Source organism: Hipposideros armiger, unplaced genomic scaffold, assembly GCF_001890085.2.
Source record: "Hipposideros armiger isolate ML-2016 unplaced genomic scaffold, ASM189008v1 scaffold_130, whole genome shotgun sequence".
In the NCBI taxonomy this organism is placed as follows: domain Eukaryota; kingdom Metazoa; phylum Chordata; class Mammalia; order Chiroptera; family Hipposideridae; genus Hipposideros; species Hipposideros armiger.
This window is the reverse complement of record NW_017731480.1, coordinates 3,436,557-3,508,645: the sequence shown is the minus strand read 5'-3', so window position 1 is coordinate 3,508,645 and position 72,089 is coordinate 3,436,557. Positions and strand designations below refer to the sequence as shown.

General features: G+C 41.9%; 1 protein-coding gene and 1 pseudogene across 1 annotated transcript; both read left to right on the top strand.

Annotated features, from left to right (window-relative positions):
• Positions 1-38,864: 38,864 nt before the first annotated feature.
• On the top strand, positions 38,865-39,338 carry LOC109386241 (ATP synthase F(0) complex subunit C2, mitochondrial pseudogene; annotated as a pseudogene).
• Positions 39,339-53,261: 13,923 nt separating this feature from the next.
• Positions 53,262-64,468, top strand: LOC109386240 (transmembrane and coiled-coil domain-containing protein 5B-like). The gene is made up of 11 exons (XM_019649190.1): positions 53,262-53,296; positions 55,025-55,174; positions 55,492-55,609; positions 55,878-55,928; positions 56,493-56,561; positions 57,643-57,699; positions 58,191-58,250; positions 58,826-58,890; positions 62,784-62,859; positions 63,115-63,158; positions 64,270-64,468. The coding sequence occupies exons 1-11, from the start codon at positions 53,262-53,264 to the stop codon at positions 64,466-64,468; spliced, it is 924 nt and encodes a 307-aa protein (XP_019504735.1).
• Positions 64,469-72,089: the final 7,621 nt, after the last annotated feature.

The window sequence follows — 72,089 nt, the reverse complement described above, 5'->3', positions numbered from 1 at the left end:
TTAAATGACCGCCAGTGGTTTCAGAAGGCCGGAAGAGGCATTTAGTTAATCTGAGATGCTTCCACTTCCAAACCCCTTGTGTAGAGCCTGTCCCCTTCCTAGGAGAGGGTGGGCTTCAAACGTATCAGAGGATGCAACCAAGGTGAACACCTCCACTTCACAACTGTCTAAAGCCCTACTACACACACACCTATAGTCATTATTGCAGTAATTCTGGCCCATTTCATGTCATTGATAGTTCTATTAATAACTGCTTTTATTTTTGTCACTATCATAATAAACAGGACACCATAACCACCAACCTGATGAGGATCCTCAACACAGTGCTATTCTATGGTCTATTTTTTTAAAGTAGGTTTAAAAGTCTCTGCTCTCTGGAGTGGCAATCCTCTAAAGTTCATGGTTGCAAAGATAGGATTCTATTCCATCGTCAAATATCAACCACCCACTGGTCCAGAACAAGGTTAAGGTGAGTAGGCATTACGTGCCAAACATGGCCAAAATGCTTTAAAAGACACGATTTGGAGAAAGAAAGAAACCCTAAGGTAAGGGTAGGTGGGGAAGTTCGAAATGAAATAACCTCTCGAACCCAGGCATATTCAAAGGTGAGAACATTTCTCTGCTAGCACAGCCTTATGATTCCTGACCCCTAAAAGCAGCAAGATAAGGTCAAAATTTTGTGCAGATCAAAACTTATGGTAATTAGGTTCAAAGAAATAATTTTGTTCCATTCATGGATATTGAGGGAGAGTATCAAAGTTCAGAAAGCAGCAGTTCTCATTTCAGTATATTCTTAAGATTATGACCTCTGGAGTAACGCTCAATGCCAGGTTCCGATGTGAAGTTAATTTAAAATTATGAGATGACAATTATCAGTGACTTGCTGGGCAACCATGGCCAAGTCACTTGATTTCCTGTGCCTTGGTTTCATCACCTGTTTTCTCCCAATAAGCCCATTTCTCCTCAATAAGTCAAAGATGAAGAAGTTAAGCTGCTTTACAGGATCATAGAGGACCACACCTAAAAAATAATGTGATTACTAGAGGGAAAAGAATCAATAATGTCACATTTGGAGTCACTCGCCCCATGATTACTTCCAGGTCTCCCTCAAAGCCATAACTGATATGCACTACCTCTGCAATCGGGGTTGTTAACATTGGTTCTTGAACCCCTCAGGGGGCTGTGGATGGGCTTTTATATCTGGGGCAGGATGCCCATGACACAAAAACTTTAAGAACCACAGTAAGCCTTGGTTATGGGTATACCAAGAAACAGTTATACTGCCCGATGGAGAATGAAAGTCAGGGAAGGTGGCAACAGAAGCAAAGAGAAACACGTAGGATGCAGGGATGTCAAGAAAACCACCAAGTTGTCACATATTCAACACTGACCCTGTCTGTCAGAGGGAATTTCTTCAATCAACAATGCCTGGACGATCATTAACAATAAGCAGAAGAACCCACTGATTGAGGACCTGAGCTGCCACCCATCCAATACACCTGTTGGAAAGACAACCTAGGAATTCCACAGGGCTTTGTGGAAACAGGCATCTTGGCAACAAAAGGGCGACAAGCAGTAGCAATTTTGTGGCTGTTCTGCGTGCACTGTGAGAGAGGAGGATGGGGTCTAGATATGCAGATCGGATGGCTAGTTCAGTAGATCAGAAGGGTGGTGGGTCCTACCATATCTCCCAAAGGAGAAGCAAGTCCTGAGAGAGGAACCATGTTTGGAAGAGAAATGAAAGGGAATTGTAAGGAAGCACTTCGAGAAGGAAAAGGAATGGTGCAAAAGATGGACACAAGCTAAGTTGTGATCGTCAGAGACTAGGTCAGAGGGGACACAAACAGAAGAAGAGAGGGAGGGAAAGAATGTCGTTCTACTGCCTGTGAGCTAAAAAGCGCATATAAACCACTTGCACTTTTAGAGCAATTTACAGTTTACAAAACATTATGACATTCACTATCTCATTTAATCCTGATCACTCTGAAACGCTGGTTATAGTTTCTCCATTTTACACATGAGGAAATTGAGGCTCGGGAGGGCAGAATACGCGATTTGTTCAAGGTCACCTGGCTGAAATCAGAGCGGGGATGCACCCCAAGGCCTCCCACCCATCCTGGTTGTTGTCCACCTTGAAAGGCTTTTCATTAACTCCTAAAGGACAAGGTTGATGTGGCTACAACAGACTCCCTCCTCCCCCAGGCCACTTCCCCTAAAATCTGGGGCAGAGCAGCGCCCCCCGGTGCCAGGAAGGGGACTTGAGTGACGCGGAGCCACAGACCGGGGTTTCCCTGACCTGCGGGGCTTGAAAGAGCCGGCAGAAAAACCCACGGCTCTTAAACTGGGGCAATCAAGTAACGCTCCAGCTGCGGTTTCCGCCTTGGGGCTTAACGTGCGAGGGGCAACGCTAGGTGAATTCCGAGCCATCCCAAGACTGGGATGGAGCGCCTGCGCCCGCTTCTTGCGCTGGGCTCACCACGCTGGGCTCACCCCTGCCCCGCTGGTTCCTTCTGGCGGTTCCCCAGGGCACCGGAGCGCCTCTGAAGCAGGGGGCTGGGGTGGAGTGTTGGGGGGTGACAAAGCGGGCCGACTCCGGGTTCAGATCTTCTACTTCTGATCCTACGGGTCAGGGCAACCACGAGCCAAACGTGGCTGGAAGTTTGGGCATCAAAGGTTTCAGATCAAGTAGCAAGTTGCCAGGAGAGCGGTTAGAGGTGAAGGTGGAGGTCTGGGGTGGGGACGGCGGGAGGTAAAGAAGGAACAGGCAGGAAAAGGAGCCCGTTGCCACGCAGCCCCTCGAGTCCACGCGGGTGTGTGGCTGGTCCGCCTCCGCAGCCCACGGGTGCGAAGAACGCGCTGGGCACCAGGCACCGCAGCGCCGGGTTCCGCGCTCCTCCCCACCTGCCCACCACCTTGCCCCGCCGCGGAGACTCACAGTCCGCAGGAACTGGATCTCGTCCTCTCCGCCTTCTCCCCCTTCGGCCATGACTTCGGAGGCGTCGGCGCTGCCCCAGCCTCCGGCGCCTCTGCTCCTCCCGGCAGCCGCTCAGCGTGCGCTGGCTGCTGCTGCGCTCTCGCCTCGTCCTCCTCCTCCTCCTCCTCCTCCGTGTTCCTCCTCCTCTTCGGGCTCCCAGCTCAGCCTCAGCAGCGCCGAGCTAATCCCCAACCATATAGGGAGCTGGGCTAACACTCCACTGCACTGCAGAGCGCCAACGCCAACCAGAGAACCCGCCTACCCCTCTCACCCCTCGCCCCAGCCAAGTGCGCGGCGGCCGCGGGCCCAGTGGAGAGCGTAGCGCCCCGTGCGTTCAGCGGGCTGGGCGGTGCGGGGAACACGGGTGCGGGCGGGTGGACCTCCCCTCACTGCATCGCTCCGCACACTCAGCGGAGGCCCGCACCCCGCGGCAACGAGAGGGTGCCTCCTACCCTGCTCCGATCCACAAACAAAGGCCAGTTGCTTAACTCCAGTGCGCCGAGACTGAGCACCAACCTTCTTGCTTTGCCCACTTTACGTGTGTGTGTGTGTGTGTGTGTGTGTGTGTGTGTGTGTGTGTGTTGGACTCGAACGCCTCCTTGCTCCCACCCGAGTACCTTGGAAGGCTAAGAGGGGTGTGCCTGTGGCCTTATGGCCTTATGAGCAGCAGGGAGAAAACGGTGCAATGAGGGTGTTTGTCCATTTATAACAAAGTTTACAACTCCCTGGATAGCTCTTTCTGCACCTTGAGAGCCCCTTCCCCTTCAAACCTTCAAAATCCAATCAGTGCATTTCACCAAACCCCTCGATTACTCATTGTTCCTGGACAGAGTCACTTCTCTCTGTATCTCAGAAAGCTTCCAGGGCTCCCCATTCCATCCGCAATGTGGAGGTCAGATGGCATCAGAACCCTTTCTCTCTGCCTACCCCTCATCTCCTAAACTCATTCTGAATTTCAGGGTGCCAGCTCTGTAGACTCTAAATGGGAACGAGGGAAGTATGTACAGTGGGACCCCCTTCCCCAACCTTGGGCTGCAGACATCCCACTTAGCCTTAGGTCCTTTTCCAGGGTTGAAGGCGGTCGGATCCATCATTGCAAAAGCTGAGGGCAGAGGGTGCCCCCTTCTGTCTGCTGGCCAGGAAGTTCCAGGGCAAGAGGAGCATTCAAAAGAAGGGGCACTAGGAAGAGATGGAGACCTGGGATGAAGAATAACCCAGAAGACCATTCTGGGCTGAGGGCGGCAGGGGATACTGGGAACTCCAACCAATGTCACACCTTCCCTCTTGGTTCTGCCTTAAGACCTCTTTTCTGAGTTCCAGTCCCACAATGTCCACTGGACATCAGAAATGCAAAAATAACGGTGTTGTTTTTTTCTCCCCCTTAAATTGTACCCAAACTGCTTCCTTCTAGAAGCTGCACCTTGGCCCTAGTGCCTCTTCTGAGGCCTGCCTAGAATAGGTCAAACCCTCGGCACATGTGACGCTCCCCCTTTTGGAGGGCACCTGTCATGCTCACCTGTGACCCACCATTCAAATTTTTTCTCCTGGCTGAAGATTCCTCTTCCCCTCACCATCCCCTGTAGCATGGTTTTCTGCACCTATATCATCTTTGATGGTCTTATAAGCACTCCAGTTTTTCTTCTTCCTCCTAAATTGTAGTGCTCTCCTCCCTTGCTCCCTTGTTTTGGACAGCCTGTACATTCACCCTAACATTGGATAGGCTATGGCACAGCATCAATGACACTTATTATGTTTGCATTTAGCTAGAATTTCTAAGTGTTTATTTTTTTTTCCTTCCCACATGAACCATTGAAGTCAAATCTTTCCCATTTGGGTCATGTCCAAGTGCTTAAGCACACCAGCTTTAAAAAAAAATTCTCCCTATTATAATTTATTAGTTTTGTCTATATATGACCCTTTAAAATATTTTTGAACCTAGATTATCCCATCCAAAGTGCTGATTATCACTAAACTATGATGTGACATGCCTTTGGTTTACCGCAAGACAGCTTCTTGGATTAACTTTCACACTTTTGTTTATGATTATTTAATAGGTAAGTAACCCACCTAAACCTATTTTGCTGCCCAGCTTTCTTCTTGCTCATGAGGAGACAGACTATAGATGCCTTTTTTCACGTACTTAACTGAAATCAAGATACGTGAGCTGAGATACCACCTGCTTTATCAGTAAAGGAGCCCCACTCCTGGGAAAGGAGAGCTGCAGCAACCATTGGGGCACCCACTTGGATTCCTGATGACCCCTGCATTCCTTTAGTGGGCTCCGAAGGGAGCTAATTAGCCAAAGGTTTATTCTCAGGCTCAGCCTATAGTTTGGAGAAAATAGAACATTTACCACTATGTGAAATCCTTTTCCGTTTTCTACGATTTCCCCCAAATTCAGCAATAATGGCGCTGTAATCAGGTGCTCAAGTTACTTCACCATCTTAGGATTTAATTCATCCAGGTCTGAAGCTGTAACATTGAATATGACAGCCAAAGCCCTTACCCTCAGGAATAATTGGAAGAAAAAGTGGGAAGAAAGGAAACTAGGATAAGATAGGTAGATAGACAGACAGACAGATTTCAGACATTGGGCTCTGATAAATGTTTTGTTATTAGTCATCCCATCAACTTTGGGAGAGAACAAACTAGGATTAAGTTATTTGTCTAAATTTATCCATCTGGTCGGTAGCAGCACTGGCATTCAGACTTGGATTGTCTGACTCCAGCCTAATACTTTCCAGTACTTTTTACACGATACCACCTTACTTTCAGGACAGCAAAGTGGGAAGATGTCAGATTCAAAAGTGGGTCTCTCCCAAAACCAGTTACACCTTGTAGAGATCTAGAAGGCTTGAACCTTAGGTCTTAGGTCTTAGAGGATATAGCAGCTACTATAGTCTCACCAGGAAAAAACAACCAACAAAAACCAAGTCTCCCAGGTTTCTAAACCCCTGGAGAAAGCCCTCAGCCATTACTAGGACTTCAGTGAGGTGCCCACAGTAAAAGACCTTTGGGATGCTCAAGTTATTCAAAGCTAGCCCTAAAAAGGGCAGCAGTTGAATGCTGGGGCACTATGTAACCAATGTCAACAGCAGCTTGAAAGCACAAAATAACAACCCTAGACCTAGGGGGCCACATTAGAATTTTTTCGTTTTTATCTTTTCAGCACTGCTGTACCTTTTACATATATATATATTTAAAGACCTGACAAAGTCTGAAGCCTGATTATTGAAGTAAAACATATGCATCTAAAAACAAACAAACAAACAAACAAACAAAATATACATTTATTTTCCCCTCTGACAGATCCTCAAATGAAGTATTGGTCCTCAGGATTTTCTCACATAACCAAGGCTTTTGTACATGTTTTACCAGCAAGATTGATACAGCTTTAAAATACTGATGAAAAATGGCTGTCATCATATAATTCAGTATCTCATTTGCTGTTTTATTATTCATGGTGGCCAATTGCCCAAGTGGTGTTAATGAGGCCAGGGTTGTGCATTTAATTCTAGAAGGGCCCGTTAGCTTCACTCTATTTCCTGGCCAAAAACCCTGGTCCCTTCACTCTGGACAAGAGCCTCATAAATCTTTGCTGGTTTAGCCTTAGGGAAGGCAGGCCCAAGCCTGGTGACTAAGACCTACCATGCTTAGAGACACAGAAGCTAAGAGTCTGCACTTGGTAAAGATACCCTTCACCAGATTACTGAAGATATATTAAACCCTACTGTCTTCAATATCCATTTCAGCCTCACCTCTCCACTGCAGGAGTAACTCATTTGCTGAAAATAGATTTCTGCTGTTAATTGTGTTCATGGCTTTGGTCTGCCTTGATTCGGGCTCTGCCTAAGGAAAGTATAAAATGACAGAATAACTGTGGAGGTAGGGGCTGGCCCGTGCTAGTTGCCATCTTTCTTGAAACATTACCATATACATAAGTACTATCCATACATTGACTGAAGATTTATTTAGTTTTCCATTACCCCAGAGGAAAAACACCTTTCTGTGCTTTTTCTTCAACTATTTAAATTGTGAAGCTCTTTTACTGGTGATGAGGCAAGAAGGTATTGTCTGTCACCAGTTAAGGCATTGAACAGAAATTATTCCTAAGTGGACACCTGCCTTTGATTTGGTGCCAATTGGAAGGGGGGCATCCACATTTACAGAAGACTTTTTTGCTAATGTTAAGAAATGTTTACCATGGATGGATCTTGAGATTATAATGCTAAGCAAACTAAGTCAGAAACAGTCGAGAACCATGTGATTTCACTAATATGTGCTCTATAAAACTGAAAACAACAAAAGAACAAGACAAACACATGAAGAAACAAAAACTCATAGACACAGACAATAGTTTAGTGGTTACCAGAGGGTAAGGGGGAAGGAGGTGGTAGAAGAGGGTAAAGGGATCAAATATATGTTGATGGAAGGAGAACTGACTCTGGGTGCTGAACACACAATATGATATATAGATAATGTATTACATAATTATATACCTGAAATCTATGTAACTTTGCTAACAATTGTCACCCCAATAAACTTTAATTAAAAAACAACAAAAAAAATGTTTATCATTAGTTTCCAAGACTTTGCAGTAAGTTACTAAGTCGATGTATTGTTCCTTTGCTCCATAGACTGAGCCATACCAAAGAGCCTTGACTTGAATTCCTTTCTTCATTAGGGAGGGAACACGTGCAGAAAAATATTTCTATTTTTCTGATGATATCTGTTTTATCTCTCTCATAAAAGCCACAGACATCACAACCGCTTAACAGGCAAGGATCCACATTTAAGGATACCTCTTGCAGCCGAATACATGGAATTATCTTTTTTTTCCCTGACACCTTAAAATCAGAAGATTACCTAACAAGGTCAGAGTTAATATGCCATCCGGGTGAAAGTTTCCTGAAACTAAACCGCTCAAAAAGGGGGCTGTGTCCCAGAGGGTGTTCGACTCTGAGTCTCAGCAGAGACGGAGGCAGGCTGGGCACACGTGCAGAAGCCTGGTAGGGGAATCCTCCCACCATACGTCATCCATGATTCATTTTCAGGGCGTCTCCAGCTGGAACAGTGTGTCCAAGCAATAGATGAAGCCACCAACAGTATCATAGCTCATTTACATTTGCCACCAGGTACACCTCTGTTTAATCTCAAACTTGTACTGTGGCAATTGTGTAGCACAAACTTTGACTTTAGGATATGATTCCTAGGTAAGATTACAATTTAAGGTTTATGTGACCCTGAGCAAGCGATTTAAACTCTCAGGGCCAATTTCATCTTCTGGGAAATGAGGATGAAAATATCTGCTTCTCAAGGTAATTTTGAGGATTAAATAATTTGGTAATTAGAAAATGCTTAGCAGGGGGTCTTGTAAAAGTGCAAAGTATAAAAGATCCTGAGACATCTCTTGCAGATCTGTCTCCCTCCTCCTCCTTTTTATTGGTTTTCAATGCCTCCTCTTCCCGTCTGTTTGCTCCTGCCTCTCTTAAAGTTCCATTCTCATTTCACTTTTCATGAGGTCTTTACTCACAAACACACAAAAAGACAACAATGTCTTTTGACTTCAGGAAATAATTTTCTGCCCCAAGAAGCAAAACATTCTGGGAAGATCTCATGCCTTGTAAGTTAATGGTGAACACCAATGCCACTTTTCAGTGTTTGTTTCCTAGGTAGTTTGGGTCTGAGCTACATTGTGCCCACATCTTTAATGAGAAAGGTATTCTGTTGCATATAGAAATCCATGGCTTCACACCCCTCAGGTGTTCCCTAGGGCTTTATGAGATGGAGATCTAGCAGTTGATGAAACTACACTTAATCAGATAAGTCTCCTACTAAACTCAATGCCTTTGATTTTTAACTTCTGCATTTTACTTCTTCCTGCAGTTCAGTGGCACAGATTTATTGAGGCTGCTGCCAGCATCAATTCTCTCTGACCTGCTACGTTTTAATAGTTCCTGCCGAAGTAGGCAGGCACACAGGGGGAGGAGGTGAATGGAGTTTTGTGTCATTTATTTCAGTTGCCAGGGTAAGACCTACATTTCAGTAGGTAAAATTTAGGTAAATAACTTTGTTCTGGCTCTAGGGTAATGTTTCTATGGCCAAACCCCGGGTTCGATTTGTTTCTACAGTTTCTTCTGAGCAGATCTCATTTCCAGTATCTTCACAAGCTGGTAAAATTTCCTTTAAAATGATTCAAGGAATTTATCAAAGTGAATCTTTTTGTCTCTTCTCTACCAGGATGCACATTTTTCTGTTGGCATTCAGAGTTCCAGTGTCCTGGGATGTGAGTCTGCTTTTGAAATTCCTTCTCAATGTCACTGTTGCTGACAAGTATGAGTATGGCAGGACGCTCCCAGACTCTAATAAGAGTTGGGGAGACAGGAAGCATTGCTAGGTGACCCCTGTTGCTCTCATCTAAGATCCAAATAAAAGTCAGAGATGTAAAACTCTACCCATGACATTCAAACTAGAATTGAAGAGGAAATAGGCATTCTAGCCCAGTGGGTCCATAAACCAGTAAAAATCTAGAGAAAATTTTCAGCAGTACCATGAGGTTGCCAACTTTTTAGGTTGCTATTTAAGCATATTAAAAATCCAACTGATGATGCCTATTGTTTTATAAAAGAACATGTAGCGTAACAGTAGAAAGGACAAATCTTAGAATTAAAAATATATAAATCTGACTTTATGAATAATTCACTACATAATTTCTTTTTTTTTTTCCCCTCTCTCTTCTTCCTTCTCTCCTTTACTGCAAAGGAAATGAAAACATCTTCAGAGACCAGCCCTGGTTTGGGAATCATCACGAAAGCTCCTTAGAATGCTCCTCATTCTAAGATAAGGAAAGTCTGAAGTTGAACTGAATTCAAAGCTGGGACTAGAGCCCAGATCTCCTGGCTTCTTGTCTAGTACTTATTTTCTCTGCCTTCTTTGTAATGGAATTCAGGGTAATGGCCCAGAAGTACAGGAAGATCCTAGAGTGTCTTCTTAATACAAAAACAAATACAATTATTTCATCTTCTATAAATTTGTGAGGTTAAGTAAATTTGCTATGGTCGAATTCTTTTGAAATAAATGATACATTTGTGGGAATTCTCTAGTTGCTAGCTAGAGTATTGGTTCCTTTTTAAATTAAGGGATTATTTATTAGTCTTTAAAACTAATAACAACAAACCAACCAAATCCAGAGAGTTAAGATTGAGGTCAATCTTAAAGAGTCCTCACTTAAACACTTATACATTCAAACAGTATGTTGAGGAGGCTTTGGGATTGGTGGAGCCCATGCATTGGGTGATTCTAGAATAGCCTTCACAAAAGCAAAGGACTGACTTACTAAATTGCATGACTTACATACCACTTTTCACATCTTCCATACCCTCCCTCATCTTAATTTCTACCTCAATATTCTAGTCATAGGCCTCAAAGGTTAAGAGAGACATCAAAGGGAGACATTTTAATTTTGGTCCTCATTCTTTAACTTGACCCTTGCAGTACTTGGCCCTGTTGATTAGTGACTATTTCTCAGAACTACTCTCTATCCTTTGGGTCCATATCATGGCACTGTTCTGGGTCTCCTTTCTATGCCTCCTTTGATGACTCCTGTTTGTCACTCTGACACCAGACATAGGCATTCCCTAAGATTCCATCCTTGAGTCTTTTTCATTCTCTGTAAACTCAAGTCTTATCCTGTTCTATGACTTCAGGCACCACTACGTCTATGCCCAGATCTTCCAAGTTCCAAATTCACTTTTCTAACTACATGCTGAATTTTTCCAACAGTGTGTATCACCATTCCTTCAAACACAACATGACTAAAACGGAATTCATCCCATAAGTATAGATGCTCTCCTAACTCTCCTTTTACAACACCAACTGGCTTCCCCTTCCTCCCAACATCTCTATCTCCATTATTGGTCCCACATCCTTGAAGGAACAATTAGAGCAGCGGTTCTCAACCTTCCTAATGCCGTGACCCCTTAATACAGTTCCTCATGTCGTGGTGACCCCCAACCATAAAATTATTTTCGTTGCTACTCTATAACTGTAATTTTGCTACTGTTATGAATCGTAATGTAAGTATCTTTTTGTTTTCCTATGGTCTTAGGCGACCCCTGTGAAAGGGTTGTTCGACCCCCAAAGGGGTCGTGACCCACAGGTTGAGAACCGCTGAATTAGGTGAAGGCCTCCTTCTTCCAGTGACACTGGCAAGGGAACCAGTAGAAATAATAAATCAAGATATCAGGACACGGTGGTTCTCCTTGTTGCACTATCCCTGCATGGCTTCTATAACAGAATTTGGTATGTAAGAAACAAAAGTAATGCCTCCAATAAACAAACTGTTACCTTCAAACTACATACCAAGGTCACCTAGGCTTAAAAAAAAATTACAGCAAAGACAAGATTCAGGAGTTAATGAGAGAAAATGTGCTTTGCCAAGGACTTCTGGAGGAAGCTGTGACTGCTCTCCAATGGGCAGGGTATCTACCTGGATCAGCAAATTTCAAAGTCCCTTCATTACAGGAAGTTATACTTTGAATCCTGGTATCAACACACATTAGCTTCTTGAGCTCCGGTAAGACACCTAACCTTATTGTGCCTCAATTTCTCTGTTTGCAAAACAAAAATAAAATGGAACAAATTGAATAGGGTGGTTAAAGAATACAAGGAGTCAATATCTGTAAAGCTTTTAGAACCTTGATTGGTCATGAACAGATGCTAAGTTAATTTCAGGCTTTCTTGAAGCAGACCCTGAGACAAGGATTTGGGAGATGATCCCAGGAAATGCCTGTGAATGAGGAAATGAGACAGGGAAGGGAAGTCAGTAAAGGGTAATTAAGCAAGCCAGTTGCCACTGTGAGGAAGCGGAGCCTAATTTCATTGGGGGAGCTCTGGGGGTCAGTGAGAAACGCGGACTTCAGAGTCACCCCCGGAAGGACAAGAAAGCTGGGGTATTTATATACTGTCTCCAGTCAGTCAGTGGTAAAGGCTGTTCCTAGGGTTGTGAATTCTTTGGCACTGCCACCTGCTCTGGCTGCCAGAGAGAGCCCTCAGGAAGTTGACAACTGAGCTGGCAAGAGCCCCATAATGGTAGGGCCCAAGGAGATGCACGAGGACATTTTCTACCAGCATGTTCAGTCAATATGCTATAGTTGTCATCACCGCTGAAGTCCAAAGGCAAAACAGGTGAAAACCAGGCCCTTCTGGCTGACGCCGATAGGCAAGCATGGGGGGGATGAGCCCGAGCTTTGGCTGGGAGCCCAGTTCTCTCATCCTCGGTGACATATCTCAGTCACCTCTACAGACTCTTAGAGATCCACAGAGCAGTTTGCGGACCACAATTTGTGGTGCCTACTACTGGGAATGATTCGACAAAGGTAAAACTCTACTCTCTGTCCTCAAAGAACTGGAACTCAGTTTCAGAGACAGTATAAAAGCAGTACAGTAAGTTATGCAGCAATGGAAGTTAGGACTTGCTAAATGTCCGGTGAGTGGAGCTGAAGCTGTTTGGAGGGGTGAGATTGCTACTGGCTGTGGCGGACAGAATGGGCTCCACTGAGTCAATAGGATTAAGTTCAGTCCTATAGGAAGATTAGTTTTTGATCAGGAAAAACAGAGCTAGGGTAGCATTTCCAGGAGGTAAGAATACATTGATTGGGCCCGAGGGTTCCCCTGATCTAGATACTGGCAGTCTATGTTGGAGGCCTGGGAGCTGGGACTACTGCTTAACACACTCCTTTAGTTCTCCTGGAATATGCAAAGTGCTTTATTCTAGTGGCGATGCCATTCTCCCCAAATCACCATTCCCAGAGGCAGATGGGGCTTTCAGTCTCTCTCTCCAACACTGCACTGACCTTCCATCTTAAATATTGTCTCTCATATCATAATAATAGCTATCAACAATCCTGTGATGTAGGCATTTTTATCACCATTTTATAGATGTGGAGATTGAGAGTAAGGGTTAAAGAACCTCCCTAAAGTTTCACAGCTAAACTTGGATTTGCACCCTAGTGTATCTGATTTCAAAGTCAGACCAAGTCACTATGCTTTGATGCTTGCAGTTCAAACAAAAAGAAGAAAAAGAATTCTTTTAGTTACTTTAAATTTGGGATAGTCAGATTAGATCCTGTGACTGATCCAAAGCACTTGTATTTATATGTTTAGCCTCCCTTAGTATCAACTCAGCTATGGGATTTCTTCTAAGGCTACATCTATCACAGCAGCTGCTGCATGCTTATGGAAAACAAATTGGGAAGGGACAAAAGAGAATAGATTGAAATCCATCTGAGTGGCAGCTTCCTGGCCTTGGTCAACAGATGGTGCATTTGTGGCATTCTTGGATCTCTAGGAGTGGAACAATTCCTTGAGATCTGAGTTCAGCCCCATTTCTGCAAATTGCAAGACATACTAGTATTCAGCTAGCACTTAGCATTCCATCTGTTACCTTTTAACAATTTAAAAAAAAAATCAAAGGTACTCCTTACCTGAAGCTTCCTTTCACTGTAACAGATGAGTTAAAGACACCATCTTTCAGATACTGGTTTGTTCATTCATTCATTCATTCATTCATTCATTCATTCATTCTTAATAAGACAGCTTAGAAAAATAGAGAGGGTAAAATATTATCCTTCATTTGAGGGTAAGGAAGGAAGATGACCAATTAAGACCCTTTCATTTGGTCTTTCACTTTTGCAGACAGCCCCCGCCACCTGACCCAGTCAGCATCCCCAGAGGAAAAGCTCTGCAGGATTTTGGAGTAGATCACAGGCAGGGCAGGTGGCAGGCTCTGCTCTGTGTTCTGTTTAAGTGATGGCTCGTCAATCTGTGAGGCCAGAGGTCTTCTCCATTTTTCAGCAGGTAATTCCATGACTGGGCCCTGAAAATCCTTGGGTAAAACTGCGCCACAGTGAAGGAAATAAAATATGAAAGATAGCAGTGGAAGACATTTCCCAAATACTTCAGAAATATTTGAGGAAATTCTGGGCTCAGCGAGACACTGGGCTCTGAGGGACCACCTGTGTGTGTGGACATGCCATTTCAAATTTAGAACTGCACGAAGCTAGCAGGAGCTTGGGAAGTTCATGTTGAAAATTTAAGTCTAACTCCCTAAGGGGCAGCAATTAGTCTTAATTGCCAGGCAGTGACAGTGTGTTTCTCTAGAAGTATATACACAGTGATCCTTCCCTAAACTTTTAATGATGATAATGGTAATAATAGTAGCAGTAGCAGGCTAACATTAACTATGCATTTACTGTGTGCCAGGCACTATTTGTTATCTATATTCATTTAGTTCTACAATATCCCTATGCAGAAAGCGCTATGATTATTGTCCACATTTTAAGATGAGTTGGCTGAGGCATAGAATTCAAGTTACTTGCCTGAGGTCACATAGCTAATAAGTGGTGGGATTTAAATTCAGGCAGTCTGTATTAGTTATCTATTGCTGTATAACAAATCACCCCCCAAACGTAGTGACTTTAATCAATACTTATTATCTCATAGTTTCTGTGGGTCAGGAATCTGAGTGCAGCTTAGCTGGGTCTTGTGACTTAGAGCCTTTCACATGCTACATTCACAGTGTCAGCAAGGGCTGGTCATATCAAGGCTTGGTTGGGGAAAGATCCTCTTCCAACATCTCTCACGTGTTTATTGACAGCATTCAGTTCTTGTTTTTTTTTGTTTTTTTTTTTTTTTTTTTTTTTTAAAGATTTTTTTTTTTAATTTTTTTTTTTTTATTGGTGAATTGGGGGGATGGGAACAGTGCTGGGGAATTGGGGGAAGGGGGACAGACAAGTTGCTGTCGTTTTTGTTCTTCAATCTCGTTGTGGAGGATGTTGCTTCACTGGCCCAAGTTGGCACCATCATTGCGCTCTTCCCAGATCAGTCGCCGGCTTCTGGACGGCCGCTCACAGCGGCTGCTGGCCGCTCACGCTGGCTGCTGGCTACACACGGTAGCCCATGGCAACACACTGCCATAGGGACTGCAGCCCATGCCATCGCCGGCGACTCACAGCAGCCCAGCTCCAGGTTGAGCCGTTGTTCAGCATCTTAGCTGTAGAGGGCAGTGTCACTGGCCCTCATATGTGGGATCCGAACCGGGGCCCTCTGGCATCCCAAGCGAGTTCTTAACCATCGCGCCACTCGGCCGGCCCCAGTTCTTGTGAATTGTGGCTCCGAGGGCCTCAGTTCCTCTCTGACTGTTGGCCAAAGGCTGCCTTCAGTTCCTCCCTACATGGGCCTCCCTGCAGGGAAATTTACAGCATGACAGTTTGCTTCATTAGAACATGTAAGCAAGAAGATTCAGAGAGAGAGAGAGAGAGAGAGAGAGAGAGAGAGAGAGAAGTCAGTCTTTTGAAACCTAATCTCAGAAGTGACATCCCATCACTCTGCCATATTCTATTCATTAAAAGTGATTCACTAGGCCCACCCATACTCAAGGAGAGTGGATACCACAAAAGTCATCAATACCAGAGGACAGGATCACTGGGGGCCACCTTAAAGGATGTCTCCCGCACAGCCTGACCATAGAGCCCAAGACCTTGACCAAGAGAGGTGAGAGGTCATACATTTCCCTATGCTTAAATTCAGAAGAACCAAATCTATCTCAACAAAGTGTGAAGGAATGGGGAAATTCTAGCCCAGAGGCCAGCTCCAGCCAGGATCTAAAGTTAGTAAGTTTCAGGTCACTTGAGCCTCAAGAATTATATTTCCCTACCTGGCAAACTCTGACAGCTATGCCATTTAGCTCAGAGTAAGAAAAATGAAGAGTTGCGAATAATGATTATTTCCCTAATTCTTAATTTAAAGTTAGTGATGGGAGCAGTTTAACTCAAGAACAGTCACACTAGCCTCTTCCTCTGTCTTCCTTGTCTTTCCCTGTATAATTTTGTTTGTATATATGTACATCTCTGTGGTAATTTCTCTGCTTTTATTCTGTGTCTCCTCCATTCCCCTCCCACCTGAGCAGCTTCTCTCCTATCTTCTAGCTCTGTATTTTTCTTTATTCTTTACCCTTCTTGGTCCCTAGGTTGTTTTAAATTTTAATTTCTAAAAAGTTTGTAAGAAGGAGGCAGTCGGTCAAACAAATTCACTAAAAGGTGGTGTGACAGTCCGTTTTATGTGTCAACTTGTCCAAGCAATAGCACTCAGTTATTTCAGCAAACACTAATCCAGGTGTTGTTGTGAAGATATGTCATAGATATGATTAAGGTCTACAATCAGTTGACTTTAGATAAAGGAGATTATCCCGGATAATCTGAGCAGTTGTGATCCAATCAGTTAAAATTCAGATTTCCTTGCAGAAAATGAATTTGGCCTGTGGACTGTGATATCATCTCCTGTCCCAGAGTTTCCAGTTTTCTTGTCCTGATAGGTTGCCATATGAATTTAGGATTGCCTAGCTCACAATCCCATAAATCAAGTTCTTTAAATAAATCAGCATATATATATATATATATATATATATATTAACATATATATATATATACACATATATACATGTGTATATATGTATATATATGGTATATATGTGGACATATATCTAGATCTAGATTTAGCAGGAGCTTGGGAAGTTAATGTTGAAAATTTAGGGTCGGCTACCTAAGGGACAGTAATTAATTTTAATTGCCTTAATTGCCTGGTGGTGGCATTGTGATTTAAGATCTAGATCCAGATAAACAAACAAACAAAATAATAAATAAAATAGTCTAGTGGTTCTGTTTTTCTGGTGGAACCCTGAATGACAGGCGGAGATGTCCAATAGTCCTGACAGTGGCTGGGAAAGTGGCGTACTTTCATTTGAAAAGAATTGAATAACTAATTCCAAGAAATGAGTTTTCAGAGGTACTTTACTTTTTTTCCAGAAGAGAATTCTAGATGTCCCTCAAGTGATGCCATGCCGGCTACCTCCACTTTGGACCGAATTAGTCCTTGATAATAGCCTCTTCAGCCATTTTCTGCCTCTCTTCTCTGTCCCAATTAAACTTACTTGTCATATTTTCCATTCTCCAGGGAACTACTTGCTAATAAATTTTTCTATTATTCTGTTTCATTCACATCTCTGTTCATAGTTCTGAGTCTTGCACATTTATGCCACTTAATACAGGTTTATTTAAAAGATGATTGATAATTTTACATTTAAGTAGAAGATTCAATGCCTTAACCCAAAGATAAGACTGATGATCAGGGTAGGAGCACTTTATGCTACTTCTCAAATCCTATCACGTGGGTAACTGTTTAATTGGTCACCCATAGTCACACTACAGTTCTGTACCTCTTCCGATACACAATCCTAGGCTCCCATCAGGCCATGCAAGCTGCTGGGGCCCAAACTCTGTATAAAAATCACTGGTCTCAAAGTGTGGTCTCAGGACCCTTAGAAATCCCCAAAACACTTTCAGGGGGTCTGGTAGGTCCTCCTTTTCCAGCTCCATATCTGTGCGAGGCTGTATTTTCTTCATCTCCTTAGGTCAAAACAACATATCCCAACAGATTATAAATGAAGAAGCAGATATGAGAATTATGCTCTCTTTTATTAAGTCATCCATTAAAGATATTTGAAAAAAACTAAAACGATGTCATTTTTCTCACTAACGTTTTGGGAAAACACAGTTATTTTTCATAAAATGTTACGTGCAATGAGTTTATTATTATTTTAAAATAAATTAATAACTATTTAAAAATGCTATCTGCTTTCATCTCAAATATGATAAATGTCATTAGAGATAACACACATAAACAAAAGCTTTTTGTGTCCTCAACAATTTTTAAGCTTGCAAAACTGCTGCTATAAATCACTGATTATATTTTTGCTGGATCAGGAAGCACAGTGTACCCCTAAGGGTGACCTGCTGGCTCCAGGAATTAGGAGCAATTTAGAGTGACATGGAGCCACGAGTCTGTCCCTTTTGCTAACATCCAAATCCACATGAGAGGCCATGTTTCATATTCCTTCTTTATTTCCTACAGGGCCCAGCAGGATCGTGAGCACTCAACGCAATACACGCTGTATAAAATGTACTGATTGACTTTTGTTGATCTTCAATTGTGTAAAGTGTATGAATTTAGAATGAGATATTTGCCATAAAGCTCAAGCAGCTTAATGTCAACCTCAAGAGCTAAAACCCGAGCAGTTTGGGGGACCCACCCTCCCTCAGCTTATTGCAGCTGCCATGTGAGTCCAGGGTTGGGGGATACGGACTGGAGAGACGTCCAGTCTGCACTCAAGAAGCCAGAACTGGCCTCTCCAGCCAGGGGCCTTCCCTCAGTTCATGGAGTCACCAAGTCCAGAAAAACTTTTGCAGTTTTCCTTTTGCTAGAGAAACTGGTAGGACATGATGCTTGTTTTTACAGCATGGGCTCTTAGATGAAGTATAGATGAGTGATTTGTGATCTAAAACCCAAGGTGTACTGCTTTTATACATGTCCCATTCTGGTACAGTTTTTAAATCCAGACTAGAGTATGGCTTCAAGCACTGAGTCAAAGCTGTGAGATCTGGAGCAAAGATCTTACACTCTACCAGCCTCAGTTTCTCTATTTGTAAAATAGAAATAATAGTAATACTACCTGAAAAGGCTGTCGTGAAAATTAAATGACATATGCCAAGTGTTTAGCACAGGTACCTGGCACAGCAATATGGCTTAAAAATGATGTTAACTACTACTATTATTATTTAGCTAATATTTCTTGTGTTAGGAAGAGTAGAGGGACTAAAAATAAATTTGCTGTTTTTATTTGGTAGTTAATATTTAATATGCCAAGCACTAGAGAGGCATTGTTTCACACAGTGCTTGCTGAGAATGTAAAAGGAAACAACAGATCTTGTCTTGCTTCTTTTTTCATTCTAATTAAAAGCCCAGAGCTTGAGGACAGGAGGAGGAGGAGGAGGAGGAGGAGGAAGAGGAGGAAGAGGGAGAGAAGGAGGAGGGAGAGGAGGAGGAGGAGGAGGGGGAGAAGGGGGAGGAGGATGAGGAGGAGGTTATTTCACTAGAAAAGTAAAAGGCCAAGGAAAGGATATAACAAAACTTTCTGTATGTTTAACAAGCTCTTTCCATTACTACTGGACAAAGGGGGAAAGGGAGTGGGTTTCTACTCCACTGTTAGGAACCTGGGTTAGACCATTAGATCTCTGCTGCTTTAGGAACAAGTGGGAAGGGGAACAGGGGAGGCAACAGAACGCATGGGATCCCTATGTGTTAGGAGTGCCTTTCAATCTTAGGCAGTGAATTGAAATATTATAATGCACTATTTTCTACATAACCTTTTGACCTAAAGGAAACAGTTTTATTATTACCTCAGACAGCAAGGAGGCAATCGCAGGAATTAAAGATAACCAAGGCAAGAAATAAAAATATCAAGTAGCCAACCGTAAACACGTCCTTAGTGAATTTTTTTCCTTTTTTGTAACAAGGAAGTATGAATAGGGAAAAGTGGGAGGTTGTGGGCATGTATAAGCTTATTTTAATTTCCCAAGTATATGTCCTTTTTTGTGATATGCCCTCAACTATCTGGGGCTCACTCCACATTCTAAGTCATCCTTCCTGAGAGTCGCACATCCACATAATTAGGGTAGGTTGCCCTCTGGTGGCATGGAGCTAATCTAGCTTCTGATAAAGTTTGTGTATCCCCTGCTATCCCTCTGATTAGAGTTCAATACTCTGGTAAATAGCACTTTCATGTGTAGCAAATACAAACTCACAATGTTTACAGAAATTAAGAAACAATGAACACCTAATTACAATTTCTGTTTAATTTCTTGTAAAGAATTCAGAAAACAATTTGGGATCTTGAAGAACCTAAGTGATGTTCATTGTAATATTATATTAAAAGAGGTGTCATTAATAGGAATTCTGTGGCACTGAGATTGATAGAATATCTGATAAATAAGCATTCACTGTTAGATGGCAAATAAAATACAGGTTTATAAAGAGATGTTCTCAGCCAGGACAACCTTCATAAACCTACTTGAAATGAAACTGAAAAGAAAAAAAGGCAAACAATTATTGAAAATATCCAGGAGATAAGAAAAAATTTTAATAACTGAATTTCAATAATTGTCCAAGCAACACGTCTAATCAACAAACAGGATTCTATTCCTGATACTATTGCTATCTATCTCTGTGTTCTTGTATTTCATTAGATACTGTGATAGTCTTAAAATAAATTTCCTATTTTTTTGTTAAAATACCTCCAATATTACTTGCAACCCAAATATTCACTAAATAATAACTCAATATGAATACTCTCCAGGAGACTGCAGTCATCATAGACCAAATAGCATGTGTGTACACATTATAAAGACAATTAAAAACAATGTACGCCTGAGGAAGGTTTCCTATAATATTTGGAAGACACTGGGAAATACGACAGAAGTGAGCATTAAGTTGACATGTGTGAACACAGCTACAAGGAGAGAGCCTGCCATTTCATCTCAAACTCAGATTGTGGAAGAAGAGGCTATGATGACTCCAGCTTTGGTCTGAGGGCAACCGAGATTTATATAACTATAGCTGTGAATAGGGTAAACAGGATGGAAGTAGGGAATGGGGCAGATAACTCAATAGATGTCTACCACAAGGGCAAAATTATACTAGTCTTAAAAGAGTGAATAATCTCTTGCTTTGACCCTTGATAAGTATGTGTTTATACTGCTGCTGCTGCTGTTGTTAACAATTAATAAGAAAGTGGATTTTTAAATTTATCTCACTGAATTTAGGCAGTAAAACTCAAGCTATATTGTTCAGTTTGTTTATTCTAACACATGCCACAAAAAGGTTTTATGGCTCTGTAAAGGTTTTTTTATAAGGAATATGGCATAGTGGAAAAAAATTATAATAATCTCTTAGGTAAAAAATGCATTTGAACCTGAAATATCTGCTATAAAACTCTATAATTTGGAAAAAAAGAGGCAATTTTAATAGAAGGATTTGAGACAGGAGCAAAGGTCATTGATAAAGTGTTCTTTTACTATGTATCATGACTAACAGTTTTATGTTTCCAGTGTTTTACATTAGCTATTTCCTCTAACATTCAGGGAGTAGGATTGTTGGGTTATGTTAATTTTATTAATTAGGGAAATAAATTAAGGGGTTTCTCAAGGTCACTGAAGAGTCCACATAGTTCTTGTTTGGTCTATCCATCCATCCATCCATCCATCCATCCATCCATCCATCCACTGATTCATCAGATACCTATTGAACAAATCTGTATATTATGTATGTACCTTTATAAGGGTAGCAAAGGTGAATAAAATATATCACTATATTCAAGGAGCTTGCAATATAGTGGGACCAATCAGACAACTACATGTATAAATATAGAAAATAATAATAGGCTGAAATGGGTGCTTTTAAAATTCATAGGTTTGAAATTTTAGAAGCTAAAGGGACCTTAGAAATTATACAGTTCAACTTCTCTCATAGTGCACACTCTATAGAATATGTGATATCCAGGGTCATTTCTTAACACCCTTAAAATATATATTAAGAGTGTTAAGAAATGACCGTGGAGAGATATGTATTTATGTAGTGTGTGCGTGCGTGTGTGTGTGTGTGCGTGTGTAAAAAGAAAACAGTCCATTTTTGCATTTGAACAATTTTCACTGAGAACACTGAGAATACATTCTTCCTGATATTGAACAAATAAAATCTTTACTTCTTTTAATCTTTATTTAGAAAGCTATGCTAACAATTTCTAAAAAGCTTTTTCCTATGATAGATATTCTACCAATAAACTCCTCTACCCCTAGCTTGTCCGTTTCCTAGGAGAGGGCCTGGAAATCTTTCTGCATTCTGGTTTGCCTCCTCTGGAAGAACTAAATTTGTGTCATCCTTAATGTGATGCCTGAAATGGATCTGGAAGGGTGAAATTCAGGGAATCAATAACGCAGTTAGACTTAGCTAGTTTGCACTTTGACTCACTGCCTAGCTTGCTATCTAGCCACCTGTAATTAGACTTAGTTTGCAGTTTGATCCATCCAGATATTCATCTGTTTTCTCTGTTTCTCCTCCCACTGATTAACTGAAGAACTCTCTTTGTTCCCTTTTTCAAGGCTAACTATTCCTCCTTAATTAACAAACATCCTAACCTGAAAAGATCAGCTTTTTTAATCCTCAGGCGCCCAGACAGGACCCAAGATTATAACTCCCTAGCAGTTTTTCCACAGATGTCTACTGACAATCGGATTTAAGATAACATTAAACCAGATGGACCTGAGGCCTCAGAAGACCCCAGGAGACGACTTCTCAACTATTAGCCCTGAGGCCTGCTTTCCTTTTTTTTTTTTCTTTCCCATTTACCTGCCTATAAAACCTCTTCATCATTTTGGCTCGAGGAAGGTGGTTTTTTTAGACGTGAGTCTGCCATCTTCCCTAGCTGCCAGCATCTAGCATAAAGGACGCTTTTCTCCTCACCAACCCTTGTCACTCTGGTTTTTTTGGACTCTTCGGGCCGCAAGTGGCACCGAAGCTGAGTTCGGAAACAGATCTGATCTATTTCAAGTGTAACGGGTCTACTTCATCTCATGGTATTTGTTATACTTCTAAGGAATTATACAAAAGTGTGTGCTTCTGTAGCATCTGTGGGACACTGGTGACTTGTATTATACTTGAAGTCAACTAAAGCCCTAGATCTGGCTGCTGCAGCCGCTCTCCTGGCCGGGGAAGAGGGTGTGTTGTGGGAGGGCAGAGAGCGAGAGGGGGGACTAGTTAAGGAAATGCCTCTTGGGCTAGCTAGGTCTCAGGAACAGAATGTAGGCCTGTGGACAGAGGAGGGTCCTGGGTTTGGGGACCTAGGGTAAGGAGAAAATAAAAAAAGGGAGTCCTCGATGAGGGCAGGCCAGAAGGCAAGGAAAAGTTAGAAATGTAACATCTAAGGAGCAAGTCGAGCTAACAACCAAGATATATAGTGAAATAGCTTCAATAAGGAACAGGCAGGATGAAACGCAAGTTTCAGAGGTGGAATCCCGAAAGGTGACTTGAAACAACTTTCGTTCTCCCAGGGGTAAGCCCAGAGAAGAGGAAGCTCTCGAGAGAGGACCATGCCTGCTCCATTCCAGCGCCTTCACTTCATCACCGTTTACTCTGAGCCATGCCCTGGGCTAAGCACTGCATGTAAATGAGGCAGAAGGCTTCCGCCCAGATCTGAGTTCTCAGAGCCTCCTTGGGGAGATAGACACAGGCCATCTACCTGCCTCATAATGTGGTCAGTACAATGATGGCGAAACACACAGGGGCCACAGGAAAGGAGCTAGACTTCCTAGGGAGGTGACTGTCTGAGTCTTACAGGATGCGGAGGAGTTGGGCACATGAAAGGAACGGGGAAGGACTTCGTAGGTGGAAGAGCAAGGTCAAGTGAAATGAGAAACAACATGATGTGAACAGGAGCCATTTGTAGTTCTCTATTGCTGGACTGTCTAGTGTAAATCAGTGTAAGTCAGATTTTTCCTTTCCTGTTCTAGAGAAGTTACATTTACAACCTAGGTAAAGGTCTTTACATTTATTAATTTTAACATTGATATTATTTGTTTTCATAGTAGTCTTAGAATATTCTCAAATTATCAAAGGTCTATATTCACTGTTTCTCCAGGCTACAGATCATCTGAACATTTGATAAACATTTTTCTCTAGCTTCCTCCTAGTCCTTGACGAATTAAAAAAAAAAAAAAAAAAGAAGTTGAACAGTGTCAAGTCCAAAGCCCTTCAGGATTCTCTAGAGACCTCCTGCCAAATTGACATTGACCCAGCAATCAACAGCCCACACATATGGTTGTTTAATTAGCTAATGCTCTGCAGTAATGGGAGATAGTATGGAGACCTACAGCCAGGAATGGCAGGCTAGGATCACTTGGAAAGGATCCAAATATAAAAGTGCACCAGCCAAAGGGGAGGCCAGACATCAGAAGACAGATCCACTTGTCACTGCTGGAGGGAGCCCAGTCCAACGGGCGGCAGCCAGTAACTTGAAATTATGGAAACAGAAAACAAGCAAGTTGTCAACCAGGGAAGGCAGAGAATGAGGTCTATGTAACCTAGTGGGCTTATTCCAAAGGTGACTGGGGCAGAGTGATAGAGCAAATCCAAGAAATACTGTGGGGGGTAGAGGCGGGGAGTAGGCATCCGGAAAACAGCCAATGATCTAAAGGAACCCCAGCTACCGGTCAAGGTCATGGGCTGTACTCCAATTCCCAGGGGAAGATATAGTAAGATTAAAAGCATGGTCCTGAAGGTAAAAGAGGACCAAGAATGTAAAAAAAGGGCCGGCCGAGTGGCGCGATGGTTAAGAACTCGCTTGGGATGCCAGAGGGCCCCGGTTCGGATCCCACATATGAGGGCCAGTGACACTGCCCTCCACAGCTAAGATGCTGAACAACAGCTCAACCTGGAGCTGGGCTGCTGTGAGTCGCCGGCGACGGCGTGGGCTGCAGCCCCTGTGGCAGTGGGTTGCCATGGGCTACTGTGTGTAGCCAGCAGCCAGCGTGAGCGGCCAGCAGCCGCAGTGAGCGGCCGTCTAGAAGCCGGCGACTGATCTGCCTCACCCAGGAAGAGCGCAATGATGGTGCCAACTTGGGCCAGTGAAGCAACATCCTTCACAACTAGACTGAAGAACAAAATGACAGCAACTTGTCTGTCCCCCTTCCCCCAATTCCCCAGCACTTGTTCCCATCCCCCCAATTCACCAATAAAAATCTTTAAAAAAAAAAGAATGTAAAAAAAGATTAGAACTAGGGCATAGAAAGCCAATAAGTACTGGATCTAGTTATCTGAACTTGAACACCAAGTGAGGACTTGGTTTCAGAAGCAAGAAATCAGACTAGAAATGCAACACAAAGTCAGAGCTGGACTGGTCACAAGTATGACCGGGGCTAGACCTCCTGAGAGCCTTTTGTCTTGGAGACTGAGTAAGGCTGGGATCAGTGACCCCAGGTTTAGGGAGGGCTCTAGAGATCAGCAATCAGTATGCCAATAGTAACAAGCAGCTCGTATTTCTATACCAGCAAGTCTTGGTCACATGCCTTGCTCAGATGGAGATGGCTCTATTACTTCCCTGGGTCTTCAGTCTTACAACCTTATCACAAATGGGAATGAGATCCTGCTGATGTCGCTTGCCTTCACTGTGGGAAGCTGGCTCCTAGGGATTACTGCCTGCTTATTTTAAGTGTTCATATATTTGTGTTTCATAATCCATCCTAATTTTGCTGGGAATCAACATAAAACCCTAAACAAATCCAAGAGAATTTCAATAAAGGGTGAGGATGATTCCATGAATGGGGAGAAAATAGAAGTCATTTCAGATGGCATTTGCATTTATTCTTGAAAGATAAGAGTAATCCGTATCAATTAGCGGAATGGGAGTGGAGAGAATGAGTCAGTATGAAGGAACATCGTAAGAACGTCAGTTATGGGGGGGAATCACCATGTAAGTTATATAAATGTCTAAACATTATGCTGTACACCTGAAACTAATATAATATTGAATGTCAACAGTAAATGAAAAATAAAAATTAAAAAGAAACAGTCAAAGATGACAGTTGACTATTTAGTCCAACCTGGCTAGGGTATAAAAGTTGGACTGGAAAGAGGAATAGAGTCAGATCTTTAAGTCCAGAGAATGTGAACTTTGCTGGGGATATAATGAGCAGAAACTGAAGGTATTTTCCTGGCCAGAGTGGAGCTTTAAAAAGAGTGATGTAAATAGTGAGAAAGCTTCAAACCTACTGCAAATCAGGGGCACTCCGTAAAATTACTAGCCTGTACTCTTTAAAGCATTAATGCCATGAAAGATAGATAGACTGAGAAACTATTCCAAAGTAAAGGAAACTAAATAAATATGACAACTGAATGCAACATGTTATTTGGAATTTTATTTATTTATTTTATTTTTTTAGCTATAAGGATGTTCCTGATTTAATTGGCAAAATCTGAATAAGGTTTTGCGGGACCCGCAGGTCCAGGGGTTCCCTCAGGTGGAGGCGGAGTCGGCGAGGGAAAAACGCCTGGAGACACAGGAGCGCTTTTTCAAGAAGAGAAGTGTCTCAATTTATTTTACAGCATGCCCTTTTTTATACCGGGCAGTTTAACCATTGTTTCATTAGTATCAGGGTTTTACTTCCTCATAATTCTTATGCTCCAGGGTACAGCTATACCTTTTCTATGCTAAAAACTAACTTATCTCAACTATGCCCAAATCCCTCCAACCTCAATGACTGCGATCAAGGCCTGAGCCTCTACATAATCGCCTAAAGGATGGTTACTATGACCACCCAACATTTATTCTAAAAACTATTGTCTAAGCAGGATCTTAAGATTTATAGGGTGTGTACTTTGACCTTTACTAAGAGACTAGTAGTGTGACTAAAATTACCTTTAGTGTATAAAATAGAATTATTGTGATATATCTATCAGAAGAGGTGTAAGATCTTCGTCCTACTGGGGGGCATCCAAAGGGGAATTTAAATTCTTTAAGATATAAAGCAGTATCTGTTTCTCAGTCAGAGCTTCAGAATTTGTCACAATTGCAGTGTTTGGCCATGTTAGATACTGAGGCGCAGACGGCTCCCGGGAAGGTTTGTAGATTAGAAAACACTATTATGTCAGTGTAATTCCTGATTTTGATAATTGCACTGTGATTATAGATGAGAACATTCTTCTTTTTCAGAAATGTACACTGTAGCATTTAGAGTCAAATGACATATATCTGCAACTGTCAAATGGTTTAGAAATATAGATATATACACACATGTATATCGGTCATATGTGTATACAATATGTCAACTACACATATATGGGATGTATCTACCTATTAATCGAATAAACGGCCAAAGGTGATAAAATGTTAATATTTGAGGAATCTGGGTAAAAGGTATTCTGGAATTCTTTGTTCTTTTGAAAAACTCTTCTGTAGAACTAAAATCATGTCAAAATATAAGTTAAAAGAAAAAATAAGACACATAATGTAGTGATGGAGTGTAGTGTAGTGATTGATTAGGTGGCTCTCAAAAGGTTAGTGCAGCTGTTCAGGTGAGAGGTAGTAAGTGCCAGGTGATGGCAGGAATAGACAGGAGAAGAAAGTGAAAAGCATTCCACAAGAAATTCTGCAACTCAGTAGATAAGATGTGAGAGCTCAGATGACTTGGGAGTTTTCAGGTCAGGTTGCCAGCGAGAATGGCATCACCTTTACAGCTGGAAACATTCATTTAATGATCATGGTAGAGAGTTACTGATGAGATTTCAAAACGAAAACTAGAATTCTAGAAAAGAGGCGTGGATGAAATAACATGGAGTAGAATCACTGAACACTGAATAGGTTAAGTTGAACATTTTTTTTGTTGCTAAAGTATCTGTTTAACTTAAACTGTGATCCAGCTGGTAAATTTTTATTTGTGCAACCAGCCAGAAAAGAATTTCACCAATCCCCAGTGAAGATAAAAAGGGCTGAATGCTTAAAGGTGAAAAGGCAAACCCTGGAGTTGTGAGATAAGCTTTCCAAACAGGGCAGGTGCTGGGCTGCACCAACCGTCTTACTCGGAAACACAGCCCTCTCCTAGAGCCTTGCATTCTGCCCAACTCTGTGACTTTATCAGGTTATTTATATGACCAGGTTCAATAAGAGAAGCCCCTGATGAACAGAGCTTCCTGGTGCCCTCTTGACTACACTTTCATCTCCTGAAGGGTTAAGCCTCCACCCTCTTTGCTATTCCCAAAAAGCTGCTTCTCAACTATTGTTGTATAATGTATTATTTGTTCATAATTCTTCCTTCCTGCCCTTGTTCATCAAGTGGACTTCCCCCACACGTTGACTCTGGACTGGGCCACGTGGAGGAAATGACAGGTGCAAGTTCTGAGCAGAAGCGTCACCAGTTTCTGCTTTCCCTCCTGTCCTCTTTTCCTCAGAACCACATGCCCTGACTAATGGCTGCTCTTTCAGCCTCCTTCATGTGGCCCAAACCCTGGACCCAAATCAAGACAAACCCAGCCAAGTCCAGACAAGCCAAGCAGAGCCATAAGCGGCGTAACAGACATATGATGGAGAAGTAAAGGTTTGTTGTTGTAACCACTGAGTTTTGGGGGGCTTGCTGCATAGCATAATCACAGCAAAACGTGAGGAGTATCTAGCTACCAGTGTCTCGTCTATTTGGTTTGCAGCTATTCACCCATCCTTTGGGTCTGATGCTTGTGAAGCGGTCTTCCGAACTGAGCCCTGGTTCTTCTCCCCTCCCTGGACACCCCCTATAAGCCACCCTCACTCTGTGGATCATATGGTTTCTAGTCGCCCACCTATACCCCTGACCCATCATGGCTTTACCCTGCCACTTGCATCCCCACTGGATATCTACAGGCCTACAGAAGAGAAATGAGACATGAGGTGATTGGGCTGTATTGAGAACACAGAGGTCTTTATCTATGTGACATTCTGTAACTTAGGAAGCTTTTCTCCTTAGAATACAACTGAAATGGAGTGAAAAATGATTGTGGACAGTGAAACTCATAAATGCTCCCCAAATTCATGCCCAAGGGCAGCAAAGTTTTACCCAGAGGAGAGTTCCTCCCTCCAAAACTGTATGCTTTTTACATTGCATGCACTTTAAACTAACATGGTTATATGGTTTTCAAGGCCACATCTGAGTGAAGAAGGAGAGGAGTGCTATAGGCAGGGACACCAACATCTGTGATAAGGGACAGCTGACATTCTGATGGGAAAACAGATTAAAAGCTGTTATAATGGGACAGAAGAAAACCCAAAAAGGTCAGTGGCAAGTGCCCCTCTACGCCATGGGACATCTCTGTGGTACGGTAGATCAAAGTAATTGTTGAGATTTTCATTTAAGTCAGCATTTAGCTATTTGAATGTAATTGTTTTATGGGGGGAAAAAAAGCTCTCAAGTTAGTGCTAAGTGTCAATGTACAGATAAGCTTGTTAGGAATGCCATTAGTAAAACATATCAGAAATGAAAGTCTGTTCAGTTGAATGCTTACTAAGTGACAAGAGCTACAAGTTTTATTTCCGGGTTTCAATGGGTGGGGGCAGGATGGGCTGCAGTAAACAATCGTGAACACAAAAGCAGTACTTCGTGGTTTTCATTAAGCATAGGAAACTCTGAGTTACTACCGCTTTTCATGAGTTTGCATGTACCATTTCCTCCATTACAATATCTCCCCCCACACCTCAAACTCTTGCTTTCTTTTCTGGACAAGTCCTTCTTGTTCTTCCATTCTTCGCCTAGAAACCATCCTCTGGGTGGCTTTCCCTGACTACCTCTTCTTTCCCAATTTGGTTTTCGAGCGCCCTCTGGTGTTCTAAAAATGGGACATAAAAATGGTGCTACCAGGGGGCGCTCTACCCACTCCTGTCATGCATGGCCTTTAGGACGCTGTATTGCACTTGTCTGGGCATCCTTACTGGACTTGAACTCCTTGAAGGCGGGCACCCTGTCTGTCTGGTACACCACTGGTTTCTTCATGCCTGACAACTGGCAAATTCCCAGTGTGTAGTAATTAAATAAATAATGCTCCCACCCAGAAGGCTATCCAACACCAAGACAACCATGGATAGCAAAATGAAAATACTCATTGTATATTATTCCAACAGGAGAAACACTTGCAGTAAAGTACAGGTTTTACATTATTAGCTGACAAAAATAATTTTTGTGACTGTTTTCTTCTGGTCATTAAATTAATATATTTCTTTCCAGTAGGGCAAATACTTTGTACCTACGTAATGGGAATTAAAATAAGCGTTGACCATTAAAGACTGTATTTAGAACTTTGTAGCTACGAAGTGAGCCATACTCTGCAAATCAAATGCAAGTCGTTTCCTATTGGACTCCAAATTATTAGAGGCCAACTCCCAGTGGAAACTAGGCAAGGCCCACCCATTCTGGAGCTTAGGAACGGCCCAGACTCAGACAGGCATGTTGCTCTTCTCTTTCTGAGCTGATCTCCATGGTCCTCATTTGCTCACGATCTCACTCCTTCCCTGCCCACTATTTGAGCCTTTGCCATCTTCCACTACAGTAAATATTTAACAGTTAGTGTGACAATTTGATCCTTCAGTCAAGCTGGTAAGGAAACACCACACCCAAGGCTAAACTGGGAAAGGCAAGGGAAGTTACAAGGAGACAGCTTCGTCAAGTGAACCCAGACAAGGAGGCAGACACTCTTTTGGCACAATATGTTTTTAAAAGTAGGTGAAAGATGAGCTCCCACAGTGAGGGATGCCTTTTTCTTTCTTTTAAAAAGATTATATCAAGATAAAAAGAAAAAATATAATGACTTACTGCCTGGAGTCCTCAGATCTCCGCAGTGGCATTCCCACCCTGTTCTACCCTCAGAGCCTAAAGCCCCTGCCTCCCTCCCCTCAGCACTAGAATCTTCAGCACAGTGAATGGTATCATGCTAACAGCTGGAAGGTTTCAGAAGAGTTTGGGGACCTCCCTCCCAAGCATATACCAACACTTCAAGGAACAGGAAGAAATGAATCCTCCACTACTAGAGCTGGAAAAATGGGGAACAGGTAGTGGCTATTTGTTGTCAATCCCACAATACCAATTTCATTGAAGATAACTAGTTTACCTTTGTAATTCCACCACCCTTGCCAGCATTTGGCTAAGAATAAGCTGGTGACAAAATCCTGCTAATGAGGCTCAGGAGAAGTCTGCAAGAGGGCTTTGGGGTAACACAAAAATTGGTCTCACTTGCTCAAGACATTAGTATGCCTGCATGTGACTCCTGGAGCTGCCGTAGCCATCTTCTACCAGCCTGAGAGTTAAGATGATGCTGTGATAACAGACCAAAGCAATGGAACAAAACTGGGGACTTAGCATTGTTGAGCCACTGAATTAAGCCTGAAGCCTCTGCACTTCAGTTATGGAAGATCACACATTTCCTTACCATTTAGTCACTAGGAGTTGGGGAAGAGATAGAGATCCAGGGGAGTGATTCACTGCAGGGTGAGAGGGATGGCCACAGGGCATAACCTTAAAGGGTGGGCAGTGAATGCCTGAGCTCATGGTCAGGGCATAGGGTGACAGGTAGACAGGGCCACACAGCCCTCTCTTCCCTGACTAAGCATAGTTTGCAAGCAAAGCAAAACTGAAGGAAAAAACAAAAACAAAAAACTTTCCTTGGGGTTTCCTGTATGTTTTCTCAGCCAATGTAGCAGGGTTACAAATAACACAGGCTACATACTCATACATACAGAGATGTAGTTAATTTTCTGTAAGCCTCCACCCTCACTAGGTTTCAGAGAAACTTGCTAATTAACATGCTTATTAAAATTTCTGTCTCTTAGGATTTAAACAATCTCCTTTTAGTTAAGCAATTAGATTATTCAAAGTTCAGTTTCCTAGAGGGGCTGGTATAAATCATACATTTTGGATGACTTGGTCTCTTGGGTAAATTCTCAGCCTTCCAGGGTGGTACTCTAACCCTCCTCTCTTTCCTAAGAGGAGTACACGGCGCCTTACTGGGTTCCTGCAGTGGGTGTCCTCTGGGTGCTTGCTGGTCTCCATTGGTCTGATCTAGTATGGCTCATCTAATCTGTCTCCTTCACTGCTAATCACGGTGGTATGGCCGGCCCTCTCAAGTCATGTCCTGGTAGGCACCCCTGGAGTCTGTGGTTCCAGCCACCTGCCCCTTCATGAAGGTCCCTCTTATAGGAGCCTCTTGATCCTACTGCCCTGGCTCCCCCGGCACTTTCTATCCCTTCAGCAGGGCACCTGGCATCTTTGCAGCAAGAAGAAGCTAGTGGGGAGCCAGAAGCACTGCCCCAGGCTTACCTGTCCAGCCAGCTGACTCTGCTCCGTCACTCTGACACCATGTTGGACACGTAGCCAAACAGCGGGCCAGGGCTCCCCGCAAAAACCTGCAGCCTCCTCCAGACTTCTTTCAGGAAAGCAGCCCTGAGCCCTAGGATTGTGGATGCCTCAATACCTACCTTAATGTTGCCACACTCCCAGGAGAGGACAAAATGCCTCCGGTCTTACCATCGATTTCTTTCTCCTTTCACAAACCTGAAGGTGTTCCAAAGTTCCGTTTTACCACTTTCCACCTTATCTCACAGGTCTTCCCCCACCTAAGACAGTATGATCAAGGCACCAGGCATGTGTGAACAAGAAAGGGGCTATGCAATAAACCTGACAAGCTCAGGAGGGCTACATGGCAGGCTTGACAAACTCAGTGACCAAAAGCAACCACACAGGATGGTCTGATCACAGATTCCTAACTGGGTAGGTCATAGCAGGTAATCAGGTCCCAGGCCTGATTAGCAAAGGTCAGTCTTTACCTGAAGTGTGCTCTGTCCATTGTTCTTACGCATCTAGGATAACATACCTTTGAAATGTCAGAGTAGTTTTCTTTTCCTACCCCTCAAAGGCACAACCACTGATACCAGAACACCAGACCACCAGAGCACAGGACCACAGAACCCCTCATTGTTATCTTGTTCCCTGAATACCATCTGTTTACTATAAATGTTAAATGTTAACTATCCTGTACCCACCAATGTAAAAGAAGTGTGTGTTCCTCCAGTTTGCTTTTTATCCAATCCTAGACCTTCATTTTGCTTTCTCCCGCCTCCCTAATCTACCACCAATAGATTTCATGTAACTTCCTTACGTTTTCTCCTTTGATTCAAAATGCATAAAATAAGCTGCAAAACTGCCATTTTCTGAGGCATTTTTTTTTCAATCTGTTGAGACCTTGCTTCTGGGCACATCCTCAAATTTTGGCTCAAATAAACTCTTATAAAACATTTCTACAGGTTTGGACATTCTTTCATCAACACATTGATCTGTGAAAGAAGGGAGATTTCATATATAGACATCCCTTTCCCATCTCCATAAAGCTTTCCTTTTAAGACTTTTGAACTTATTAAATTGCTTAAACAAACAAAAAACCCTCTGATTTGAAATGAAAATGATCTTTTTTTCCTATGCAGTATCCACCTTTTTCTTGTGTGACACAAGGAGCCTCAAGGTTGCTTAAAGGTCAGAGGCCACAGAGTATTGGACTTAAAGAAAAAAATGACAACAAATCAGTTATATCTATCTGTTTAGTGAAAATTATGTAATTATATATATAGTAAATATAATTATCTTGTATTATATACATATATTTAGCTACACTTGATAGCAGGGAATGAATGGAGACCCAGCCACCCAATAAAACAGAGTGCATGGCCCATTCTCTTCTTCCCTCTGTAGCCTCATTGCCAAGATAATAAAATGCAGGTTATCTGGGCTTTTTGATCACCTATAAATCCTTTCTCAATGAGTTGATGAACTGTTAAAATTAATCTTGCAGATTTTTGTTTCTCTCCACTGTTACATTATGGAATTAAACTGAAAATGCTACAAGATAATCATTGAATAAATATTATTTAAATGAAAAAAGTTTCTGTAAACTTGTCTAATTAAATCCAAATTAAACCTAGAAAATGAGGAAGGCCACATTTGTTGGGGAATTACAATGGGATAGAACCAATATCAAGATCACCATAGCAACGGCAAACTACACACTGAACTTGAGCTACATCTTTGGCCCAGGAGAGAGTATAGTCATAGAAAGGAGGGAAAAGTCGCCTACTGTTTCAGTATTCAATGATGTGTTTATGCTAATTTCTGAGTTTATCCCTTAACCTGGGTCTTTCCTTTTATTTTTCTACTGCAACCCATAAGAAATACATTTTATTTTCTGTGATGTACTCTGATCTATTCTGTTTTGTCCTAGCTTGTTTAATGCTGGTAATAACCCATTATATTGATGTCATGTCCCTCTAGGGGATTATAATCTATAGCTTGAAAAATGCATACTGTCATTAAAAATGTTTCTCAAAATGTGATCCAAAAACACCCTCCCCTTCGCCCTCCCTCATACATACATACTATATCATAACCTCTTCGAGTTCTTATTTGAAAATGCAGATTATGAGGCCTTTATTTTTTTCCTGACTCTGAAAGTGAATACATTTGCCTATGGTAAAACGGCTCCCAATATCTATTCTCATTCTGGGATGATTGCAAACCATGGGTTCCAAGGAGTAAGGAAGGACCAAAGGTAGAAGCCTGAGCTTAGTGCTAAAGGAGGCTAAACAAGCATTAGAATCTCCAAAGAGCCATGGAGAAGCTGCAGGACAAACAGAGGTAAGTGAGTGACAAGAATAGAGGAAAAGCGGAACAAGTGGAGGTGGCTGAGCCTTGCTGGATTAGCAAATGCAGAACAGGGCTACCCAGGAAGGTCCAGTTAGGACCATCTCTGTGAGTGCTGGCCCAAAGCGGAGTCCGATTGTGGGGCCTGGAATCTCAATTTACATAAGCTCCCCAGGAGATGTTTATACAAATAAAACTGACGAGTCATTGTCAGGCATACATCCTGTCATTCACCAAGGAGAAGATTAAAATTTGCAGCTGCAGGCATGAAATAAATGTTTAACATGCAGCTATCCACCACAGTGAGATTTATTTATTTCACTGTCATCATAAAGCACGCTTGATTCTTTCAGTGGAGTCTCCCTTCTATTCCCTGCCAGAGTTTCAATACAATGTTTGTTTTTCTGCAAGAGCCCCAGTAATTGGTTACAGTTGTTAACTAAAATTCAGATCCGCTTCTCCCTACCAGATGACTCAGGGCCTGAGTCCACACAAGGACATCTGAGGACAAACACGTTAGACTAAAATAGGATTTTGGAATGGGATAGCTTTGGGGATCAGTTGGTCTCAGCAAGGATCTGCAAAACATTTCATCATCTTAAAAACCAAACCCAGAAAGCTAATATATTCATTTTTAATGAAGAAAATGTAGCCAACAGGAAGATGGATGCTCATGTGTGGGGAGCACACCCTCTCCCTGTGGGCAATTCTCCTGGGACACTAAGTTATCAGGATGTGGCATGGTGATCATGACATTACAACAAGTGGAACTAGTCGGGGGACCTGAATGCCCAACGATGTCGGGATGGATGTATTTTGTCCCCTCTGTAGGAACACAACTGCTCTCAAGTCAGTAGGTCCCACTCATGGGTGAGGCACTTCCTGTCCTGTACCTTTGGGAGACATACTGCTGGCATAAGAATATCTAAATCTAATTTTTCTTTCTCATTTTTACAAAGCAAAGTTTTCGAACCTTTTCTTCCATTTGTGTATTAAAGAAAACCCAGACAAACAAAACACACAAAATAAAAAATACCCTCCCAGGGAAAACTACTGGTGATTCTTCCAGACGCTTCTGTTTTTATCAGTTGTTGTTCTGATCGTTTCTGAGCACAGGAGCTCCTGCCCGCTCCCGCCATCCCCAGCCAGGAGAACATCCTAGCTCTGGGTGAGGAACTGAGGTCAGGGCAGAGAGGGCGGGCAGAAGCACACGATTCAGCACCTTCTCATGGGCAGAATTCAGATGTGCTAAGTATGATGGCGGCAGCTTGAGCAGGTGGCAGTGTGCTCCACACAAACACAGAGGCAAGCCCCCTAGGAGTCTGCTGTAGCCCACGCTCTCCGATCATTGAATTTTCCCCATCAACTGCCCCTGTCCAGGGAAGGAAAACTGGTCAGTTGAGAGCAAGGTGATGATAATAACTACTGATATTTATGGGACCATTTATCCTATGTTGATCGCGGTTTGAATATTTCTTGAATGCTTACTTTGTTCTAAACCCATTTCCACGCACCAGAAACAGAAATAAAACAAGACAAAACCCTGCTCTTGTGAAACTTCCGTTCTTGTGTGGAAGTAAACAATTTTTCAAACAAATAAATAGTATATGAACTAGCGATAAATGCTATGGAAAATAATAAGGCAGGAAAGGAGGGCCGGCTGCCGGAGAGTGGAATTTTAAATACAATGGTCAGGAAGGCCTCTTGGAGAAGCTGCCATTTGAATAAGTATCAGAAGGAGGTCAGGGGGTGAGCCGTGTGGACATCTGGGGGGGAAGCATTCTTGGCAGAGGAAACAGCAAGTGCCAGGCCCTAAGCAGCCAGAACAGCTGGACTGGAATGCAGGGGTAAGGGGGGGCTAGAGGAGATGAGGTTTGAGATTAGTTGGTGTAGGGATGGGCCAATTTATGTTGGGCCTTGTTTACAGGCCACTCTAATGACTTTGACTTTTACTCTAAGTCAGTGGGTCTCAACCTTCCTAATGCCGCAACCCCTTAATACAGTTCCTCATGTTGTGGTGACCCCCAACCATAAAATAGTTTCGTTGCTACTCTATAACTGTAATTTTGCTACTGTTATGAATCGTAATGTAAATATCTGATATGCGGGATGTATTTTCATTGTTACAAATTGAACATAATTAAAGCATAGTGATTAATCACAAAAACAATATGTAATTATATATTGTGAAATATTTATTTCTAATTACAAATAAATTACATTTTGTCTTGAAGCCAGGTAGGTACTCGTATGTGGGCGTATCTGCATGTGGGCGGACCCACCTGGAGACGGATAGAGGAGCGATGTCTCGGTTCCTAAGACCATCGAAAATGTTTTCCGATGGTCTTAGGCGACCCCTGTGAAAGGGTCGTTCGACCCCCAAAGGGGTCGCCACCCACAGGTTGAGAACCGCCGCTCTAAGTGAAATGGGAAGACCATGGGTGTGGGAAGTAGGAGAGTGACATATTTTTATTTCCTTTTAACAAGACCCCTTTGGCTGCTGTGTTGAGAGCAGACTGTTGTGCGCTCAGGGTAGATGGGAACCTATTGTATTATAATATTGTACTTCAGGGGAAAGACGATGGTGGCTTGGACTGAGGCAGTAGTAATGGAAATTGTGAGAAGTGGGTGGCAAGGTTTGGATACATTTCAAAGATAGCACTATTGGGGTTTGCTGACAGATTAGAAATGGGGTTCAGAAAAAGAGGGGACTCGAGGCTGACAGGGCAACTGGAAAGATAAAGTTGCCACTTCCTGTGACAAGAAAAAATGTGGCAGAAGCAGGTTATGGGAGGAAAATCAGGTGTTTAGAGTAGACATGTTAAGTTTGAGGTGCCTATTAGACATAAAAGTGGAGATAACTGTCCTTCAGGCATATATTTGAGAATTGCCAGCATGTAAGATGGAAGATAATCTGGAACAGGGGTCGGCAAACTGCAACTCACAAGCCACGTGCGTCTCTTTGGGTATGCTCCGTCTCAAAAGTTTGCCGACCCCTGGAAGAGCCAATCCTGTCCTTCACGACAATTTAAAAATTATTCGAGAGCCATAAATACATTTTTACATAATCACCATGATGTGAATAATATCCTGTAAAAGTTTTATAAATGAAACTATGGTAGTTTGTTTCCATTTTCAGTTTTACTTCGGAGCCACAGTTCGCAAGCCACAGTTTGCTGACCCCTGGTGGCTCTTCCATCTCAAAAGTTTGCCGACCCCTGATCTAGGGAGAAACTAGGTACAGAAGTAAAAAGATCAAAAGACTATCCCTGGGTCACGCCACTACTTAGAGACCAGGGAGATGGAGAAAAACCAGAGTATGAAACTGAGCATGAAAGCCCAGTGAGGTAGGAGAGCTAGGAGCGGGAGGCTGAAGTGAAAGAGAGGGGAAAGGCCAGCTGGGCCAGATACTGCAGACAGCCAGGGGAGGCCAGTGGGGCTGGCGTTGTGGGAAGCATTAACGGCTTCAGCAGCAGCAGTTTCAGTGGAGTGATGGGGACTTGAAAGCTGAATGGGAGTGGTTTCAAGATAGTATGTGACAAGAGGAATTGCAAACAGAAGAGGCAATTCTTTCTGCAAGCTTTGCTCTAATGGGAAAGGAAGACTGAGTGGATTCAAGAAACGCATCCTTATTCTAAGTGCTTTCTATTAATTAATTCATTAGTCCTTACAATAGTCCTATAAAATAGGAAGTAGTCTCCTCATTTATAAATAGGGAAAAGGCTGATAAAGTAGATACATGCCCAGTAAAGCAAGACCTCCTGAGAGTAGCCAACAGCGAAAGCAAGCAGCATGTGGTTAATAGAATTGTCTCAGATCCTGAAGTTTGGTTCTTGTGGATCCTTATGATTCACTTTTTCCCCCTCAACTCAATGGCTGAGGTTCCATTCCATATAATAAAGGGCCTAATTCGCATGGCATTATAATGGAAATCACTCTCTCTGATGGTCAGACTGTATGGCATGAGACAGGAGTTCCATTTACATCCAACAGGTCGTTTCTGAGCCCTCCTGCCTCTCAGTTTGAATTGGGTTAGACTTCCCTCAAGCTAGCATACTTCTGTTTCCAACTCAAGGGCTGTTTTATTACTCAGGGTCACTGCACAAAAGCATTGAATGAGAAAGACAAATATGATCCCTCAAAGGCTAGGACTTTTCTGAGGAAATAAAAGAGGTTATTTTAATCAAATTAAAGGAAATTGGAATATTTAGCATTTGTCTTTCAAGTTGATCAGGTTTGCATGAACCACCTCTCTGATTCTAATTTGTAAAAAGGTTTCTGTCTGTAATTCAACTTACCAATTAATAAACATAATTTTTACTGTTGTTATTCATTAATTTTTCTTGATCCCAGAGTTACAATTTTACTTTGATGTGTCAATACAAATGATGACAGCTGGTTGTGCTGACATTCAGTCCAGTTCCAAATACTTTACTCAAAAATATGTAACCATGCATATCTGCCAAGTGTTATTAAAATAATTGTTCTAACATATTTCCCATTTCAAGTAGCAATTTTGTGACTTTGGCATGTATTTTTCAGAAAAGGAAATATCTACTAATCTGTTTTTGGAGGAATGCATAAGGAAAGACAGTACTTGATGCCTTAAAGCAGCCTAAAACCTGACAGTGCGATATCCCATTCAGATTCAAGTTGTGAGACATCCACCCAAATCAGTCTGAATTAGGTTTAGAAAAGTTTTTTCTGCTCTGTCAAAATACATTAAAAAAAAAAAATTATAGCTCTGTCTTCTCTGCCCTGGGAGCAGCTTACCTGCCACAGCCACTCATCCCCTGAAAATGTACGCGTGCGCCAACTTTGTCTCCACCCTCCCCTCGGTCAGAAGCACCTCCCAGGGCTGAACCCATCACTGTGTGCAGTGGTCCTGAAATGACCAGAGACACTGACAGATGAGAGCCTCAGCAGCTTGACAGCCCCACATACTCTGACCTCACTCATTTCTAGACGCAGCTTCCAAACTAGTACCGTCTCAAGGGACATCTACACAGCAGCCAAGTTCACCGGGGCTGGGGCTGCCACAGTACTGGTGGTAGTGGGCTCCGAGGCTGGAATTGGGGCTGTTTGGGAGCCTCACCATTGGATATGCCAGGAACCCTTCTCTGAAGCAACAGTTTTCCTATGCCATGCTTGCCTTTGCCCTCTCAGAGGCCACAGGGCTCTTTTGCCTGCTGGTGACCTTTCTCATCTCCTTCACCTCGTGAAGGAGCTGTCCCCACCGCCCATAGTTCTGTTCCTGTGTCTGGCCTGCCCTGTATGTTCATTTTCGTATACCTCCCCAGGCAGCCTGGGGAAAGTGGTTGGCTCAGGGTTTGACAGAGAAAAGGCAAATAAATACTGATTAATAAGAAAAAAAATTATAGAAACCCTGTTCACTGTTAAAAAAAAAAAAGACAACATTCGCTTCAGTTATTCTGTGAAGATTGATCAGTTATGATGTGAAGACACAAGCAAAATCACTGTTATTTAATGGAAGTCATTACTGTACCAATAGTTTTATTGTATGACATTTATCAACAGTAAGATAGATTGTGTATCGACCTCCCAAACATTCAACTAATTTGCTTTGAGGATTTAGCTGAAAGGAGAAAGTGAAAGTGAAAACCCCTTTTCATTTATTTATACAATAAATATTTATCGAATACCTACTATGTATCAGTCACTGTACTTGTAACTTGAGAAGACAAAATGAGGATGAACGCATGCTTGGAGGGTATATAGTACACTCAGACAGAAATATGCTTTGTTAAGGAACAATTCTATAAGGAAAAATGCTTACCTGGTGGACTCATTCTGAGCACCAGAATATTGATTACCTCTGCAATTTTGGGATGGGTTGATTTGATTCAGGTTACTATCTATGATAATACTTCAGAGATTATTTCTAATTATTGTAAAGTTAATCAAAGGATTCAGAATGACTGAACTCACATTGATAAACAAGAATAATAATAGTTTACCATTCGGTCAACTTAAGTATAGCTAAATGATAGATCTTATAAGGAGATCAAAACAGAATAAATAAAAATGCTATATCCTGGTGTTTGGGGGTTAACTTCTAATCCATCCTTACCACAAATTAGTGAATTATTTCCTTTTACCTCCAGCCTCTTTTTTTTTCTCACTCAGATTCTCTGAGAGTGATTTCTGCTCTGTGTTGGTCTTGCCTTAAATGGCTGCTTTATTCTATCAAGGACCTTGTTGCCAATTTTAGAGAATTCTGTTTTTTAATTTGAAAATGTACAAGTTCAGATATTATAGAGCAGGGGCATCATTAATTTTACTTCTGAGGAAATTTGCTTTGTTAATTAAGCTTGGCCAAATACTTGCCAATATATATATATATTCATTAACCAGGAATATTTTATCGATTTGCATATTGCTGCTGTTTTCTGTCTGTTCTGAATGTTACTGAAGCCTCTACAGGAAAAATAGCATTTGGGTTGTATTGGACTTGGAAAAGAATTCTCCCACTGCACAGAAATTACAGGTGCCACCTCTCTTAACCTTTAAGACATCCTTGTATTTAGGCACCATCAAAATCCTAAGAGCTCGTGTTCTATCAGGGGTGATACATTTATAATGGCGGTATATATGAAATGCTGTGAGATTTTTAAAAATGGGCTTATTAATTGCTTTAGGTATTGGGGATTTACAGAAGGTGTAACAGAGGCACTAAACCTTGAGAAAATGGTGTTTGCCAGGGAAACAAGTGCGGGGCAGTTTCAGATAAATAGGAAAAAGGGCAAACTTTCATTACGTTTAATTCAGCAATTATTTTTAAGGAATCAGAGTCTAGTTTACTCTGGTTCTACTACCAAAGTTGAGGGCCAACCCTGAAAAGTAATGAGGAGACTGCCCTTCAACTTCATATACATACTTTATGTATCCCACAAAGAGCAGCTCTCCCAAAAAGCTACATGTCAAAATGTATCTGCCCTGCATCGTCCTTCCACTCAGGACATGTGCTTTAGCTTTTCAACAATTCTTTGTTTCAAAAGGTCCAAGATAAGAACCTTAATAACTGATCATTACTTATCCAGCACTCTTTCCAGCAATAATAATACTTTAAAAGGCCGATCCTAAATCGATCCTAAATTACAAATAAACGAATGTTTGGAATTCGTGGAATTTTAGATTAGTGAGGATATATTTTAGTGCAGTAACGTCTGTTAGAATAGTGTGGAGAAGACTATGTGAAATGAGATCCTTTCTTTGAGAAATCAGACGTTATTATTGTCGCTTAGCCATGGTAATCTTTGTTCCATTTGTCCTTTATAATCAAAATTTTCCCCAATCCATGATGAACTGATTTCATTGGCAGCTGGAATATTTTTTTAAGTCTTAATTTGCTTTGAAACTAGGAAGAAGAATAGCAATTTAAAAAAAAGTGCCAAGAAACATTTTTACTCATTTAGTTGAACAAGACTGCATTAAAAGAGTGTTTTTCTTTTATAATGAGGCTTTAAAAATGGTAATTTAGCTAACTTTTAAAAAATTTCTATGAAAAGCCTTTCATCACTGTTCTGGTTCCCCCTGACCCCACCCAGTAAGCGAACATGTAGTGGAAATACATTAATTACATTTTCTAATAAGATTCTGTAGCTATTGGCCCTCAACTCTAGGGAAACCTAATTACAGCTTATCAATTGCAATTAAGTCTTCCAAATATTCCCTAGATGTAGTTGAGAAAAGAAAAAAGGTTGCTAACAAATTGTAGAAAAGATTGAAAGTTCTTTCTTTGGCTGTTAAGAGGTCACTATCCACCTATGGGAGAAAACCCTAACCCGAACTTGGGGAGGCTATCATAGAGTAGCTCTTATTTTCCTGAGACCATCTCTGGACTTGGGTCCTTTGTGCAGCGACTCTTGTGGAGTTGGGTTGATCTTAGGCACCATAGCCCTTATTGCCTTTGTTGACTTTGGGACTATACTATAGAGGGTTCACGTTTTCCAGTGTCCCCTTTCAATTACCTGGAGTTAAGCCCTCAGGGTGAGGCAGAGAGTGGATGGAAGACAATCACCGTAAACCAGAGCTACAGGACAAAGCTGAGATGTGGTCATTAGCGTGAAAGGCTAAGAGGGAGGGCAGGAGGTTGAAGGGCTAATCCAACAAAGCTCCCTGGAGCAGCACTGGGATGGCGGTCAGTGTTTCAGCTTTAGCGTTTCAGGTGTGAAGGCTGTTTCTTGCTTATGAGGTCCAGTAGATGTAATGAGCCCTCTGTTTAACTTCTGATCTGGTCCTTTCAGTTGCAGTGTTCTTGAACTGGAACGCTGTTTTTGTTTTTGTCTCTGAAAGGATTCTAAGCACCTCAAGCTTGGTTTCTTGCCTCTTCTTCATGTGACACCTGAAAGTTAGACAGCATTCTAACCTACAGCTATTATCTACAGCTATGTATCAATAAACTACACTCAAAGCTTAGATGGTAAAACAGTTACGGTATTTTCTTTTTTTCTTCAAAGATCTATAATTTGGGCAGGGTCCAGTAGAAAAAGCTGCTCTCTTCCCTGTAATGTTTCTGAAGCTGTTCGACTCGGGGCTGGAGGACCAGCCTTCAAGATTTCTCACTCACATGGCTGGAAAGTGAGCACTGACTGTTGCCAAGGAGCTCAGCCAGGCCTCGGGCCCTGATGTTTTGATGTTTTCCATGGGCTGCTTGAGCTTCCTTAAAGCATGGTGGCTGGATTCCAAGGGAATCAGGCAGAAGCTGTGTGACCTCTTCTAACCTGGCTTCAGAAGCCACTCAGTGTCACTTGTACTGCATTCTATTTATGGAAACAGTCAGAAGTTCAGCCCAATTCAAGAAGAAAGGGTCCTGGACTTCTCACTTGATGAAAGAGTAACCAGGTCCTAGAAAGAGCTCATAATATGTTCATTTCTATGGAAAATGTAATCTGTCACTGAGGGGCTCAGCTCAGAAGGTACCTGATGCTCTATTCAAGTCCTCCCAACCTGCAGTTTACTGATTCCTTCATGGAGCCTTGTGAATATACTATAGCCCTCACCAAACCTTTCTTTATGTGCCAACCACCTAATGAAAACCTAATGCCTGAATTACTCTTTTAAAATTAATTTTAAATTAGCTTGCAGACTAGCTACATGTTTAAAATTAAGCATTGTGGAATAATTTCACAGGTCTCTTGAGCACGAAGAGTCTCTCTCTATCTTTCTTAGTATTAAGAAAGTATATATTGGGCCGGCTGAGTGGCGCGTTGATTAGGAGTTGGCATGGGACGCCAGCTCTGAGCAGGAGGGCCTAAGTTCAGATCCCACATGAGAGCCAGTGACACTGCGCCCTCTACAGCTAAGATGGTGAACAACAGCTCGACCTGGAGCTGGGCTGCCGTGAGTCACTGGCGATGGTGTAAGCTGCAGTGGGGCTGGCTGGCAGCGGGCATGAGCTTTCGTGAGCTACCATGAGCCGCCATGAGCGGCCATCCAGTGGCTGGTGAGCAACTGCCTCACCCGGGAAGAGCGCAATGATCACAATACCAACATGGGCCAGTAAAGCGACATCCTCCACATCTAGACTGAAGAACAAAAGGACAGCAACTTGTCTGTTCCCCTTCCCTGATTCCCCAATGCTGTTCCCCTCCCCCAATTCCTTAATAAAATCTTTAAAAAAAAAAAAGTATATACTATGTCCCATGAGGTACATTCTAGGCAATTGGCTTATACTTTTCAAATACCAATGTCATGAAAAACAAGAAAAGGCAGAAGGACTGTCCCATTTAAAAGGGGACTAAAGAGACATGCCAAGTGAATGCAATGTGTGATCCTGGATGGGATCCTAGATGTAGGAAAAATGCTATAAAGAACACTATTGGCACAATGGACAAAACTCAAATACCATACAAACAATAGACATTATGCAAATGTGCACTGAATTTAAATGAATTTAATTTTAAATCTTTGGATTCTAATACTTAGCGTGACATGATTGACAGCACAGCAATCATAAAAATCAACACTTGCTCATATTTCAAATAAATACCCCTCCCCCACCCCCCAATCAGCAGCAAGGCAAGGTCAGGTTAGGCAAATAAATGGAAAATGTTTAACCAAATATTCTCCTCAACTAGTGAGGCCCTTTTAGTAACTCAAGCTGCAACTCAGCTGAGGGTTTACCTGCCTCATCAGACTTCCTTCTCAGGGAGCCTCCCGCCCCTGCAGGCAGGAGGGAAATGAAGCGAGAATACACAACTTCTGCTTTAGCACTGATGGCCCACCTCACTGCTGCCCCATCCTTGCTGACTCCCTTCCAGTTCAAGATTTTGCCCATGTCTTATCTGATCCGTCGGGTTCTGCTCTTTTGTCTGCCCCATTCTAAAGTTGCCCAGGTCTCTGTTAATTAAAAGTCCCCTCCTTTACTCCAGGTAGTCTGGGTCTGTTGTATCCCACACTACGGGGGGACCCTTATTAGTCTTAGACCCTCATTGTCCTGTTTTTCTAAGTGTCAGCATCAGATTCAAAGAATTCAGATTCCCCACCACCACCTACTGCCAAATAGCAAGCAATTCTAATCTTTGACTTGTGTCTGTCTTAAATATCAAGTAAAATTTAAATATTAAGGGGGTCCTACTCATTCCATGACTGACGTGACCCTACTATTTTCCATTCTGTCCTCCCCAACTTTCTTGCTCACCACTTGGCCCTCAGACTGATTACCCATCATGCTGTCTCCCAGCCTCTTCTACATCTTCCACTTTTTCTCTCCCTCCCTCTGTCGCTGCTCTTTATTATGAAGCTCCATTTGGCTTCTTGCCTTCGTTTCCCACCTCCTGTCACCTGGAGCTGTTCTGGGAGCAATAAATGAACAGAAGATGAACTAGCAAACACAAGATTCACTTTTCTGAGTGGGAGGAAGAGAGACTGGAAACATTTATAATTTCACCTTTTTTTTTAACTCCCATAACAAAAGGTAATTGTAAAACACCTCATAAAAGGCATGAATGAATGTTTTTCCACCACACACAAGGTGCAAAAAGATCATGTTTCTTTTTATTTCTTCATCAAATCAAATCTGTTTCTGAGCCCACCTTGTCAAGCTCAATGAGATGCCCAATATCAATATGTCTCCATGACTTCCTCCCGTCCTCATTCCCACCTCCCTGTGTTGTGCCAGGATCCCTATCCAGGCTGCTGTGAGGCCCAAGGAGCGGCCATGGCTCCTCCGGCCACATCCACCCAGCCCAGACCCTCCATGCCAGGTCCACGCGAGCTGGCCCCAAGGGCCCTCACTGGTGCCTCAGAGACCCTGTCACTTAGTGTCTAGCCATCACAGGCATTGCCTAGGCTTCTGCTATGCCCAGTCTTGTTTCTGGAGCACTGGGAGCAAAAGTGCCACCGTTCGTGCCACTTATAGAGCCCAAAAACCAGGTGTTACGCATGTCTTCAGAGGTCAGTGCATTAATGTAAATTAGCAAGTTCAGTATAAGCCAATAGGGAGTGACAGGGACTGTGCTAAACTGAAGAGTGAATATTCCGATGCTATCAAATTTGTTTTCTAGGGGAACTGAATTTGAAGATTTTCACATGAAATCATCTGTTTCAAGGTTGTTACCAACCAGCTAAAAAATTATAAACATGTGCGGGTGCAGCCTAACATGTCCATCACAGATGGGAACCCCGCCCCCTCACAGGCATCTTGCGAACTCTGAGCCCCAGAACCAAGTCCCCCTTTTTGCAAATGGGCCTCTTCCTACTTCTGCTTAAAACCACGCCTGCTTACACTTGAAACCTATATAATTTCGCTAATTAATGTCACCCCAATAAATTTAATTTTAAATAAATAAATAAATAAATAAATAAATAAAACCACGCCTGCCATTACTTTCCCATATTAGCAGAGCCACAGTGATTGATTCAGCAGGCTTAGCCCACACTTGGACTAAGGGAGAAAGCCTGTTTGGGGTTGCCTTTCGTGGAAGGGCCATTTCTCTTTCTCTCAGCTGGAAACTGTGCATGCCTCTCCTTCATCCCCCACACTTCTCAGGGGTGAGGGAACTCAGATATAAAAAAAAACCAAAATCCAGGTGCCTTTCCTCTGTACGTTTTATAATGAAGCACAAAATAAATGTAGTATAAACACACATGTGTAGTGTTTAAGGAATAATAATGAGCCAACACTCATGTCCCTAAGCCAAAAAGCAAAATACACTACTGAAGTGTCCTGTACCCTCTCCTGCTCTCATCCCCTCTCTCCTCCAGAGTATTAACACTGCCATGGATTTTGTGATAATTATTCCCTTGCTTCTTTTAATAGATTTATTACCTATATATGTACTCTAAATACGTTATTTAGTTGAATCTGCTTTGAACTCTCTATGTCTCAAATTAGAACGCACACATTCTTCTGTGATCTGCCTCTTTAGTCAAAATTATGTTTGAAGAATTCATCCATGTTACTGAGTATAATTAACAATTATTTCTTCTGCAGCATATCACCAATTATTTCTCCATTCTATTGTTGATGGGCATTTGGGGTGCTTCTATTGTTAACAAGGCTGTGTACAATTATTGTCATTCTCTCATGGGGTACGTGTGCAAGAGTTTTCTAGGGTATTTTGGAAAGTGGGATTACCAGCTTTTAGGATGGGTACATTCTCTATTTTGCCATTTACAATTTCCCCAAATCCACTTTACCCAAGTGGTTGTTTCCTCCAAACTGCTTTATATGGCTGTGTCATTTTACACCCTACCGACAGTGTGTAAGATTCTTGTGGCTGTGCATAAGTTATCAGGTCACCCCTAACATTGTCTAACTGAAATTTTATTTTTTTCAGTAAATTCAGCTAATATAAAAGGCAGGACACCAGCAAAGTTTTCAACAATGCACTCTACTATAGGTGACCTTACAGAGGAGAAATCAGATTTGGGTTTTTCAAGAATCCAATGTTGTCATTATTTTGATCATAAATGATCAGTGTCCTAAAAATAATCCAGAGATTCTTGGAGTAGAAATCCCTCCCAGGTATTAAGAATATCATGAAAAAGGCTTTTTACCATGATGGGTTGGAGTAAATATATACCGGGGGTGCCAAAAATATGTATACAAGTGGACACTTTGGTCAACGTTAGTCAAGCAGTAGTTCACCATAATCAGAAGTGTCTGAACACTGATGGAACCATTTGAGTACCTCTTGTAATTGCAGGAGTCAAATGTGACTTGTATTCATCATTTGTTATTTGGTATATATTGAGTATTACAATTTTAATATAGTTTTCCTTTCTTAAAATGTGTATACATTTTTTGGCATCCTCTTTCTCTATATGTATTTTTGGTGATAAAGGCATTCATTATCTTTTTATCCTGGTATTATTACAAACTTTGATTACAAACTGTGCAATTCCACTGTTACCTTGTGAACAACTCTCTCTCTCTCTCTCTCTCTCTCTCTCTCTCTCTCTCTCTCTCAATGATGTAAAAAATTTTTATTCTATTTTATTAGATTGACTACTTAGTCTTAATGTTTTGAAAAGTTATGCAAAATGCAAAACAAGTAGATCTCTTCTAAATCTCAAAATATTTATTTTTTCATATATTTGCATGCAAAATGAGGAATGCAAGATTTTTAACACATTTTAAATCTAAATTTTTTATCTTCCTCCAGATATACAATTCAATCTAAAAACTAATTCTCTTTAATCAGAAAACAGAGTTAATTCCTGACACTGCAACAATTTGTCTTGCCGTGATGTGATAATGTGATATTTGTAGAGAACTAAAATAGCACGATACAAATCCTTCAGACTTGTGGGATTTCTAACAAAAAGGTTAAAACTGCATTCTGCAGCCATGCAAATTAGCATAGACTTCCTCTATAGCCTTGGGTACAACAAAACAGGGGCAGTTCTCAATAAAACTAAGCTGTTGAGGATAAAAAGTCAGAACTCAAGACAGTAAATAGGAGCTGTCAATTCTTTGTTCCCCTAAGCTGCTGAAGCTTAGAGCTCCCTGATGCATCATTACAAGTGTATTGCTAAGTGTAGGGAGAGCCATGGGGAGTCCAAAAGACTGACTGTTTCGACTTATTTTATTTTCAAAAACTTGAAGTGTTAAAAAGACCTTAGTCATCTTGACATATATCATTCTTTCTATTTGCTAGGATAACATGAATAGAACTATATCAAGAAAGCAATTGGGTATGTACTCACACAGCAAATGGTTCACACTCATGGGTTATGCACTGGCACTATGCAGAGATAAACCAAAGAAAAAGAACATATGGTCCATACATACTCTTAAAAGTTTATGTACACGTACACACATATACATACACATACACACACATACACACACTTATATATTATATAAATATATATCCACAACTTCAAAATGTGTTCTACAAGGTCAGACAATTAAGTTTGCGAACTCATCCTAGAAAAAGTGCTACATACCTCATTGCTGAATATCACTACAGTCACCTTTGAAGTACTCCCCTTGGGAAGCTATGCACCGACACCAGCTCCTAGTTCACCCTTCAAAGCAATTTTAGAACTCTTTCTGGAATGGCCATCACAGCTGTCATCATATTACTCTTGTTGTCCTCAATGTCATCAAAATGTCTTCTTTTCAATATTTTCTTTATCTGTGGGTAAAGAAAGAAGTCATTGGGGGCCAGATTAGGTGAGTAGGGAGAGTGTTCCAATAATTATTTGTTTACTGGCTAAAATCTCCCTCACAGACAGTGCCGTGTGAGCTGGTTTATTGTCATGATGCAAGAGCCATGAATTATTGGTAAAAAGTTCAGGTCACCTAACTTTTTCACGCAGCCTTTTCAGCACTTCCAAAAAGTAAACTTGGTTAACTATTTGTCCAGTTGGTACAAATTTGTAACGAATAATCTGATATAAAAAAAAGGTTATCAAGTTTGTTGCAATAAAGTTCACAAACTTAATTGTCAGACCTCGTATGCCATAGAAAGATCCACTTTACTAATTAGCCATACATATGGCTCAAGTAGAGTGACTTGAGAAACCAACAAAATATATTTAACTATATATTTCTACTCTGCCTATTCCATTGAAAAAAGAAGTTTCCACTTACAACAGCATTCACACACAAGATTTGGAAACAAAATGCTATAGCATCATAACTGGATCAACCCAGCTAAAACGGTTGAAAGATCACGATCTGGCCAACTAATTTTGGGCAAAGGTGCAAAACCATTCATGGAGGAAGGATAGTCCTTTTAGTAAATGGTGCTGAAGCAATTAGACATCCATAAGCAAGAAAATGAATCACAATATAAACCCCACACCTTACACAAAAATTAACTCAAAATGTATCAGAGATTTAAATGTTTAATTTTATACTATAAGATTTTTAGAAGAAATCACAGGAGAAAATTTTAGGGACCTAGAGCTTGATGACATGACATGAGCTCTAGACAAGAAAAGCATGATCCATAAAAGAAAAAAAATCTACAAATTTACATATAATTGTTTTTCCTTTGTGCAAACTGTGTCAAGAAGATGGGGGGAAAAAGCTACAGAATGGAAGAAAATATTTGCAAATAATATATCTGACAAAAGATTTGTATTTAAAATATATAAAGCATCCCCCAAACTCAAAAATAAAAAACAATCCAAGTAAAAAATGGGCAAAAAACATGAAGAGACATTTCACTAATGAGAAAGTATAGGCAGGGATTGAGAACATGAAAAACGTTGAACATCATTAATCATTAGGGAAATTCAAATTAAGACCATAATGAGCTACTACTGCAAATCTATTAAACTAACTAAAATAAATAATGACAATCCAACACCCATTCCTGATAAAAAGTCTCAGCAAAGTGAGAATAGAGGAAAACTTTCTCAACTTCATAAAGACTATCTACAAAAATATAGCAAATATCCTACTTAATGTTGAGAACGTGAAGCTTTCCCACTAAGTTCAGGTACAAGGCAAGGATAGCCCCTTTCACCATTGCTTTTCAACATCGTACTGGAAGTCCTTGATAACGCAATAAGGCAAGAAAAGAAAATGAATGCTATACAGGCTAGGAAGGAAGACATACAACTGTCTTTGCTTGCAAATGCCATCATCATGTATGTAGAAAATTCAAAAGAATCAACAAAAAATAAACTCCTGGAACTAATAAGCATTTTATTATAGCAAGGTAGCAGGCTATAAGGTTAATATTTAGTCAATTGCTTTTCTTTATACCCACAATAAACAAGTGAAATTAGAGGCTTCAAATGTGGCATTTTTAGCTTCTTGATGTCAAAGCAAAAAGGAAAAAATGGTCACTTTCAAAGTGCACGTTGTCTACTTGGGGCAATAACCTCAAAACGGTTCATTTTGAAAGATTTCATGGGGAGAGTAAATTTGTGCAATGTCTTTAAGGAAAGGAGAAAATATGTTCTTCATCAGTGATTCTCAACCAGAGGCAACTACACTGGGACATTTAACAGAGACTTTTAAATGGCATCTTTGATGATTACATATCAGCCTCCTGGGGAACATGGCCCTCTTTTGAGAATTCTGCTATAGTGGACTGTGCTGCTCGGAGAGTGTACTAACAGGAGTACACAGGTGATAGTCTCTCAGGTGTCCAGGAAGGAAAGGAAGAATAACACCTGTTCTAAATAAAGGGAGTGGAATGAGTCATTTATTCATCCATTTATTCTAAAAACATTCAGCATAGGCATGGGCAAAGGTACTATGAGATAGAAAAAAATGAAACATGTATTGCGTTGGAGAATGGATGAAAATTAAGTACTTCTGCATGCCATACATTGTATTGGGAGCTTTCCATATATGATTTTATCTAATCTACACCACAACCTTGTGAAGTAGGAATGATGCCCATCTCACAGGTCAGGAGACTTTGAGCTCAGAGAGGTTAAATAACTTGCCCAGAGTAACACAGCTATGAAGTGCCAGGATAGAATGAAACTCAGGTGCTTTCTGTATGAACGTGACCTACTTTCACTCTCCATTCCAGGGCCATTTCCTTCTTGAATAACTCCAGGGGGCACCATTTCCATTCAATTCTGTATAAATGATGCCCCAGGAGCACAACTGGGGAGGAAAATCAAAATGGCTGTAATTAAAACACACATTCTCAGGGGGTTCATATCCTAATTTTGGAACGAAGACCAGTGTGTATACATTCCTAAAAACAATATAAAACAGCAAAAGAGGAGAACAGAGATTGGAGGGATTAATTCTGCCAGGATTGGGGACTTGGTATTTGGGAAGGGGTTGAAAAAGCAGAATTTAAGAAGAATGGAGGAGATTATGACAGATATTACTGTCATGTGGCAAAGACATTTTCATGAAGAGACAGGGTATGTTTTACAGGGCCTTTCTGGGGACTAGAGATGAATACAATCTACCTGGGAGAGGAGTGAATTAAGTGTAAGGGACAGAAATGGACAGTTTTGAAATCCAAGCATATGTCTTCATTCATATCTCTCCAATTCTGTATCCTGCCTCATCTTCTCAAGCAACAAAGAGAGGAATCTAGAACTGCTTAGTGGAGTGACACTGATATGTAAAATCCCATCTACTGTCCCAGTAATTTAAGACCTCAAAAAATAAAGAGGGAGTTTTGAAGGAATAAACAGTAGAATTGGGTCTCTGACCCTAGCACTCCTTTTTCCTCCTTCCTGCTCCACCTCCACATAATCCATCCTTGAAACACAAGGCCTTTCTTTCCCAACGTCTTGGCTGTGCCAGCTGGGGGGACATAAAGGAGTTCGTTTTGCAGCCCCAAGAATCTAACTTGGTCAGAAGGAGGGCTTGCTCAGATTCTTCCTGGCAGCTCTCAGGCTCTCCTTCCCCATACTTCTTGGATGCATCGATTAGAGATGCATGGTTTGGATTTGGGTGCAGCTGTTTGCACACATACCACACAGAGATCGTGGAACATAAACGAGAGTGATCTCAATTACGACTAGGCCTAGAAACCTGGGAAATGAGGATGTGTGTTCCATAGAGCGGACTGCTCTTTCAGAAGAGATTTCAACTGTGTTCAGAAATATATTCCATAGATCTTAATTGCTGGTTAGGGGGAGAATTAAGCTATCCTCAAGTTCTGAACTCTGCTCCCACTCTGTCTACAGGAATGATGAGCTGTTGCCACCCCACCCGCCCCCGCCCACTATGACATGCTGCCCCACCCAGCTAGAGATGACAGATCCAGCAATATGTGGAGAGCTCAATCAGCAAGGAGATACCTTTTCTGAAAGTTCCAACACTTAGGTGGAAATCTTGGTGGGGAAAGAAGAAATCTGGGTTGGGAAGAGGCAGGTGAGCTCCCAGGACAGCATCATAGACTGGTATGCCTTGGGTGTAAAGAAAGGAAAGGAAAGGAAAATGCAGGGAGAGCTATGAAAGGAGGAGGTGGAATCAGGAATTAAAAAGGGAATTAAAACAAAAAAAAACGTTTCAAAGGGAAGCGGAAAGAAGGGCAGGTAGAATGTGAGAGGAGAAGGAAGTTTGGGTATTCAATTTTTCTGAGGTTGGCTTCAGTTCTGAACTTTACTTTTGGTGTGATGGATAGGAGATGCCACCCTTGAGAGATTCATGTCTGTTTCTTCCTTCTGGTAGTTGTATCCTGCTGTCTACGTTGCTATTTTGGCTGCTGTTTCAGGATCAACTTAGCCTGTAATATCTAGAGCTTGTTAGAAAGTAGAATGGCACTAAGAGAAATCAGGCAGCCAACTTTTTGGTACCCTCTGACTTTTCTATTATTTTTCTCCCTAAATTGCCCTAAAGGTCTGGACTAAAAATAAACTCTCAGTGCGTTTGTCAATAGACACAGGCTTGAGTATCCCTAGTACTTGCCCTGTGACTGGGTAAATACAGGCCAGGAAGGAGAAAGGTAGCCAAAGTGGGATAATTGGTGAAAACCAAAAGATTTCTGTACTCCAGTGGGATTCATTTATGAGATTTTAAGTTAAAATATGATCTGACTTACTGAAATTTAGCAAAATATAGCCACTGGTTCTGGAAAGTGAGAGAGTCTAGGAGTGATGGGTTTCTGTTTGGCTCTCTTGTCTAGTCAATACTTTTGCCTGCTCCTTCCTGGGCCAATTATTAATACTATGTTGGACATTAGGGACTTTGTTTCCATAACAAACGTTTGTATTAACATTTCAGGGGACAGACAATGGAAGAAGTTGGACAGGACCCATTGGATGATGTGTAAGTAATAAGAATGATGGAAGAGTTCAGTAGAGGAGCTACTGTGGGAAGAGTCTACAGCAATCCAATAAGGAAGAAAATTTCAGTTGTGTAGGACATCATCTCCTCAAGCCTGGGGAGGCTTCCTGGGGAGAAAAGGCTTTGGTTTCAGTTCTTTGGGCTTCATCATACTAATGGTGGGGTTGTCAGAGACAGCTAATGTCTTAAAAAGCTAATCACTCTTATTTAGGGAAACGACCCCTTCCCATCCCTGCCAGACCAAGCTCATGTGCCTACTTGACTGCGGTTGAAAAACATGCAACATAAACTCCTTAGGAGACTGTAATACAAAGGAACTGGAGTAGTCTTCTCCCTTGCAGAGCTTTAAATGTTTTATAGGTGTGGCTTGGATTCTGTATACTCTATATAATTTTTAAAAATTTGACATTCAGTATTATTTTATACTAGTTTCAGGTGTACAACACATTGGTTAGACATCTATACAATTTATGAAGAGATCCCCCCAATAAGTCCAATATCATCCTGGCACCACACATAGTTATTACAACATTATTGACTATATCTCCCATGCTGCACTCCATATCCCTGTGACTGTTTTGTAACTACTGGTTATACTTCTTACTGCCTTTACCCCCTCCATGCACCCCAACAACCTCCTCCCATTTAGCAACTATCACCCTGTTCTCTGTATCTCTGAGTCTGTTTCTGTTTTGTTTATTCTGTTCTTTAGATTCCACATATAAGTGAGATCATATGGTATTTTCCTTTCTTAGTCTGACTCATTTCACTTAGCATAACACTCTCTAGGTCCATCCATGTTGATGCGAATGATAAGATTTCATTCTTTTTTATGGCCAAGTAATATTCCATTGTGTGTGTGTGTGTGTCACATCTTCTTTATCCAATCATCTATTGATGGATACTTAGATTGCTTCCATATCTTGGCTATTGTAAATAATGCTGCAGTGAACACAGGGGTGCATATATCTTCTTGAATTAGTGTTTTGGATTTCTTCAGATACATACCCAGAAGTGGAATTGCTGGGTCATAAGGTAGTTCTATGTTTAATTTATTGAGGAATCTCCATACTGTTTTTGCATAATGGCACCAATTTGTAATCCCACCAGCAATGCACGGAGGTTCCTTTCTCTCTGCATCCTCTCCAACATTTGTTTGCTGATTTATTGATAATAGCTATTCTGACAGGTATGAGGTGATATCTCATTGTGGTCTTAATTTGCATTTTTCTGTGATTAGTGACATTGAGCCTATTTGCCTATTTGCCTAAATATGGCTATTTACCATGTTATGTCCTCTTTGGAGAAATGTCTGTTCAGGTCCTCTGCCCGTTTTTAAATTGGATTGTTTGGTTTTTTTGATGTTAAGCTTTATGAGTTTTTTATAAACTTTAGGATATAATTTTTTTCAAAACAAATAAGTTAGGGCATAATTATTCACATAAAAATACATTTATTTTGCTTCATAAATGATTTGTGTTTCAATGGGTTCCATTTACAATATTTATAATTAGAATGTGATTTGAATCCAAGAATATAATTCATGCAAAACACTGTAGAAATTAACTTATCATGGAAAATTACATTGTATGGCCAATTAGGCATAGTAACAACAAAAGATGGGCAATGAATGAGATTATAGGGGAAACCATCTTAGGGCTCCTATGGTTTCCTGTCCTGAGTTTAGTAATGAAGATGGTTTTCCTGTAGGCAGGAGATGATGGAAATATCGAAATTAGAAGTAACAAAACAGAACCTCGTCTACCTGAACTCAGACCTTGAAAAGGACCTGCAGAGGTTGGATGAGGCAAATCAGGTTCTTCTCAGAAAAATTCAAGAAAAAGAAGGAACTATTCAAAGGTCAGGCTTTGCAGTGGGGGAGGGAAGGCCTTCTCATCTGAATGCACCTGGGGATAGACAGAAGCTGGGAGGAAGGTTTACTTCCTTGTCAGTGAATCTTGGTGTGTTATTGAAATTCTGAAACATGAACTGTGATGCCCTCAAAAGGCTTTGTGCATAGATTTTTTGCATTAAATCTCCACATTAGGTTGACGTTTTATTTGCACTGCATTTGGTAGTTACTCTGGTTCCCTGAGACCTTGCAGTAGCTTCCCAAGCTGGGGTCCTGGCACCTTCCTTAGGACTGATCCACACCTGGGTGACTATTTTTTTTTCAGTCTGGAAAGAGAGATCACCCTGTCACTAGGAGGAGCTAAAGAAGAGGAGGAGGTGGACCATGTCATATCTGAGAAGGAGGAAGCCCTGAGGGACCTGGAACTAGAAGCAACAAAGCTGGTAAGGGGCCATCTAGGAAAGGCCAGCAGGCGCGTTGGGCTCTCAGTCTGTGGTTCTTTTTCCCAGGGGATCATCATCGTGTGGCCACTGCCTCTGTGTCTGTAGAAATTGCAGCTGTTTAATGGCATCTCTAGGAATGAAGTGCTCGACATGGGGCCGTCTGTCCCCAGATCCTCTGTGTGGATCCCCAGATCGCAATTCAGTGGCCCAGTCAGGGGGAAGGTACAATGCAGAGTAGGTTTGTCCACTTTGCCTCTTTCTTTCACAGGAAAGAAGGAATAAGATTCTAAGCAGGAATGTGGTGGAGCTTCAGAAGAAGGTAAGGTGGGCCCTGGATTGTCAAGGACCCTGGGCTAAGGCTGCTCTTGGAAGGAGGCTCGTTGCTTAGGAATCAAGAGTCATCTGAACTCCTGAACTCTCCAGTCAGACTGCAGCAGGAGCAACCAGCAAAACCTGTGTGCTCCCCACTCACTGCAGCCTTCTGAATCTCTCAGACAAACTCTGATTACCACCACCATTTGTTCTCTGGGAATCACGGATCGGCAGTGAGAGAGCTACGGGGCTGCAGAGGGAGGAATGATCTGTCCCCCCCCCCTCCCTCAACCACCCTACCTCATTTTCTCTTCCCCTCCTCCTCATCCTTCCTGCCTCCCTGTGGCCTTGTGTCCTTGTTTCCATGGGCTGTGGGAACAAAAAGGCCTGTCCAGTAAGCATGAAGCCAGCCAGCTTCCACAGGCAGAAGGAGACACTTTTCTATCAACCTTCTATCTGGGATCTAAATTCATTTAAACACCATTCTGCAGCCCTGAGACCCCCAAGTCTGCCACTATCCCAGGTGTTCATGTCTGTGCCTTGTTCAGTTTATGATTTGGGGATATTTCAGATTTCACAGAGATTTAAGAATGCTGACCTTGATAAAGGAAGCCCAAAGCAGATGTTGGCAGAATTGAAGGTGAGTAGAAAAAGAAACCTAGAGATTTTCTGGGATATGCTGTGTCAGTTCTAAGTTTGGGGAGGAACTGCTTTCCAGGACTCGTCCAGGCTAGGTATGTCTGTGTGTTTATTGGAGGTGAGCCAAAGTCCTTTGTTCCCTCTACTTTACCCCATGGCTGTAGGGCACTCATAACATTATTAGTCACCCTGGTGGCAGAGGTGACTGCAATGACCAGGAAGTGGAGGGAATTGCTCCAGACCTCATTGTCCATCAGACAACAGAACCCGGGTCTGCATGCCCACCGGGACCTGCCCTCAAGAAGTTTTTGATTTAAATGACATACAAATGCAGACATTCGTGGAGGAAGGGAATACTAACTTCCACAATTATACAACGGTCTTTGCTTTTCCAACTCATGGCCAAGGAAGTTTTACTTCTTAAATTTATCTTTTTCTTCTGCTAGAAGGCAAATCCAATGAGGACATGAATTTTTGTCTATGTTTTCACTCCTATTTCTCCAGTGCCTGACACATAGCAGATGCCCAATAAATATGTGTGGAATCAATGAATAATTTGGATGTCCAACAGAGGGAAGAAACCCTACTGGGAAGCTCTTTGCCGATTTATGTGTCAAATACGGCAATTTGGCTGAGCGCGCCCTGGCAGAGCCCTACTATCCTGTTTCTCTCAGAAAAAGAGGCTCGGGGTTTTTGTTTTGCTCCATGATTCAGATGGCATGTGAGTGCACCCTATGGAGTGTGAGAGAAACAGGCTGCTGAGCTTTGCTCAGTCACACTGGAAGGCGGAAGATGGCTAAGTCCACAGACTGGGAAGTCAGGCCACCAAGGCTGAAATGTCAGCTCTGCCACTGTGTGGCTTTGAAACAATTATGCACTTAACTTCTCCTTGCCTTTGTCTCCTCATCTGTAAACTGGGGTTTATGACAGTGCCCGCCCCAGGCTGTTATACTATGTCCTCAATATGCGATAGCCGTTATTATCATGATCTTTGCTGGTCTGGAGAGAGGGTGATGATTCCCCATTCGCTTTTCACAAAAGAATGCTACTAACTGTCTGCTGTCACTCATTGTCTTCCACAGGTGAGACTAGAAACATCAACAGAGTCCTGTGCAAAGCGAGAGAAGGAACTGGTCAAGGTAGAGGCAGTACCTTCCCTGCTGAGGGTCCGCCCAGGATATAAATGGGAGAGAGCCCAAAGGTCCTAGGGACAGAATAGCTTGAGGCATAGGAGGGGTCAGGGGAGCAAGAACCTCTGGCAAATAAATTTCTGATTCACGTGCACGTGAAGAGAAAGAAAGCTTATATGAAAAGTACCAGTCTTACTATTTCTTAAACACCCCTCTACCTCAAATCTCACATACTATTGTTGAATCCCAAATCTAAGTGCCCTGAAACATCTGACTTTCACCTGAGAGGCATATGACAACCTGGGGAATTTCCTGCGCTCAAAATCAGACACTGCCCAGGAATGATGAGATCACTGCTTTGTGATGTGGTTAATTTCTCATCAAGTAAGAAGTTGCTAAGTAACCAGTCAAACATCCAAGGCATCAGTTAGGGTCTCAGGGAACAGCCCTAATTGGTTCTGATTTAACTCATGAGATTTGTTTTTTTCTTTTCTTTCTAGATCGAGAGCGACTACCAGTCTGTGTACGAGCTTTGTGAGGACCAGGCCCACTACATAAAGGTACGCTGCCCCTGGGGGGAAAAGTCAAGTCAGAGTGGTGGCAGAATTTCTCCAAGGCCGTGCATTCCTTGGTTTCTCAATAGGCGAAAATCTGCCACTGGGAAAATGAAAATGCCTTTTAAACAACAGCAACAGTGACACAGTTGTTTGTTAAGGATTTACCTTGTACCAGGTACTGGTACACATGGTATTTTTAAGCATTTAAAACACAGTACTTTTCTCAATCATTTTGTCCCATAACTCTATGGGGGTGATATTGTTATAATCTAGAGGACAGACACTAAGGTTTAAAGGAGTTAGAAAATGTTCTCCAAGAACACAGCTAGTAAGCGTCAGAGCTTGGGTTTGAATATAAGCAAGATGTAAAGAGAGAACTCCTTATTTTTCATATATATTCATCGGGTCACTAATTACTGGGACATTGCCCCCCTTGTGTGTGCACACCCATGCGTGCACCATTTGGAATATTAGGAAAGGAATTAGTCTTAGGAGAATCTTTCATCAATGACATTGTAATGACATATATGGAAATTCTTGATTATGAGAATAATCTTCTTTTTAATTTCCATGGGAAGAAATACCAGGAAATCCTGAGACAAATGGAAAAGGAAAAGGAAGTGCTGCTTCTTGAAAAAGAAGTGTAAGTTTGGAAAAATGACCTCCCTGATAGACTGAAGTGACAGTCCCCAGATGGTCTTTGAAAAGCAAAGTATGTACTTCTTAGACCAGTTGGTGTCACTATAAATGGCCCCCAGCAAATCAGCCTCCGCTCCAGGCTCTAGACGGGAGAATCATCAACACTCAGGTTTCTCTCTTGCCCTTCTCAGCAATCAGTGTTTAAAAGGTCTCTTTTTTATGTTTTTTTCATGTGTCCTTAGTTGAGTTTTATTCTTGAAAACTGACTCAGGCTAGGTTCAAAGAGGAAGAATTCTAATAAAAAGGGGTCAGAGGACCCAGCAACGTTTCTCCATATGTGTGTGCCATCCCCTTTCCCAGGACTTGGTGATCTGCCACATTGTCTGGGGGCCCCAGGGGTGCCCTTTTAAGTATGCTCCATATCTATAGACTTCATATGGCTCAGAACTTGACACGCTTGCCTTTTGTTTGTTTATACTTCTAAACCACATTACATATCACATTGCATAATATACAAAGTGCACGAATCTTGAATATATAGCTTCGCAAATTTTTATACATATATATTCACATGTTGACACAACTCAGATCAAGATATATTCTAGAACAATTTGATTACCCCCAGATGGCTCCTTTGTGCCCTCCTCTCAGTCAATTCTCCTTGCAAAGGTAACCACTATTCTGACTTCTATTATTTTTTATTATTGATTTTGTCTGTTCTTGAGCTTTATTTGAATGTTCTCTTTTGTGAATTTCTCACTGAGATTCATGTATGTATGTTACTGCATACAGCCATGTTTTGTCCTTTTCATGGCTGTATAGTATCCCATTGTATAAATATGGCACAATTTATCTATTTTACTATTGATGAACATTTTGGTTATTTCCAGTTTGGGGCTATTTCAGATAAAGTTGCTACAAATATTCTTATGCATGTCTTTTGTACATATCTACTCATTTCTCTTGAGTATATACCAAGAAGCAGAATGCTGGGTCATAAAGTATGTATTTTTGGCTTTATTATGATAAAGCCAAACAATTTTCCAAAGTTGCTGTACCAATATCTCCCTCCATGAGAAATGTATACAGGTTTTAGTTACTCTATATCCTCACTTTCACTTGGTATTTATAGTCTTTTTAATTTTAGCCACACTGACAAGAGTGTAGTGATATCTAATTTTGATTTTAATGCACTTTATTACTAATTATTGTGTTGCACGTATTTTCAAGTGCTTATTGAAAATTTGGATATCCTCTTCTGTGACGTGTCATTTTCCTACTGAACTGTGGTTCCTTATACATGTATTTTTGATAAGGCCATTTGTCACATATAGGTATTACAGTCTATTCTATGACTCTCCTTTACTTTCTTAATGGAATCTTTTGATAAACAATAATTTTTAATTTTAAGGAAGTATAATCCATCAAATTTATCAATCCTTTTTTGCATAGTGCTTTCTTTGGGTCATAAAATTATTCCCTATGCTTTCTCCTAGAAATATTTTATTGTTTTACATTTTACACTTATGTTTACATCCATCTACAATTTATTTTTTCTATGCTGTGAGGTGGAGATCAAGATCCATTTTTTTTTTTTTTGGTATAGACAGACAATTGACCCAGCACCATTTATTGAAGAAACCATGAATTTTCAATGGTGCCTTGTGTTATAAGTCAGGTGACGCCATATGTCTGGATACTTTATTCTATACCATTTGTCTATGTCTTTACCCTTGTGCCAATACTACACTGTTTTAATTACTGTAGCTTTATAATTCGTCTTGACATATGGTAGCTTAAGTTCTGCAACTTTTTGTTCTTCTTTAAGATTATCTTGGCCATTTGAATTTCCATATAAATTTTTAATTAGTTTTTCAGTTTCTACAAAAAAAACTTGCTGAGAATTTTATTGGACTTTAATGGAATCTATTGATAAATTTGGAGGCTAATTAACATTTAAACAATGTTGAGTTTCCCAAATCATAAATATTATTTTCCCCCCATGTATTTAGATCTTTTCAAATTTCTCATAATAATATTTTGTAGTTTTCTGTGTAGTGTTACTGTACCTCTTTCATCAGATTTATTCCTAGGTATTTGATATTTTTGATGCTATTATAAATGAGATGTTTGTTATTTTGATTTCTAATTGATTACTGCTAGTACACAGAAATACAGTTTGTTTATATATATATTGAACTTGTATCCATTAACCTTTCTAAATTCACTTATTCTAATAAGTTGCTTATAAATTCTCTTAGATTTCCACCTATGAATAACAGTGTATATCTTCCTTTTTAATCTGTATACATTGTAATTTTTTCTTGCCTTATTGAATTAGCTAAGATTTTAGTACAATATTGGCTAGAGGGTTGACAGTGGGTATCCCTGACTTTTTACTCAAGTTAGGGGAAAAGCGCTTAATATTTCACAATTAAGTATGGCGTGTGTTTCTTATAGACATCCTTTATCAGATTAAGAAGCTTCCCTTCTGTTCTGAGTTTGCTGAGTGCATTTTTTAAATTATTATTAGCAGGTATTAAATTTTATTAAATGCTTTTTCTGTATGTATTGAAAGGATCATGTTTTTCCCTTAGAAATGTACCAACCAGTGCCCCTTCATGTTTAAGAAGCCTCAAACTCTGATTTTTACTGCCCAGCACTACAATCCCACTCCAATCTTTGCTCAGCTTTTTAAGAGTCTCTCGCTTTCTGGCTTTTCTTGGGATCTTGAGCTACTCATGTACAGCCTTGACAGGAAAGTTCATTCAGATATTTCAACTCACTTCTTTATGGTTGCGTTTCCCCTTAAGTGTTTCCCCTCATGTCCTAGTCACTCTGACGGTCTTCTACTCCACCCTCTGTCTCCTCAGCCAGTTAATGCTCTTTGGACTCTATTCCCCACACCACAAAAGGGCAAATGGTTTTGGGGAAAGCCTGAATAAATGAGGAGCTCACCTCGGTGTACTTTCCTTTGCTTAGGGTTTGCATCCCGTTGGCTTCTGACTACATTCTACAATGCATTCAAACAGCTGTTTTATGTACTTCGTCCAGTTTTTATGGCTATGTTTTTATAGTTGGTCTAGTCTGATGCAAGCTATTCCATCATGGCCAGAACCTGGTGTCTGTAACACTTCTCCCTTTTCTCCTCTATTTGATGATTACAAAAAGATATCTCCATGAAAAGACTGAGTAAGCTTTACTGGGTCAGACCCTCTTGGCAGGAAACAGTTCTAAACTCTGGACAACAAAACAAAACAAACCAACGAACAATCAGAAGGCACTGGAGAGTGAATAAAAGCAGGCAGATCCTGGAGGGGAGTTGACACTTGGAAGAAGGGACTAATAGCAGGAGGTGATGTCCCCATTTTTATCACTGTCAGCCTGAGGGCAGGCTAAGCTTGGTGTGTGAGGAACAACTGAAACACTGGGAGAAAAACCTGTCGTCTTTCTGAGCTAATAAAATAGAGGACAGATTTCGGAACAGTCAAATCTCCCAGATAAAAAGCAAAGAGCCAGGGATGGAGAGTCTCACATTTTGTGTCTAAACTTTGCCCAAATCACAGGCTGATCTCTAAATCACGCGTGCTCAGGGCAGTGAGTAGCTCAGCAGAGGATGTCAGACCTGACCTGAGATTTGAACTGCCACCAAGAGATAGACTTTTTGCTGTTTAAATTGAACATCAGGGTTATTCTTGATTCTTTTCTCTTGAGATTGGAACACAATTTTCTGGTTCTTTGTATGCTGAGCCTTTATGAATTTTGAGCATTGAGCACTGTGACTGTTATCAAGCATCTAGGAAATAATCATAGATTTTGCATGACTTATAGAAAAGCTCCTTTCATCAGCCCCTCAGATTACATTACATAATTCTTTGATCTGATCTTTTTACCCAGATTCAAAGCCCAGAACAACTCTACCCAAGTTGTGAAACCTGGATCTATTCTAGTGGAGACCATTCGAAACAACGTGGTAAGTCTTCCTTGCCCCAGATGGAGCTTTCCTCTATCCCTTCCTCCCCTGTTCTCTGCTCTCCTTTGTAACAACTCTAGAGTTAGGAACTAATGAGGTTCAGTACTGTGCGCCACTCCATGTCAGTTATACAGTGGGAGAGCCAGGATTCAAACCCAGGCAGCCTGACTCCTGGGTCTAAGCTCTTAGCCGCCCTGCTTACTGCTGTGTGAGCACATGGACAGGCACAGCTGGGCCTTTTATTGCTTCCCACAGGAGAAGACGGTCACTAAGAAACAGAAGAGAATCTTTTGGTACAGGTAAGTGGTAGAATCTTGTTTGTTTTGCATAGTCTAGGCCACATTCACTCTATAGAAGTGAATGGCTTAATAAGGGCATAAGGAATAAGAATATACACATCCACCAACCAGAAAATATCAGGCAGCCTCAGATTTCTCCCAATCCTTCCTTCCTTCCTTCCTTCTTTTTTTCAACACCACATTTATACAGGACTTGGTTGTTGGAGAAAGTGGCTATTTCTGAGAAGCACAAGCTGGAGGCTGCAGGTTGCATTTCCCTTTCACTTTCCATTCTTATGATCCTGGCTGGATATATCCCCTTCCTATTTTTCAGATCCTGAATCTGATAATCTCTGCTATACACTTTGCTGGAAACAAAGTTCAGGGTGCCTTAATTTTTTAAGTTCTTTTACTACAGTCTGCAAAATTTTAGGGGAAAAAAAATCACTTGAAGTCGGTGCCTTTTTTAAAAAGAAATTGAAACAAGGAGACAGACTCTAAAAGGCTACATGTGGCACTTTAATGAAAAGTGTCACTATGACATTTCAATATAGTTGAAGACTGAAAAGACCAGTTTTCAGGGTGGAATTTTCTTGGGTGCACACAAGAAAACACACACACAGACACACACACACCTTTTATAGTTTGAGTTGGTCTCTTTTGGCATTTGATGTTTAGAAAAAGCCAATCCTAATCATTTTACCTGGAGTTAATGTCAGACATGGCCAGTCTTATTTCAAATTTTAGAACTGCTTGCTATAGTGGACCTGAAGAGGGCCACTGGTCATGAGACTCCCAAGTGTGATGGTCGTGGACATTTTCTGACAATCTTCAAAGGGCTTCCCTATATATAGTACCTGGGAAGTCTTCACTTTGCACCTCTAACTTTTCGAAGTGGACATCTATTCGGTTGGAGGGCTTAAATGTTGAGAGAACTAGAACTGCATCCAGTTCCTAACCACTATATCAATCCTATTCTGTAATCACCTGTCTCCTACCCTTACCCTTTGTGTCTCCATTCCTCACTTCCGCATCAGTTTTGCGGGAAAGTTATTCACCATTTGAGTGAGGTTTTCCTCCTTCTACTGGGTCCTGCGCTGTCTCTTTCCTAATGATGAATGTCCCTTTGCAGGCATTTCCAGTGTCTTGTCTTCATGGTCATGATGTTCGTTAAGCTGCTGGGTTATGTGCTTTTCCACCTGCAGTACATAAACCCAGACCTCCTTGTGGACGCTCTTCCCATGATGATGAGCAGGGGCACCTTGAACAGGCTGAGGGACGCCTTATTCCCCTTCCTCACCCTAGAGGTGGAAGAAGTTCTACCACACTAGTCTGGAGTGGCTTGGGGGGCTTCATACGGCACCCCAGTGGGGAGGGGGCGTGGCTTTGCTCTGTGTGGGGGATGGGCCGGGAAGGAAGTGGGAACCTGGACTCAGGGCTGCCACTCCGACACCTGACCTTTTCATTTCATCCGCTTCCCTTGCTTTCCCTCTGGAGTGTATCCCTTTCAAATAAAGAATATATTTGACCAGAGTTCATGTGTGTGTCTGTGAACTTCATCTGTGAGTCCTGGGGCCTCACTAGGTACCAGAGTTATCACCCTGTGATGTGACAAAAGCTGCACTTAAAGTGAGATCAGAAAAACTCCCCCAGGACTTCCAGTCTCTGCTGCATACTAGAAAAAAAAAAAAAGTAGAGAAAAAAATCCTGACTTAATTTGTTAGATTCTCTACTCACTCTGGGGTAGGCACAAAAGACATTCAATTGAGGAGCCACTAGGTCAGCGGTTCTCAACCTGTGGGTCGCGACCCCTTTGGGGGTCGAACGACCCTTTCACAGGGGTCGCCTAAGACCATCGGAAAACAAAGATGTTTACATTATGATTCATAACAGTAGCAAAATTACGTTATAGAATAGCAATGAAAATAATTTTATGGTTGGGGGTCACCACAACATGAGGAACTGTATTAAGGGGTCGCGACATTAGGAAGGTTGAGAACCGCTGCACTAGGTAGATATAAAGCTAGCTTCTAATATTTTATTAACATATTATCCTTCCTTAAGCTTTTATTTTATAGAATGCTATATTATATGGGAGTGGGATGTCCTGAAAAGCTGACTTTTGTGTACACAAATGGTTGTTCTCAATTGAGAAAAAAATTACCTTGAAATTTAAGTACCATATAAAAAGCAGTGTGCAAAATCAGAAAGTGTTTTAGATAGAGTAGACATAGCCAAACACAACTCTGCCCCTACCTATCATTCAAATCCCAGTTCAAATGCCATCCCTCCCATAATGCCTCTGCTGCTCCCTCCTGTCCTGAGCCACACTGGTCCCCTTCTGAATGTACCTTCCCGCTACAGGTAACATTAGTGCCCGGCCTATCACTACCTTGTAGTGTCGTCACTGTGTGTCTTGATGGTAGAGCTCTGACCCCTTTATTCTGCAGCAGCCCACATGGCCCCTAGCGCAGTGTCTATACAAAGTAGGCACTCAGTGAGAGAGGAAATGATTCATTGTGGAGCTTGTGTTTCTTCTTGAGGGCATCTGCAGCGTGACAGTTGGAACCATGAGTCTAGACCCTGTGTGGTGAGAGCTCACTCTTTTGCTGGTCCAGCCAACTAGGAGTTGGCGGTAAAAAGGGAAGGGAGGTAGAAGAATAGGGTTCAAAGCACAAGGTTGTGTGGCCTGCTGGCAGTTTCTACCGGTTACGGAGGCTTAATGGTAAGGGCACCTTTCCCTGGCAGCGCCTTCCTCCTACGCATTCCCCAGGCTCTTGCTTTCTGGTGGCTTTTTCTCCTTTCAAGACCATTCTTGATACAGGTTTTAACTGAATTTCACTTGGAGAGCAATATCAGGGTAGAAGAGACACGGTGCATGTTTGCTTTGGCTGCAGACATGACTGTCCCACCTTTGTGGGCAGGGAGGGGGGTAGTGGAAAGAATGTGAATTGTCTCAGAACAAGGCTCCTAAAAAATGAAAAACTGATCAACACCACCCTCTTGTGGCCAAATGAAAGCTCTTTGCATTTTAGTGGCTTCACCCCAAAAAGGCAAGAGTGTAACCGGCAAGTTGAAACAAGGAAGATGGATCAGTTGTCACTCCGGGACAATTCTCTCTATGAGCTCTAATCAATCCAATTAGTATTCATTCATTCACTCATTATTTCATTCATTGATTCAACAAATATTTACTGAGCCTGTTTCTTGGGCCAGGCAGTGTTCTAGGCACTGGGGATTACTGTAATGAACAAAACAGACCAAAAAAAAAAATTAAATTTAAAAAAATCTCTGCCCACATTCTAGTGGGTAGAGGCAGGTAAATAATTAAAACATAGAAATATCAGATATTAGGTGACATAAAAGTGAGGTGGAGAAGGAGGGAGGGAGTGCTGAGGAGCAGCAGCTGCAAAGCTCACTTGAGAAGGTGGCATTAAAACTAAGGCCTGAATCAAAGAGCCACGTGCATACCAAGGCAGGTGGTGTGGCTGACAGGGAGACAGCAAGCACATGGCCTTGAGGCTAGAGTGTGCCTGGTACGTCTGAGGTTCCTTAGCTAATTCCCTGCTCACACGTCTGTCATGGTTCCTGCATTAAACTCTCTTCACTGGAATCTCCCGAGTTGAATTCTGGTTCCCGCCAGGACTGTGGCTGATACACTGTTCACTGGCCAGAAGCATCCCTTAGGCTGGCGGGTTTCCTCATTGGGTGACCCTAGAACTATAGGTGTGTGGGAAGAAAACAGCACTGGCCAAGAAATGTGCACACAGAGTGTTGTTTCCTGAGCTATTCCCATCTATGTTTACGCAATCCCTCATAAGCTCCTGAAACTCTTAGGCTCTCCTCCACACCCCAGCATTTCCTACAGACACATCCTAGACCAATGTGGGCCCACGAGACTAGGAAATGTCAACCTGGGAGATGGGCTAGGTCGCCCCTCACTCACAGTCACTGATCTGGTGGGGATTTGAAACGTTGAAGCTGTGCTGGAAATCCACACTGCAGAAGCACAGCGGCCTTTCCTGCCACCTAGCGAACCTGCTTCCTAGGAGGAAGCGGTCCCCAGAAGGGGCTGGATGGAATCTCCAAGCCTGGGAGGCAGAAGTGGGGTGACCACTGCTTTAAATGAGCAGCTCTGAGCTAGACAGCAGACTTCCAGCTACTGGGAGCTCCTCACCCCCGAAAGATCCATCACTTTCTGAAAGATTATAACATAAAGCGTCTTGCTCAACAAAGGTCACGTGGTGGGTATTCAACCCGGCATGAGCTTCCTCTCCTTCATAGGAGATAAATGTTTGCCTTTATCTAGTAGTTAATCTTAGTTCTGTTTTATAAGCCACACAGCAAAATGACTCTCCTTCTTATTTTAGCCACTAACATTGAACAGTCTTCTGTTTTCCAAATGAACGTCCCCAGGTCCTTGGAGCTGTCACGCTGGCACGGCTTCTAGATCTTGCATTATCTAATAGATCTTATCTAATTTACCCTTCCCTGGACACCCGCTGGGCTGAACAGAATGCTGCATGCAGATGATGTCTGCCTGGTAGAGCACAATAGCACTAATTCTCCTTCTAGCCTGCACACCATGCCTTTATTGATGCTTCCTAAGATTTCATTTGCCATGCTGGAAGCTGGGTCACAAAAGGCAGGAGATTGGCGTCCACCAAGATCCCTAACTAACGCTTTGAGCATGAACTATTCTCACTCTATATCTCCGCTGTTTTGGAGTTGTACAGATTCAAAAACAATACTAAACGCAGGACTTTCCACATGCTGTTAAATTTCATTTTTGTGGTTTGGCTGTTTCGTTTTAGCCTGTTGCAATCGTTGAAAAGCCTGATGCTATGAAGGAACAGAGCTATCCAGCCCATTTAGTGACCAGACACCTGGTAGAGTAGAAATTGCTGAACTTTAGATTCAGAAAGGCTTCGGTGTGAATCCTTTTGGCCTTGTAATATTGCTGACTCCAGGCAGCGAGTTAACCCTTCCTTTAAAGTGGCTAATAATGCTCTCCCCCAGGAGCAAGTTACAAAAGCCATCAGTCCTTTCAGTATTCTGAAGTGGAACTTCTTTGGGGCTAAGGACTGAATTCAATTAAATGGATTAAGCACTAGCCTTATATCTTCTCACCTATCTTAAAACTTAATTACCTGTTCACTATTTTGGACTATCCTTTTTATCATGCTGCAGATCAATTTCCTTGACAGAGAAGACTGATGTGAAATAGGACTCTTATCTATTAACATTATACCCCACATCCTAAGGAGCGGCCTCTCCCTTTCATTTCCCCTGTTCCAAACGCAGCAGTAAAGATGTCTTTTAAAGAAATGCACTATCTTCTTGAAATCCCAGTGTTTTCTTGAAAAAAAAAAAAAAAGCGCTGAATAAGGCGTCAACCCTTGGGCCCTTGCCCCAACCTTTTTGTTATTATCTGATTGTATACTAGTTATACAATCTCTCTGGGCCTGAGGTTGATTTCTGGGTCATTCATTCATTCTGACTTTCTTTGATTCTATGAACTAGTCCATTCAGGTCCTTACATGAGTGTGAAACAGCCCTCTTCCTAACCTTCTCTAAGCCAGTTAGGCGTCAGCCCTCCCAGCAATCTGAGCCCTTTTCTACCCTTTTCTCTTTCCCACGGGGATCCCTCTGGAAGCCTGGAAGTGCTTCCATCACTTTTCCTCGGCGGGCGCCTCACTAGGTGATGCTCCTATAATTCTTACCTTCTTACTAATGGTATATCTTAAGAATTAGTTAAGAAGTTTGGTTTAAAGGCTAAGTTCAACAAACATTTTCTGAGTTCCTACTATGTGCCAGAAACTATACAATGAATGCACTGGGGTGCAGAGGAGAAGGGAGAGGGAACAATTCAAGAAATAAGCAATGAATTATGTTTTCAAAGACTCTCAATTTTGCAGCAGATTCCAGAACTCAGCATCAAGGTTAGAGGTCACTGAAGCTTCTCTGAAGCCTAAATGCTGATTTAATGGAGGCTCAGAACTATCAATGGCCACATTTATTATCTACTGTACTACAGACACTGTGTTAGACGCTTCCCTGTGGTCTCCATTTCATAGTCTGGTGAACTGCCTGAGATTACCCATCTAGTAAATGGCAGAGCCAGGGCTCATGGATCACCCTGGAGTCCCCGAGGACACTTGCCTTTCATGTTTCAGATGTAGTAAAGACCCTTGAAGTCATCTTCAAATCCAGTGTTAGTCTGCTAATTAGCAGAACTATTGAATCAGTAATTGTAATCAATTGCTTTTCCATTACTTATTTTCCCCTCTCCTCTTTAATTCACTTAAAAGTTATTGCTGAGATCCACTATCATTCCATTCACTGTCTTCAATTTTACTTTGGAGCTTAATTATACCTTTAGTTTAATGATTCCCATTAAAATTAAAAATGCCTTGGATAGATGCTTTATTAAGGCATCACAGGCCATTTAGGCCTTAGTATGAATATAAGGTGGGAGAGCTGGGCTTTATGGGGGAGCCTGAAGGATATATTAAGACCACTGTCACTGCAGGTGGGTGAGGGTGTTGAAGCGAGGGAATAACGGGGAAACTGAAGTAATCGTGAGAATGACGACTCTACCAAGAGCAGCTATGCCTGAGATGGCCCTTGTGGAGCCCAAGTAAAAGCTTTAGTTCTCCTACATAGCCATGCCACTCTTGTGTTACAGCTTTTTGTATAACATAATTGGACTTGGAGGGAACCCAACCCACTCCAGGGGTGACACTGCCCACTTCAGGTTGATGTCTTTCAAAGCCCAGTTGAAATGTCCATGGTGGGTTTTTCTCTGGCACGCCATATATACTCAGCAGTTGGGATTTCATCAGCTCCTTAAAATCCTTGCCTTGATGCCATTCATCACCCTGTGCGTGTGGGTGACAGCTTGCAAGCACAACATCTGTTCCCTCACGGGGTTCAGTGAGTTTGAATCCCAGAGCTGGAAAGCCACTAGCTGTGGGCTCAAGGGACCATGAATGGGCAGGTGCTGTTCCCTCATGTGCTTGGGTGGGTAGAAGGCTTCCTGGCTGCTGTCCCCATGGGTCTCAGGCAGCAGAGTTGCCCTTGTGTGGGGATTTCCATCCTTTGCCTACAATCTGTAGGAGCCCAACCCCCAGCGTGGAGCTCGGGATTTATTTTTCTTCTAGGAGGTCTGTTGGCAGGTTGGTGAAACCTGGATCTAACCTGAGGCTTTTCAGATCCTGAATTTCTCAGTCCCACTGAAGTTAAGTCCCAGAAGAGTGAAAGCAGCGATGGCAGTGGCATTCAGCAGTTCTTAGGAGAATTACAATGCAGGGGGTGTGAGAGAGAGTGGGGGTGAGGGCTAGGGAAGCAGGGCAGATGGGAAAAGTCCTGGAGAGTCTGATGGGAAAGGGAATGGATTCCCTGGCTGTGGATTCTTCCTTTTGCTAGAATTTTCCTGCAGCACATGTAAGGTGTGTCACGCCAAGTGTCATGCTGGGGTTAAGCTCCCAGCAGATGAACGCGGGGTCTGGTACAGCTGAAAAGGAACAACAGAGCCACAGATGGGGATTCATACCGCTATATTCTCAATGGCGGCCGGTGGACACATGAGAAGCAAACATCCGCCAATACCCCAATAAGGAGTCTTCCTCCTATCATAGTCTCGCTGGTGGCCGCACGAGGCACAGGAAGTAAGGGCTGCACAACCCACAACATCTGCCTGCAACACCCGCGCTTGCTAATGCAGTTATATACAAAGCAGTAGTGACTAATGGCCAACTGGTCACAGCTGATGGCCAACCAGTCACAGCTGATGGCAACTAGCAACAGCTGACGGCCATCCAATAACCAAGCCANTAGAAAAATCAAGTATCAAATTCTTTAAAACATGTTCTACTTGAAAAAACTCATTTTTCTTTGGAGGCTTCAAAGCTGTGTTTTTCAGTATGGTGGCCACAGCCTAGTCGAAACTGAGATGAGAGGTAAATCATATTTCAAAGACTTATGATAAAAAATAGTGAAATATCTCACTAGTAATTTTCTATATTGATTATACACCTAGTGATAATATTTTGGATTTATTGGATTAAATAAGATATAACATTAAAATTAATTTTATTGGTTTCTTTTTACCTTTTAATATGGCTTCTAAAAAGTTTTTTGAATACATATGTGGCTTTTAGTACATTGCTATTGGACAGCACCGGTTTAGGGTATGTAAGTAATCTGCCTATTGGGTAAAAAAACCACAATTCTGGAGTTAGGGGGGGATTGTATGCCCTTTTTTCAGAGGAAAAGGTTGATGTTCACAAAACCTATCAAATTCAGACAGGGCAAGGTGAGTGTGTGTGTTGTTGGAAGTGGAAGGGGTCAGGGCAAGATGCCAATTAAGTTTTCATTTTGGAATATGTCACTTTTAAATTTTTTTATTGCAGTAAAATATATATAACATACATTTTGCTATTTTAACCATTATGTGTCCAATTCAGTGGCATTAAATGTATTTACAAAGTTGTGCAGCCATCACCACCATCCATCTCTAGAACTTTCTCATTTTCCCTAACTGAAACTCCACCTACTAAATAATTCCCCATTCCCTCCTCCTCCCAGCCCCTGGCAACCACCATTCTACTTTCTGTTGCTATGAATCTGACTACTCCAGGTAGGTCACATAAGTAAAATCACACAATATGTGTCCTTTTGCACCTGGCCTATTTTACATACCATAATGCCCTCAAGGGTTATTCACTCTATTTTTTTTTTTAAGCCGAGCCATCCTGCCACCTATTGGCAGCTCAGCAGCAGCTCAGCTCAGGCTGGGAATTGAACCGGCAACCCTGTGGCTCAGAGCTCACACTCTTGAGCAAGCTCTTAACCAACTGAGCCACTCGGCCAGCCCATTCACTCCTTTTTAAGGATGAATTCTATTATGTGTATATACCACATTTTGTTTGTCCACTCAGCTGTTTATAG

Excerpts from the sequence above, each read along its gene's own strand:
- LOC109386240 (XM_019649190.1), top strand. The coding sequence starts at position 53,262 with ATGGAAGAAGTTGGACAGGACCCATTGGATGATGT. Across the intron at positions 53,297-55,024 it reads CAGGACCCATTGGATGATGT|GCAGGAGATGATGGAAATAT; the intron begins GTAAGTAATAAG and ends GTTTTCCTGTAG. Across the intron at positions 58,251-58,825 it reads ACCAGGCCCACTACATAAAG|AAATACCAGGAAATCCTGAG; the intron begins GTACGCTGCCCC and ends TTCCATGGGAAG.